The 72,089-nt window shown below is 38.3% G+C and overlaps 2 protein-coding genes across 3 annotated transcripts; one reads left to right on the forward strand and one right to left on the reverse strand.

Moving 5' to 3' along the window:
* Nucleotides 1-9,383: 9,383 nt before the first annotated feature.
* Nucleotides 9,384-13,592, forward strand: LOC142175504 (uncharacterized). The gene is made up of 4 exons (XM_075242385.1): nucleotides 9,384-11,665; nucleotides 11,751-12,064; nucleotides 12,139-12,238; nucleotides 12,330-13,592. Exons 1-2 carry the CDS (start codon nucleotides 10,662-10,664, stop codon nucleotides 11,773-11,775), a joined length of 1,029 nt encoding a protein of 342 aa, XP_075098486.1. The 5' UTR covers nucleotides 9,384-10,661; the 3' UTR covers nucleotides 11,776-12,064; nucleotides 12,139-12,238; nucleotides 12,330-13,592.
* Nucleotides 13,593-35,091: 21,499 nt separating this feature from the next.
* On the reverse strand, nucleotides 35,092-49,567 carry LOC107824549 (2-phytyl-1,4-beta-naphthoquinone methyltransferase, chloroplastic). Of its 2 annotated transcripts, none has more exons than XM_075242177.1 (7): nucleotides 49,036-49,567; nucleotides 48,873-48,937; nucleotides 40,519-40,609; nucleotides 39,002-39,090; nucleotides 38,560-38,755; nucleotides 37,629-37,728; nucleotides 35,092-35,568 (listed from the first exon to the last, which is right to left on the reverse strand). In XM_075242177.1, the coding sequence occupies exons 1-7, from the start codon at nucleotides 49,153-49,155 to the stop codon at nucleotides 35,468-35,470; spliced, it is 762 nt and encodes a 253-aa protein (XP_075098278.1). In that variant the 5' UTR covers nucleotides 49,156-49,567; the 3' UTR covers nucleotides 35,092-35,467. The 2 variants fall into 2 exon arrangements, with proteins under 2 accessions (XP_075098278.1, XP_075098279.1); XM_075242178.1 differs by having other exon boundaries at nucleotides 49,076-49,392.
* Between the last annotated feature and the right edge of the window lie 22,522 nt (nucleotides 49,568-72,089).

Genomic DNA, 72,089 nt, shown 5'->3' on the forward strand with positions numbered 1-72,089 from the left:
CGGGGTCAATTTCTACAAGAGTTTAATATGGGTGTTAGGGTGTACACTTGACGAGAGTAAATGAAATATCTCAATTGCGCTTCCAAACAAGGGATTTTGTTTTTTACTTCTAAAATTAACACTAAAATTTATCAACTAAGGAGAAGAAACTAGAAAACGAGTAATTATTTTTGTTGTTTTTATCAAATGGGTAGAAGGACTAGGGATGTGACATTCACCTAGGTATTAGCCTAATGGGTAAATCACGTTAATGCTTATTTTAGTGACCGGGGTGTATTATAACTCTCAAATCTAAATTGTCCAATCAATACCTCTCGGTTATAGAGTGATTTTGCCTAAATTGGCTTTCTCAAGTCCAATTGGGTATCAATTCAAATAGTTGATATGAGCTCAAGTCAGGCTTTCCCTATCTCTTATTCAAACCCTTTAATTAGACTAGCCAAAACCTTAACTAGCCCCATTTCTTGTTAGCCAAGTTTTCCTAGATTAAGTTCCTCTTTCTTAAGTAAGAACCAAGTCAAATATGCATGAATCAATGTTTGCAATCATTAATTCTAGAAATAATGCATGAACAAGGCTAAATAATAAATACTCAATCATAAACACGAATTAAATTAATCACCCATAAGGTTTAAATACTAGGGTTGGGTCACAACCCTAGAGAAAATCTAGCTACTCATGGTAGAAATTGAAGCAAACAAAGAAGCAGAACTAATTAAAGCCATAACTAAGATTAAATTGATAAAACTAATAATTCTTAACCCAAGAATGTCACTAATTACCCAAAACACTAAAATATAACGGCTACAGCTCTAAATACTACAAAACTTGCCCTAAAATGTGTTTTTCGTCTATTTATAGTGGCCTAAAATTCGCTAACAAAAATGCCCTTCGGAAGATTCTGCGGCCGCACAATTCCATGTGCGATCCGTACTTTTCTTAGCTCCAGCAAGTGTAGAGATTCTGCAGCTGCACAATTCCTTCTGTGGCTGCACTTCAACTTATGCAACCGCACTTTTCCTTCTGCGGCTATACTTTCGGCAAGGCTTCACACGTGGCTGTTTTGTACATTCTCTGAACTTTTTGAATTCTCGTCAGTGCGACCATGTTTTTGCGGCTGCATATTTAATGTGCGAACCACACTTCTCCAAATATCATTTAAGCTTCAGGTACCAGATCTGCGGCTGTAGAGGTATTTCTGCGGACCGCACTTTTTTTTGTGGACCGCACTTTGGCCTGCTGCACTCCTTCTTACCTTTACGAGCTGGAACACTCCTTTTTGAGTTAGATTTCTTTGTTGAGCTCCAATTCTCCAACATGCCTACAATTTTCACAATTTCATTAGTTTTGGGAATAAGAATCAATACTTTTGGACTAAAAATAAAGCCAGAAGGTACTAATAAGTGGTTAAAATCCACACTTATCAACTCCTCCAAACTTAAGTGTTTGCTTGTCCTCAAGAAAATAGATTAGTTCTCACCTCCTCAAAGTGAAAGGTCATTTCAAAGAGTCAATTTTAAGTCATTCATACTTTGTTAGGACCAATAATTACCCATAATACTCATGCATTTTCAACAAGGTGATAAATCACATATTATGCACATATAACTCTAATGTGACACTTGAGCTTCAAGAATTGACTTCACTCATCGAAGACTCTTGTTCTATCATGTAGATCATGGTGGAATCCAAACTCTTCCTCTTCTACCTTCCATTTGCCAAGATCACTTCAAGAATTAGCACTTAATCTTTAGATCAATGAAAGATTCATTCTTCTCTTACAAAGGAATGTCACAAGTAAGGCTTCAAGTACCATAGGCTTGCCATTCATGTAGATTACCACTAATGTAAGCTTACTCGGTTCAAAATCAAGTAGGACTCTTTTGGGTTGTAATGAAGGCTTTTGGATTAAGGTAGGATATAATATGGGATAAGTGGTTACACCCTTCCTTAAGCACTCCACATTCTCATTTCTTGGCTCACATTTACAAAATCTTAGAGGCATTTCCTTTTCTTGGGGGCTAGAGAGACTTGATATCACTCTTTTTTGTTTATTTCATTCTTTTTTTCTCCATTGATGCTCATACTAGAGATAGTTGCCTCTTTTTGATTTCATCAACCTTCCTTTTTATTCTCTTTTTGGCATTTTCTTTTTGTTCTTTTCTTTTCTTGCCTTATCTTTTCATAGAGATCGTTTCTTTTTTCTTTTTGGTGCCTTGATACCTCTTTAAAATTTCTCAACTCTCCCCCAAACTTATGACTTAAGCCAATTATTTCATAAGAGTTTTAAGGAAGGTCCAGGTACCAAGAGAGGATTACAAACAAAACGGGTAAAGGCTTGTAGCATGGTTACCAATAGAGAAAGGATACATCCTCAAAGGGATAGACTAGGGATAACAAGTATTAGGTGGCAATAGAAAGCTCAAACAGACCAAGGAAATCCTACAATCATCTTCCAAACCAAGCAAACCTAGGAATTCACCTTGAAATACATTCGGGCCAAGTTCTAGATCATTCACACAAATACTTGAACTAACAACAAAAATCACCTCACCCCTCATGCATCAGACCGTAAAATAGGATATAGTATAAAGCCTACAATAATCACAATCAAGTAAAATATCACTATGGTCCAATTAAACACTCAATGATTATCAAAGTCAATCTAAGAGTCTTAAAGTCACTAACTAGAGCTATTTTCTTTCAAAAACCTTGTTTCAAACCATAAGCACGCAGTTAATTATGTTGGTGCCAAATGAAGAATGAATAACTCCTTTTAGAGAATGACTTGATTAGGATTTTTATTCATTACTACTACTATTATTATTACCTAAACACAAAAACGGACTCATTCCATTAAGAAAGTTGTCACACCATCCATCCTCGGGAAGGGTCACCTGGTTCATACAAATGACTACCTTCGGAAAGAATCGTGGCATTAAGAAAATCAAATGCTTATTATCCACACTACTATGAAAAACATGAAAACTACTAACATAAAAAGAAGCTATAGCAAAAACAAAAATCAAAGCAACTAATTGAAGAAGATAATGAAAGCAATAACTAACTAAAGATAGATAAAATAAAAGAAACAGAATCATCCAATTATTACAGTCCAAATATATCAAATAAACCCCCCCCCCCCCCCCGAATAAAAGTAAGCATTGTCCCCAATGCTTAATAAAATAAGAGTAAGAGGAGAGAGGGTGAAGAAACTCCCTAAGAATCCCTAGACATCTCAATGTCCCCAGCAGCATCTACCTTTGTTGGCTCAGCCAACTGAATATCATTATCATCATATCTGGGAGTGGCGAGAGTGGTGAACATTGCACGCACTACGTCAGTAGTGTTGGCGAAAAAGCATGGCTCCTCAGACTGGCCAGCTGGAGCAACCTGTGCAGAGAGATCTAGAGCACACTAGTCTGAGTCAAGCAGCATATCAAAGGGCAAATCCCCATCTGTAGCTAGCCGGGTCACCTCAGCTCGTAACTCATTCACTGACTTCTTGTTGGCTTAAGACTTCCTCATCTTCTTGACCTGCTTGGTCAAGCCCTCAATAACTGAACCACGATGTACCAGAGTGTCCATGATCACCTTCTTTGTCCAAAATCTTGCCAAGTTTCTCATCAAGCCCAGTATAATCCTGCGGTGTCTATGTGGATGACTGCCCTACAATATTTCTAGATATCTCAGACAGCTTTGAAGTAGCTGCCTGCATCTAGTTGTTGAGACTCACCAATATCTGGGAGACTCGTAGAGTAGAAAGTGGGCATGTAGGAATGGGCACCGGCCTCATAATCGGAGTAGGGGATACCCTAGGAGCTGTGGAAGGGACTGTAGGAGGAGCTGAAGATGGCGGCTCAGGCATAGCAACTACTGCACTGGTAGAGGGCTCAGCTGATATGGATGGAATATCAGCTGTGTCAGAAACCACCACTATCAGGTCGTCAGACTGGCCAGAAGTAGTATAAGGATGACCACTCTTCTTCGAGTTGCTTGGATCCTACAGCAAGTACCACACAAACGGTTTCTTAGGCTTTACCTTTGTATCAAACGGCTTGGGCTCTACCTTTGCATTTTTGAGGTACTCTGTAATAGTGCTGGGTTAGGGGTAAGTAGTGTTAGTCTGCTTCGCCACTAAAACAACATGTTGGCCGACATCAGGGCACCCATATTGATTGGGTACCCGGCCATGATAGAAGCCACTAAAACAGCATGTGGAACAGGTAAGTTGTTCTCATTCTGACACAGGTCAAGCCTTCTACGCACAAAGGATTTCAAACCTTTTGCCTCAAAGCTCAATGTACTCCGGAGAATAGGTACCCCAGCAATAATCCATGGTAGAGATGGTCCCGGTGCCAAGATCTCAGCAAGCTATGGTCGGGTCTCTTCATTCAAGGTCAACTTCTCTAAGTACTCCTTTCGCTCCAAGTCCTCAAATCCCAAGTACGCATTCAGTGTGTGCTGATCAAACATCACCTTGGGGTTGCGTATTTTGATCACCTTTGTCCCCTTGTGAATGTGTGAAATGTTGGCATAAAACTCGCGGACAAGGTTCTCCTTGACATCTACTACCTTCTCAGTAAACAACATCCTTCCCTTTCTCATCTTTAACTGTTCCAAATTTGCAGGGTTATATCTATCAAGATCCTTCAACAAGAATTGATGCTCATGTGTCAATGACCTCAATGACCACCACATCCGAAAATCAGTAAAGGCATATAGGCTCACAAATCTATCTTCTCATGCTTCCTTTTTCTTTGTCCGATCAACCCCGATAGATATACCTTCTCCCCATCTCCATCATCTGGAATATCCTGTGCACCAGACACTGGAGCAGCTGGCTTGGATGTCTGGCTATCACTTTCTGAATCCTAGGAAGTACTGTGAGATAATGAAGGCACATCCAGAGGCTCAGATCGCCCATACGGCCTGGACTGCTCAACTGTCTGATCCTCCGGAATAGACACGGAGTTACCCTCAGAAGCCTCCCTAGATGGGGCATAAGAACTAAACTCGGAGAGGTCTGCACCCCTCTCTCTGCCTGTTGTGGCCTTCTTCCGAATAGTCTTGGGCACACTGAGGGGCAAGGCACCTCTACCTCGACCCTTAGAAGACTCTCCTCTACCCTTGGCAAGTTTTTCGTGGCCTCGTGATCGAACCATTGTCTGTATCAAAACAAAGAGGATTGTTAGTTACAAGTCATCATTCAACATAGTTAAGACTCATGTAAGCAAGGGAGAATAGTGTGGACACAACATGGTTATAACAGGATGAACATGTTGTAGAAAATGGGAACGTAGACCGCACATTTTCATGTGCGGACGCACTTCTAACAAGAAATATCATAGGCTCAGACACCTCCTCTTTGAAGATAGTGTGACGGCCAAAATACGGCCACAAAATTATAAGTGGGGTCCGCACTTTTGTCATTTCAAGAGACAATTCCCTGAAGACAGTGCGGCCTCACCAGGATTTCTGCGGTCCATACAATTAAAGTGCCGCAAAATGCACTTGCCTTCATCAGTTACCAAAATGAACCAACTGCGGACCGCACAAATTCAAGAGCGGCCACAGATTTCAAAATTTAACAAACTGGTCTTTATCTATACCTAGATTTTTCAAATACTAGTCCCAATCTATGTGGCAACATGGTATACACATGAAATTTAACTAACCCAACCCATTTTAGCATGTATCAAGAACTACCCAGTATAGATCTACCCCACATGGATACACGAATGACTATAATAATAGATGGCCTAAAAAGAAGCTAGAAATTTAAAATTAAAATAACACAAAAGATTAACATGAAGTGAAGCATACTAGATGAAGTGAGTGTACTAGATCGTGTGAGCATAGATGGGTGTGTGTGTTTGACAGTAGAAAGGCCTCAGTTAATCTTGTAGAGCAACAGTGATTCTATGGTGGGTGAAAAGTGTAAAATGAATGCAAAACTTCTATTTATACTCAGAACTATTGAGAGGTTAAAAGGCTGACTGCGGCCGCACAAATCCGAGTGCGGTCCGCACTCCTTCACCTGGGCAGTAATGGTTTGTGTCACTTGTGCGGTCTGCACATTTTGAGTACGGCCGCATAATTCCTCTCACTGCTGCAGATTTCCTATGCACTGACAGGCTCAAACTTCAGAGGGCTTGTAATTTAACATTTGGTTGAGCTTCCAAAAGTGCGGTCCGTATGTGAAATGTGCGGCTGCACAAGCTCTTCTGCTGTGGCACAATTAATTTTGTGGCCGCACAATTAAAATGTGCGGTCCGCATTTCCTTCTACACTTAGCCATTTTGTTCACCTTTCTTGCATGTAACACTCAACCTTGTAACACACTTCAAATCAAGTTAGAAATAACAAATAACACCTAACTACTAAAGAAAACGGAAAATAACTTGGGTTGCCTCCCAAGAAGCTCCTGATTAAATGTCGCGGCACGACGCAATATCTAATCATCTTCAAGTGAAGTAAATGACCGCCACCACGTGGCTCTTTCCAACTTTAACCAAGTAGTGCTTCACCCGGTGATCATTGACTCGGAATACTTCATTGTTCTTGTTCTTCAAATCTAATGCACCGAAAGGTGTCATACCAATAATTTCAATTAGACCACTCCACTTGGACTTGAGCTTCCCGGGAAACATCCTCAACCTTGAGTTAAACAACAATACAAGATCACCCGCCTTGAAATCTTTTGTTCCAAATTATTTGTCATGAAGATATTTTATCTTTTCTTTGTACAAGGACGAACTCTCTTATGCATGGTACCAGAACTCATCCAACTCATTCAATTATGCAACAGGCAAGTTAGCGGCTACATCCCAATCAAGATTCAATTTCTTTAAAGCCCACATTGCCTTGTGCTCTAGTTCCACAGAAAGATGACAAGCTTTCTAGAACACTAACCGATATGGAGACATTCCGATAGGTATTTTGTAAACCGTCCTATAAGCCCATAGCGCATCATCAAGCTTCTTGGACCAATCCGTCTGATTAGCATTCACCATTTTAGACTATATACTCTTTATCCCTCTGTGGGGACTTCTACTTTACCACTAGCTTGTGGATGATAGGGAGTCGTGACCTTGTGAGTAACACCATACTTGCTAAGTAAAGTGTCAAAACCCTTGTTGAAAAAGTGTGACCCCCCATCGCTTATTATTGCACGTGGAGTACCAAATCTTGTAAAAATATTCTTCTTCAATAAAGCCACTACACTTCACGCCTCATTGTTGGATAACGCGACGACCTCAACCCATTTGGACACATAATCCATCGCGACCAAGATGTAAGTGTTTCCATAAGAACTCAAAAAAGAGCCCATAAAGTCAATGCCCCAAATATCGAAAATATCAATCTCCAAGATGTTTGTGAGAGGAATCTCATTTTTCTTTGAAATTCCACCGGCCCGTTGACATTCATCACACCTTTTCACTAAGTCACTTGCATCTTTGTAAAGAGTAGGACAATAGAAACTACAACTAAGAACTTTGGCCATCATTCTGCCTCCACCATGATGACCTCCACTACAAAAAAAAAATAGCGTTTAGCGACGGAATTTAGCGACAAAAGATACTCCGTAGCTAAATAATGACGGATTAGCGACGTATTTTGTAGTTTGTCGCCAAATAAGCTACAAAAGAATTTGTATCAAATATAGCGACGGATTAGCGACAAAAACTTATATTCGTCGCTACAATTGGCGCTAAATATTAGCGCTTTATTTTACCTACAAAATTAGCGACGAAAGTGGGGAGACAAAATTTATTTGAACTTAGCAACGGATTTAACGTTAAAAAATCCGTCGCTGCATTCATTTTACTTATCAAGACATTCCAAAGTTGATTGCGACAGAATTTTCCGTCACTAGTTTCCTTAAAATAAAATTTTATTAGTTATTATTAGCGATAGAAATTAGGTTCGTCGCTATTTCCGTTGCTAAAATTTTATCCTAAAAATAAAATTACCCTAGTTAAAAGACATTCCAACAATTAGGGCACAAACACACCCACTTTATCTCCTCTCTATCAGACTCCCACTTTCACTCCTCTTCAACAATGTGAGTTTTTTTTTCTTCAAATACAAAAAATTAGGCGTGAATCTAGGGTTAATGTCTGAAAAATAGAAGAAAACTTTCGAAATTGCAAGATTTTTGCTGCAGAATTCTAAAATTCAAAGTCGTGTGTTGCTGCTCCGCAAGATTCTCAGACGAAAGGGTAAGCTTCTTTGTGATTTCATTCTTGTCTTGTAGATCTGGGCGAGAATCATTGTTCAACTTTGCTAAAACTGAAGTCAGAAAAAAACAAGTATAAGAACAGAATGTAAAGAGAATAAAGAGATTTGAAATCTTACTTACACCCACGAATGTTAAATCGAAGTGTCGGTCAAGAAAAGAAGTGAGAATATGATCCAATCTCGCTTGAGTAAAGAAATGAGGAGATTGGTCCAAGAAAGTTTATTAAATTGGGAGTGCAGAATATTTTATCAAATTGGGAATGCAGAATATTTTATCAAGTTCTAGTGTCTTGAAAGTGTACCTTTAACCTTAAATGTCTTTTTTTCTTCTCTTTATATTCATTGGCTATGGGGTTAATTAGTGTTGCATGTAATGAGCTAATCAATGACATGAAATAAAATTTAATTAGGCCAGTTTGATACTTTATTGATACTTATGGAGTATGAAATTAAAAATTGAAGTTTATTTTTAAATATCGTTGTAAGTTTCAGTGTCATTAAAATAGAAAGTGACAATTCTGTGTTCCTATTTGCAAGACTATTGGAGAAGTGTGTATATAAAATAAAGAAGAAGAGACAAGAAATTGGAGAATAACAACACAAAGAATCCAACAAGAATGAGGAAACCTGTAATGAGTATGTTTGCAAATTAAAACAAATCACTTTCATTTTTTTTCTTTTCATTCCACAAAGATTCTTCAAGACAAAATGGACTAAAACAACCACAACATTCCAAAAGTAGAAAATAACATTTTCCAGATTACAAAGCCAAAAGCAGAAAATGAAACAATATTCTGTAAATCCATAGCATGTAAAGTAATACCATAATAAACAATGATGTGTAGCACAATATTATGCTACACATTACAAAGCTCTAAGTTTGCTTGGTCAAAGAAAGGAACTGAGCATTCCAAGATTTGTTTTCATTCCAAGATTGGGGTGTTAGTAATTCTCAGCTTATTCTGATGTCAACTTGTTATTCATTTTAGAAAGCATTCTGATGTCTTATTAAATAAAGAACTCTAAGGTCTTGTTTATTTTAATATTAAATAGGAACATGGACAATCTAGAGCATGATTGGATGTACAAAAGGTTGGATGGCCGAGGGGGTATTAATTCAAGTTTCATAACTGGTGTGAACAAGTTTCTCAAGTTTGCTTGTTCTCAGCGCAATCGCATGAGTGGTGACAATGTTAGATGTCCATGTAAAAAATATCACAACATTAAATGCATGGATGTTGAAACTGTTAAATTGCACCTTTATCAGTATGGATTTGTTGAGAACTATTTTCTTTGGAAGTATCGAGGAGAAAAAAATATGACCGGTAAGATGTCTTCTAGTGGTGATTTGCATGGTGGCGCTCAACCTGAATCGGGATATGAGAATCTATATCGACAAATGGTCTTGGATGCAGCTGGACCCAATTTTGTCCATGGTTTGAGCTGGTAGTCTTATAATAATATTGAACCTGAGTCATCTCATTCTTATGAACCTTCAATGGAGGCAGAGCCTAATCCTTCAATGGAGGAGGAGCCCCATCCTTCAATGGAGGAGGAGCCAAATCTTGAGTGCCAAAGGTTTTATAATTTGCTACAGGTCGCTGATGCAAAATTATACCCTGGTTCTTCCCTCTCTCAACTCGCAGTAGTTTCAAGGATGCTAAATATTAAAATGGAGAATACTTTATCACAAAGAGGTTATAACCAAATGATGCAATTGTTGAAAGAGGCTTTACCAGAAGATAACACAATGCTTGATAACTATTATGAGACCAAGAAGCTAGTGCGTAGCTTGGGTTTGCCAGTCGAAAAGATTGATTGTTGTAATTCTGGATGTATGTTGTATTGGGGTGAATACGAGGACCTCACATCTTGCAAGTTTTGTAGCCACCAGAGGTACAAACGTCGTGTCGGTTCTCGTAAGAGGAAATTAATCCCTTACAAAAAAAATGTATTATTTTCCTTTGATTCCTAGATTGCGGAGATTATATGCATCTCATGCTACAGCCGCTGATATGATATGGCATCATGAGCACATAAAAGAGGAGGGCATAATGCGTCATCCATCAGACTCTAAGGCTTGGAAGCACTTCAACGAAACTCATCCCTTTTTTGTTGCTGAACCAAGAAATGTGAGGTTGGAATTATGTACTGATGGTTTTCAGCCCTTTGGCCATTCAGGGAGGAAATACTCTTCATGGCCAGTGATTGTCACTCCATACAATTTGCCTCCAGGGATGTGCATGAAAGAGGCGTACATGTTCTTAACTGTCATTGTTTTAGGGCCAAACAACCCTAAACAAACAATTGATGTTTATCTACAACCTTTAATAAAGGAATTGACCTTGTTGTGGGAGATGGGTGTAGAAGCATTTGACATCTCAAAAAAATAAAATTTTCAATTAAGGGCCGCTTTGATGTGGACAATCAATGACTTTCCAGCATATTCTATGTTATCTGGATGGAGTACTGCCGGTAACTTAGCATGTCCTTATTGTATGGAGGAAGCACAATCCTTTAGATTACGTCATGGTGGGAAAACAACTTGGTTTGACAGTCATAGAATGTTTCTTGACCAAAATCATCCGTTTAGGAGAGATCGTAAAAACCTTCGTAAAGGTCAAACTGTCAGAAGGCTACCACCACCCCTTAGAACAGGAGAGGAAATCTTGAACCAAATTTGTGAGTTGGGACTGAGGAAAGTAATTGAGCTAGATGCACAAGAAGTTAATGGGAGAATTTCTAGGTCTTGTGGATGGAAAAAGAGAAGCATCTTTTGGGATTTGCCTTATTGGAGCTCTAACATGATCCGACATAATCTCGATGTCATGCATATTGAGAAGAATGTCTTTAATAATATATTTAACACAGTTCTTAATGTTGATGGCAAAACAAAAGACAATCCAAAAGCACGTGAAGATATGGTAAAATATTGCGATCGACCGCAATTGGCAAAGAATCTTATTGATGGAAGCTATCCCAAAGTTGCATATACAATAGAGAAGAATCAAAAAATTGTCTTGTTCAATTGGTTGGAAAATGTAAAGTTTCCAGATGGGTATGTTTCCAATTTGAGTCAATGCCTAGACACAGACAAGTATAAATTATTTGGTATGAAAAGTCATGATTGTCATGTGTTCATGCAACGATTAATGCCTATTGACTTTCATGAGCTACTTCCTAGTAACGTGTGGCAAGCACTTACGGAATTGAGCTTATTTTTTAAGTATCTCACCTCGACCGTTCTTCGAGTGGTGGACATGGAGAGATTAGAGGCAGACATCCCACAAATCTTGTGTAAGTTGGAGCGTATATTTCCTCCTGGATTCTTTAACTCAATGGAACATGTGCATGTACACCTGCCATATGAAGCAAGGATTACTGGACCTGTACAATATAGATGGATGTATCCTTTTGAGAGGTTATGAACTTTTTATGCTCTTATTATGACAAGTATTCTACACATGACTTTATGAATTTAATGGTCTATCCATTTACTTGTATAGGTACCTTCGAACTCTTAAAAAATGATAGGGAATAAAGCTAGTGTCGAGGGTTCAATTTGTGAAGCATACTTGATGATGGAATCAACACAATTATTTTCTCATTATTTTGAACCTCATGTCATGACACGTAATCATAATGTGGCCCGTAATGATGATGGTGGTGTTATGGAAGATCTTGAAGGAAATTTATCAATATTCACCCATCCAGGCCGACTATGGGGAGAAGGAAAAAAGAGAAGTTTGTCCCTCGAAGAAATCAAGGCAGCCCAAACTTATATTCTACTAAATTGTGTAGAGGTTGAGCCGTTTGTAAGGTATCATTTTTTAATAATAATAAATATATCCATATATTTTGAGTTTGTATTTAACTTATTTTGTTGCAATGAAGTATGTACATACAACGGTTGCAAGAAGAATTCCCCAATCTATCTCAGGATCAAATAAGTGAGAGTCTCAAAACGTGTTTTGCTATATGGTTCAAGGAATATGTAAGACTATAAAAATCATTATCTTTTAAGCAATTATGTACTTGAATTGGCTTGTTATATTTAACTAAGTCTTATAATTGTTTTGAAATAGGTTCGATGCAACCACATTGAGAACCAATTCTTGCGTAGTCTTGCTCATGGACTATTAATAAGCGCAAAATGCTATCCGGTGTATTTTGTTAATGGATACAAATTTCACACGGAATGTCATGGTAGTGCAAGATAAACAATTAATAGTGGAGTTTGTATCTCGGATCCAAATGTTGGTGACTATTATGGACGGATACAAGAGATTATACAAGTGGAAAACCACAAAGAACCTTTAAAGCAAACTGTGTTATTCAAGTATGAATGGTTTGATCCAACTGTGAATGTTGGTGTCAAGGAGCATAATCAATACAAATTAGTCGATGTGAACCATCGCCGTCGTTTTAGAAAGTACGAACCTTTTATTCTTGCGATGCAAGCAACTCAAGTGTGTTATATGCCTTATCCTTGCACGAAAAAGGACAATGAAGATTGGGTAGCTGTTTTGAAAGTTAAACCTCGGGATGTTATTGAACTTCCTGATGAGGCAATAACAACAACTCCAGAACCGAATCTTCCATTCCAAGTTGAAGAAGTTGAAGTCCATTTGATAGATATGAATTTCACCACTGATGAAAATATAATCTTACATGATCCAAATGGGGATGTAATTGAAATGGTTGAACCCATTGATGATGGATTATTGATAGAGCATCAAGAGTTCGAAGAAGAATCTTCTGAAGACGAGTATGAAACTGAGGATGAAAATGAGGGGGATGATGAGGAAGAGTTTGAAGAAGAAACAGATGATGACTAGTGTGTTGATAAAAATGCACTGCTATATTTTTATTGAGTTTTGTTTTTCTAGTAATCTGTGTGGTATATTATAAGTCATGTATCTATTTTGTAGTATAATCTATAGAGAATCAAATCGAATACCAAATTTGTAGTAATCTAAATGGTATAGTACTCTTCTAGCTTACGTTGTGTTGTGCCTCTTTTTACATTAGTCTGACTCTTTTTTTGTAGCAGTAGAATAATATTTATTATCAACTTAATAGTGTTACCTGATTAATCTGTCTAAATTCAGAATTAATTGGAGCCAAGATCGTTGTATTTTGGTTTAAAGAAGTTATCAAATTCAACAATTCAGTGAGTAGTTCAAGCATTGGATAGTGCATGTATTTTTTATATTGTATTATGTCTTTTTGTATCAATTTAATAGTGTCTTTCTGATATTGTCTTTAGGAGAACATTTTATTTTGAAGCTTCATATACCATATGTTATTTAGATATGCATTGTGTCATATCCTTCTTTTATTTATTTATTTTGTAGATATGCCTCGAGGTAGAGGTAGAGGTAGCGCAGGCCGTGTAGGTAAATCTTCAGTTCGGGGTAATTTTGCTACTCGTGAAAATATGCTTACTGTTCCCATTCCCACAATTAATTCTCAACAAGGTGGTACGAGTTCCTCAGGTGGACCAGATCACATCAATCAAGTTCAAACATTAGGTCCTAGTAGTACGCCACCTATTCAAACATCAGGCCATGGTAGTACCCCAACTATTAATTTGGAACCATCTTCAAATACCCCTAATCAGAGCAACACAATAGGCGAGGGTACATCTTCTCAGAACAACATAATAGGCGAAACTGAGTGTAGCAATACCCGCAGGCCACAGACGCTTCTTACTATTTCTCCTACAGGGTTTGTCCATACTTGTACTATTACTTTTGGTATATTTTTATTGATATATGGTATGCCTTTAAATAATGTCTAATTTGTTCAAGTTAGAGCCTTCATATGAATGCTCTGAGTGTATAACTAAGTCTTTCAGGCATGAACTTGATCCTAATGGAGTCAACTGGAAACGCGTCTCAGATGAGATAAAAAAAATTATTTTGGAGAATTCAAGGTATAATCCATCACAATTGGATTTAGAAAGTATATTAACTTTTATATGTAACTTATTAATGTTATTAATTTATAAAATTATTTCAGAAGGCATTCTACTGGGATTCTTCAATTGATAGTGCGGTGCAGGTCCAATGGGAGCTTAGGGCAGCAAAAAGATATAGTGATTTTGTTAGCAAACTAAAATCAAATGGGGTGCAACCGGACTCTATTCCAAATAATGTGTGGCAAAGTTGGTTGAGACTTTGGAAAGATCCTAAGTGTATTGAAAAGTCAGAAATAAATGCAAAAAATCATTGTGCTAGGAGCGGAGTTGCCACTGGAACTCACACAAGTGGCTCTATCAGTATTGGGGAGCATCGCAAGAGACTTGTAAGTGTATATAAAATATTTGATTCAGTTCTTATACTATTTTAAGTGTCCAAGCTTATTCCTTATTGATAGCTGTTGTGAAATTGATTGAAGTTAGCTGATTTGAGTTTGAATCACTAGAGACTGATTGAAAACCAGTTTTGAAGTATTGAAATCAAATCATGTTCTTGGAAAACTGATTGGTTTAGTTATTGAAGTTTGCAACTGTTTTTTGAGACAGTTATGGAGTAAATTGATAGCTGAAATTGTCCTAGTTTGAGCTATGGCTGGTTGTCTAGCTTTCCAACTGAAGAAAAGAAATTAATGTATTTCTTCCATTTTATGTGCAGAATAATAACAAATGGGCTAAGCTAAAGTAGAACTTTAAATGTATTTCTTCCATTTCATGTCATGTTATCTTTCTTTCTCTTGTGGTATTTCTGTTGCTATTTCTATCTGGCATTCTTTGTCACCTCACCTCTAAACCAGGTGGTCCTGGACTAAATCATCAAATTTATCCATTCTTGTGGATGTTATTTTAAGGGTGTCTTTTTTTGCTCCAAATCATAAGAAGCAGTAGGGCATAGTGTTGTTGTTCAACAAAATTTATGGTCCAAGTTATTTGTCAATAACAGAGTAGGCAAAACCATGTGAAACGTCATGTGCCATTGTCTATCCATCTGTATGCAAACACTTCTGGATGTTGATTTGCTCTGTTTCTAGCTCTCGTCATCTTCTGAATCTTCACCTCTTCTTTTTCCTCTATCCATCTTCTAGTTCTCTATCACTGCTTTATTTTCAAATTGACAAATTTTTGTTTAATGTATTGCAATCATTGGACTCATATTTTATTGAGTGTGAGAATTTCTTCTCTAGGATCTTGTATACCGTTAATTTAATTTCAATTAGCTTTAGCTAGTCAGAGGTTTAGCAGATTGGGTAATACTTTCTCCTAATGTTTTATACAATCAAAAGGAATTACATTGTTTAGCTACATCTTTGTTCTTTAAGCAATATTGTTTCCTCTATACAAAAATTATCTTAAAAATGGAAGAAGCAGAACAAAACAATGTGTCACTCTTGAGATGTTGGTCGATGCATGCAAAATTGCAAATTTATAGTTTGTGTCACCTAATTAGTTATATAAAGACAAAATTGATAACTAAACTTCATTCTTGACAGTTTAAGGTCTATCTTCTTAATTGAATAACTTTTGTATAGGCTGTTAAAAATGGTCGAGATCCAACATCAAGTGAGTTATATTTGCACGTCCATACACATGGTAATGATGAAAAATCTTTTGTTGCTGAGAAATTCCGAATCGTACATGTAAGATAACGTTTTAAATAATTTTATTGACTTTACTTTCATATATTTTTTTATTTTGTAAATTGAATGCTCAATATTATTTAGTCTTTTTATTTCACTAATTATTAACTCTTCTACAAAAAAAATACCAGGAGATATTATAACAACAAACACAGACTCAATCTTATATTGATCAGTGTAAAGCATATTATCAAGCCGTGGGAGGAAAAAAGAAAAGAAGAGTATATGGTCTTGGATCTCAAGCAAAATGCTACTACGGGCCAAATTTTCATGACTCTTTTGGATCTGACGCTACATCGTCAGCAACACCTCCAAATGCTCAATCAACACCGACAGGGAATCTGGATGAATTAGTGATGCGATTGATTCCTGCACTGACAGATCATATAGTTCCTATAATCGTTGAGCGGGTACGCGAATTAGTTTCTTTACCCTCGCATCAACCAAATATTGATCTTACCAACCACCCATTAGATGTGGCACCTACAGTCCCTACATTTTCTACTGCTGCTAACATTGATGAGGTTCATGCATTGGGTTCTCATGATGACCGTAACTCTCCAGCCTCGCATAGTTAGCCTATTTTGTTTGGACTTTATTGTTGGTCCTTGTGATTTTTTTGTACTTAACAATACCGATATATGCATTATGTTATATATTTTTGAACTTGTTGAATATATTGTTAATTTATATTAATATCAGTGACTTTTTATTAAGTGTATTTAAGAGCTTTTATGTAATATGCTTGAACATAGTACATTTAAAATAATAAATAAAAAGTATTTTAAAAAATTAGCAATATATTAAAAATAAATTAGCGACGGATACTTTCCGTAGCTAAAATTATCGCGTAAAATTAAATCTTGCAACGAATTGGCGACAAAAGGTTTTTGTTGCAAAAAGCAGGGAGAATTAGCTATAACACTACTAGCGACGGACGATTTCGTCACTATTAAAAACAAACGACGAATTTTGTTATGTATTGTAGCGACAAAAGTCGTCAAAATAGCGACAGAAACAAGCAATATAGCGACGGTTATTTCCATCGCTAAAATTTGCTACAAATATATTTCGTCACTCATTCGTCGCTAATTCTACGACGGTTTGGTATTTTTCGTCGCTATGAGCCTAGCTACGAGCAATTTAGAGACAAAATTGAATCCGTCGCTAATCCGTCGCTAAACAACTGTAGCGACGGAATACGGCCGTCGCTAAACACTATTTTTTTTGTAGAGATCCATATGGCAAAGAATGAAAAGCGCCAAGAATATTGCCTTGATCTTCTTCCGGTACACACCTTCTAATCACCCCATCCGTACAAATTCGAAAAAGGTACGGTTCATCCCAATAATAATCTTGACAATCTCTTTTGAGCTTCTTCCTTTGGTTTGAAGAGAACTCGTCCAGAATGATTCCACTCACAAGAAAATTTGCCAAGTCCGCAAACCACGGCACCTCTTTCATTTAAATTACCAAAAGTTGATCATCGGGGAAAGAGCCATTGATTTCAAGGCCATCATGTGGCCTTCCCTCCTCCTCCAAACGAGACAAGTGGTCCGCCACTTAATTTTCACTAACTTTCCTATCTTGAATATCAATATCCAATTCTTGCAACAAGAGTACACATCTCATCAACCGAGCTTTAGAATCCTTTTTTCTCATAAGATAGCGAAGCGCCGCATGATTCGTGTGGACAATAATCTTGGCACCCATTAAGTACAGTCGGAACTTCTCAATTGCAAACAAAATAGCAAGAAGTTCTTTCTCCGTAATGGTGTAATTGACTTGGGCACTATTCATGGTTTTACTAGCATAGTAAATTGGGTGAAAAACTTTGTTAATACGTTTCCCCAAAACAACCCCAACTGCTACATCACTTGCATCACACATGAGTTCAAAAGGCAAACTCCAATTTGGAGCGGTAATGATAGGAGTGGTTGCCAACTTGAGCTTCAATAGTTCAAAAGCCCTCATACAATCATCATTGAAATATAACTCTGCATCCTTCTCAAGGAGCTTACATAATGGGTCCACCACTTTAGAAAAATCTTTGATAAAGCGACGGTAGAAACCCGCATGGCCTAAGAAACTCCGCACACCCTTCACCAAAATTGGGGTGGAAGCTTAAAAATCGCCTCAATCTTCGCCTTGTCAACTTCAATTCCATTCCTTGAGATTGTATGGCCAAGTACAATGCCTTCCTCGATCATAAAATGACATTTCTCCCAATTGAGCACCAAATTGTTCTCTTCACATCTAGCCAACACTTTGTCAAAATTTGCAAGACAACCATCAAAAGCATCCCCAACCACCAAGAATGCATCCATGAAAACTTCAAGGTAGTCCTCCACCATGTCCGTGAAAATAGCCATCATATACCGTTGAAAAGTCACCGGTGCATTGCACAAACCAAAAGGCATCCTCTTGAAAGCAAAAGTACTATAAGGACATGTAAAGGTTGTTTTCTCTTGATCTTCTGGAGCAATAAGAATTTGGTTGTAGCCCGAGTACCCATCAAGAAAATAATAAAAAGGACGATTGGCCAATCTATCTAGCATTTGGTCTAAGAAAGGAAGTGAAAAGTGATCCCTCCTTGTGACTTTGTTGAGCTTATGATAATCCATACAAACCCTCCAACCGGTCACTGTTCTTGTAGGAATCAACTCATTCTTATCATTGGTAACAACCGTCATCTCCTCCTTCTTTGGGACACATTGAACTGGAGAGGTCCATGAACTTTCGGAGATGGGGTAGACAACTCCAGCATCCAACCACTTGATAATCTCCTTCTTGGCCACTTCTTGCATAGCCTCATTGAGTCTTCTTTGATGTTCAGTTGACGGTTTAGCACCATCCTCCAACTTGATCTTATGCATGTAAAATGCGGGGCTTATACCTCGAATATCCACCAAAGTCCACCCAATCGCCTTCTTCCTTTTTTGCAAAAATGCTAATGTGGAATCAACCTGCACGTTAGTCAAACAAGAGAAAAGAATAACCGGTAAAGTAGAACAAGGACCAAGAAAATCATACAGAAGGTGTGGAGGAAATGGCTTCAACTTCAAAGAAGGTGGTTCTTCAATAGAAGGCTTTGTAGGAGAATTCTTCGTATTCTCAAGATCCAAAGATAGTTTCCGGGGTGCATAGTTGTACGACCCCATTCCTTGCAAATAATTCATACATTCCATGAAACCATCCATCTCGTCATCATCAAAATTGAGCAAAACGGCTTCCAACATATCACCAACGTTGATTGAAGAACTTGTATCATCAACAATAACATTGGTCACCAAATCCACAAAAAAATACACCTCATTGCTATTTGGTTGCCGCATAGACTTACACACATGGAATACCACTTGTTCATCACCAACCCGGAAAGTAAGTTCTTCGGCTTCCACATCACAAAGAGCCTTATAATGATGTCCAAATCCACTACTAAAAATTAAATGGACACGGTCGCATGCAATATAATTTATCCAACTATGAGTCGGAATCGAATCCCACAGAGAACAATATATAGGCGATTAGGAATGTAAGAGAATTATCACTTATTATGCAATGCCAAACACTTGGAATGATTGTTGAGAAAATATTATAGCTAAATGCAAAAATGTAAGCTAACCTAGAAAGCGAGTAAAATGATCAATGGCTACAAGTATAGATGCATCGGGAATTACACTCAAGTAACGATCCAATGTATTTCACGATTTTACAAATATGAGCGAGTTTATGTTAATTAGCCTCGGGTAATAATTCTATATTAGCCTCTTCCGAAGACTAACAAAACTTCCTAATTGAATTATCCCTAAAACAATTAAAAGATTAAGCACACCTGAAAATGGCTACAAGTAGTTCAATCCTATCCCTAGGTAGAATCTATAAAGTGAGGGTTAAAGCCTCAAGTTCTTGTTAATTAATCTTTCCCAACCCCAAATTATCTTTTTCAAAATTAATTCGAAGTTAATGGGCGAGTCCTAGGGTTAGCTAATCCCTTTGGAAACATTAAAGAACAAAAATAATTAAAGAAATAATAACTCACTTCAATATAACTAAAAATCGTTCAATGCATAAGCACAACAAGATATTTAATCCACACTTTAAACATGAATATTTTCATAAATAAGATTCAAGTGTTGGAAAAAAATACTACACACTTAGATATTCAATACAAAGCAAGGAAATGAAGAAATGAGCATAAATGAGTAAGAAATTCTCAACCAAAAGTTTCAATTCTCCAAGCCCCAAGTGTGTGTGCAAGAACCCTAGCTCCAAAACTTGTCTTCTCTAGTCTAAGAGACTGAAAAATAAGCCAAAGATGTCTTACAAATGAGCTAGGTCGTATATTAAATGGTTTGGGGTCAAAATCGTGAAATTCCAGAACTGCCCAGTTTTTCTGCCCAGTTTCTTCTTTGCGTTCGCGAAAGCTTGTTGTCTTGATGCTTCGCGTTCGCGTCTAACCCTTCGCGTTCATGAAGGGTAATTCACTGGGCAGTATTTTGTTTGCATTTTAGCTCGTTTTCACATGGTTTCTTCACCATCACTCTTAAATCACTTGATACCTGAAAATGCCAATAAGCCTCAATAAATGCCTTAATTTCTCAACAAAATCATACAAAAGCCTAAGTATCAAGAGGAGATAAGTTGGTAAAATACCAACTTATCACCTTACCCGTAGCAAGGAAAGATCTCCTAAGAATGATAGGCACTTCATAATTAATTTCACAATCTAAAATAATAAAGTCCACCGGTAGAATGAACTTATCAACCCGGACCAAAACATCCTCAAGCACTCCTAACGGCCTCTTCATTGTATGATCGGACATTTGCAACCTCATGGATGTGGGTCTTGGTTGCCCAATTTCCAAAGTTTTGAAAACCGAATAGGGCATCAAATTGATACTTGCCCCAAGATCATAAAGAGTTTTAGCAAACTCGATACTCCCAATTGTACAAGGAATTGTAAAAGCACCGGGATCCTCCAACTTAGGAGCCATGGAATGAACAATTGTACTCACTTGATGAGTGACCTTGATAGTTTCAAAATTCATTTACTTCTTCTTGGTCACAAGATCTTTCATAAACTTTGTATAACCGGGCATTTATTCCAAAGCTTCTACCAATGGCACGATAATTGAAAGACTCTTCATCATTTGAATGAACTTCTTGATTTGATTCTCACCATTTTGCTTAGAAAGTCTCTGAGGATATGGAGGTGGAGGCTTAGACAATGGTGCCTTGGTCTTTTGCACTAGTGGCTCCGGTATGTCAATGATGTGCTCCCTAGACGGGTTCACCTCCTCAACACTATCATCAATGTCAATCTGAACCTCATCATTTGCTTGAACAACATTTTTTGAGATCTCCTCCTCTTGTACCACTTGGTCATCATCTACAAGTCGTCTTTCACTTGAGGTGGGTGCATTCCCGCCTCTTCCACTTCTGTGATAACCGCCATAGCATGCCCCGTATTATTACCACCCTTTGGTTTCACCACCATTTCACTTGGTAGTGCACCCTTAGGGCTAAAATTAGGAGCTTGAGAGGTTTTTCCCATTTGAACTTCAAGATTACGGATTGATGTATTGTGTGAGGTAAGTTGGGCATCCGAATCGGCATTCTTTTCCATCATTTGCTTAAACATATTCTCAATATGACCCATCTCATTGTTTGAAGAACTTGAACCATGGGAAGGATAATAAGGTGGGTTGCTCGGTTGTTGATACATTGGGGGCATTTGAAAATTCGACCCCCGATTGCCTTGATTGTTTCCCCAACCACCTTGATTGTTGCCTCCCCCAATTTCCTTAATTGTTTCCACTCCAATTTCCTTGATTGTTGTTATTATGCTAATTTCCTTGATTATTAGAACTCCAATTGCCTTGGTTATTTTGTGGTCTCCATTGTTGTTGATTGGAGCCTTGGAAGTTGTTTCTTTGCCCTTGAAAATTGCTCACATATTGAACTTCCTCCTCTTGCTCATGATAAGAATCATCTTGATCAAAACTACTGTCATCTTACACATAATTCTCCACTCGGGTTTACATTTGTGGACCCTTGGTCCTCTTCTTGTTTACCAATACATTTACTCCCTCCATAGCATGAACTTGCTTAGGAGCTTGCACTTGATTAAGTTGGGCCTTTGATAGTTGAGTCATGGTTGTTGTCAATTCGGCAATAGATTGCCCATGGTCTTTCAACTCTTTGTGGAGGTGTATTATATTGGGATCACCTTATGGAACATTAGCTCAGGATTGCCAAGCCGACGACGTTTCTGCCATCTCATCAAAAATCTCACATGCCTTCGCATAAGGTGTTATCATAAAGTTGCCACCGGCCAATTGATTGGCCACACATTGGTTTGTAGTATTGATACCACGGTAGAAAGTTTGTTGGATCATATTGTCGGTCATATCATTGTTTGGGCACTCCTTCACTATTGTTCGATATCTCTCCCAAATCTCATGCAAAGGTTCATTGAGCTCTTACTTGAACGTCAATATTTCATTCCGAAGAGTAGCCATATGCCCGGGTTAGAAAAACTTAGCAATAAACTTCGCCGCCAATTCATCCCAAGTATGTATTAAATGATTCGGCAAACTTTCCAACCAATCTAAAGCTCTACCCTGTAGAGAGAAGGGAAAAAGCCTTAGCCTCAAAGCATCCTCGGAAACATTAGTTTGCTTGCTCCCTCAACACGTATCCACAAAGCCCTTCAAATATTTATAGGCATTTTGACTTGGCGCACTGGTGAAAAAACCTCGTTGCTCTAGCAAAATGAGCATCACATTGGTAATTTGAAAGTTGCCCGCCCAATACGAGGGGGGACTATTGCACTAGCATAGCCTTCGTTGGGCAATATCCGGTGTTGTGTTGCTTGTGATTGTGGTGGTGGAGGTGGTATGGGCACGTTGTCTTGTTGACCCCAACCTCGACAATTTGGCTGTGGCACTTGAGGTACCTCATCGAGTTGTTCCTCCTCGCTGTCCAAGTCCCACAATGGCATATTTTTCGAGTTCATTGTTCGTCATTTTGTACCTATAATTTTCTCAACAAGTTAGTAACACGGAAGGAAAATAAGATATTTCAAGAACACACTCAAATATAAATCTAACACCGTTAAAACTCCCCGGCAACAGTACCAAAAATTGATCCACGTCCAATCCGCACTCAATAGTGAGTGGAAACGGTCGTTGGAAGAATAGTACCCAACAAGAGTCGGGGTAGATTTTCACAAGGAGTTTAATATGAGTGTTAGAGTGTACACTCGATAAGAGTAAATGAAATAGCTCAATTGCGCTTCCAAACAAGGGATTTTGTTTTCTACTTCTACAATTAACACTAATAATTATCAACTAAGGAGGAGAAACTAGAAAACGAGTAATTATTTTTGTTATTTTTATCAAATGGGTAGAAAGCCTAGGGATGTGACCTTCACCTAGGTGTTAGCCTAATGGGTAAATCACGTTAATGCTAGTTTTAGTGACCGAAGTATATTATAACTCTCAACTCTAAATTACCTACTCAATACCTCTCGATTATAGAGTGATTTTGCCCAAATTAGTTTTCTCAAGCCCAATTGGGCATCAATTCAAATAGTTGATATGAACTCAAGTCGGGCTTTTCCTATCTCTTGTCCAAACCATTTAATTAGACTAGCCAAAACCTTAACTAGCCCAATTTCTTGTTAGCCAAGTTTTTCTAGACTAAGTTCATCTTTCTCAAGTAAGAACCAAGTAAAATAGGCATGAATCAATGTTTGCAATCATTAATTCTAGAAATAATGCATGAACAAGGCTAAAAAATAAACACTCAATCATAAACAAGCATTAAATTAATCACCCATAAGGTTTACATACTAGGGTTGGGTCACAACCCTAGAGAAAATCTAGCTACTCATGGTAGAAATTGAAGAAAACAAAGAAGAATAACTAATTAAAGCCATAACTAAGATTAAATTGATAAAACTAATAATGCTTAACCCAAAAATGTCACTAATTACCCAAAACAGTAAAATATAACGGCTACAGCTCTAAATTCTACAAAACTTGCCCTAAAAAGTATTTTCCGTCTATTTATAGTGGACTAAAATTCACTAACAAAAATGCCCTTTAGGAGATTCTGCAGCCACACAATTCCATGTGCGGTCCGCATTTTTCTTAGCTCCTGCAAGTGTAGAGATTCTGCAGTCGCACAATTCCATCTGCGGCTGCACTTTAGCTTCTGTGATCGCACTTTTCCTCCTACGGATGCACTTTTGGCACGACTTCACACTTGGCTGTTTTGCACATTCTATGAACTTTTTGAATTCTTATAAGTGCGATCATGTTTTTGCGGCCGCATATTTATTTTGCGCACCGCACTTCTTCTAACATCCTCTGAATTTCCTTCATTGTTTTCGGCAGTAGATGGAATTCGACGGACTGCAATTTCTTCTGCGGCCGCAGAATTCCTTATGCGGACCGCACTTTGTATGCTTCTGTACCCTTTTGTTGCCTTGAGCTCGGACTACTCCTTTTTGAGTCGGATTTCATCTTGGGAGTCCAACTTCCAACATTCATGCAATTTTGCACTTTTTATTAGTTTTGGGAACACAATTCAATGCTTTTAGACTAAAACAAAAGCAAGAAGGTACTAATAAATGGTTAAAATCTGCACTTATCAAGAATTGCACCTATGATAATCATGTCGCAGCTACGACATCTGAGGCCTGGAATAGGAAAAGGGTTTCGAGATTAGCTCATTAAACTCTATTTTTGAGACCTGGACTACGTAAGGAGGCAATGTTTGAGAGATTTTTACCCCAACTTCAAAGGTTATGTAATTCTAACTTACATTTGATTATTTACCATGATTCACTATAGATTTAATCCCTAAATCTAGAGTTTTAAAGTGTACAAATAGGGAGTTCTGGGGTAAAACTTAAGCGAGCTAATTTTGGGCATTTGGACCTCGATTTGAGGTTCGATTTTGATATGAATAATTATATTTGAACATAGGGGTGAATGGGTAATCAGAATTTGGTCTTGATTTCGGATTTCAACTGCATGAGCCCATGTTAATTTTTTGTTGACTTTTCCTAATTGGTTAAAGGTCGAACCTTTTTTATAAGAGTATGATTCCTAAGACTTATCTTGACTTATTTAAGTATTATTTGACTATATTCAAGTTGTTTGGAGGCTTTTTATAAAGAAAAAGTGGTATTGGAGTGTTGAACTTGTTTCGAAAAAAGATAAGTATCTTGGTTAACCTTGACTTGAGGGAATTAGGTTGTAAATTATTTATTTGCTATGTGCTAAGTGTGTTGGGGGAGGCGTTTATGCATAGTGACGAATGTATATGCGATTGCTATGGTTTAAAGCATGCGGATAGAACTTGCTTTATTCATGCCTTTGTCTATTTCATGTATTATTCTCCTATGCTATGTTGGATTTTGAGACAACTTGATTATTTACATGTTAGTGGCCATGTTTTGGGCCCTTGTTGAGATATATAAGCAAGATGACTCTTTTTGAGATATATAAGTAAGATTGAATCTTAGGATATTGAATTGCCTATGACACCTTTGTCATGTTCATCTTTTCCTTAACGACTATGCTTATTCGTTATCCTTGATGTTATAGGTATATATACGTTTTTCCATGCTTGTTGTTGATATACATGTGGTTAGTAAGTATGAGCATGTTGTTCCATGGGTATTCCCATATGGTTTGGTATGTTGGTTTGGATTGCACGCCACAATGGTAATATAATAGGATCGGGTTGCACATTACAATAATATGGCCATTGGATTGGGTTGCTCACCACAACTGTATTATGTTGGATGGGATTGCACTATACAACAGTGTTATGTTCAAATATGATATCTTGTTCTTAGTTCATGTATATTACTTCTTCTTAGTGGAATCTGCTTCATAAGATCATACTATGTTGTTATCTCCGTGAACTTTGTATACTTGTTCTCTTATTTTGCCCTTTTTATGTATTCTGTCTTTCTATTACTTTATTTATCTTTCTACTGTATGCTTTCTACTTATTACTTACACAAGTTTATAAAATGTGTGTCTTGTCTTAACCTCGTCACTACTTCATCGAGGTTAGACTCGATATTTATTGAGTACATTGGGTCGGTTGCACCCATATAACACTTATGTATTTCTTGCGTAGATTCAGGTATTGGTACCAGCGGAGTCCCAAGAGGTGCTTAGTTTGGCGACTTGGGAGACTCGAGGTAGTGTTGCATATCCATTCACAGGCCTTGAAGTCACATTACTATGTCTCTATTACTATTCACTTGTTTTAGACAATATTGTACTGATTTCAGACTTTGTATTTAGCATCCTTTAGAGCTCATGTACTCAGTGACACCAATCTTAGGGAGTTGCTTAGACAGTTGTAATGGTTTTAGACTTATAATAAAACTAATCTCTAAGTACGCGCGTTGTGAGTGTACCCATCTAAATGAACATAAACTTTTAGAAGACATATATATATTTTTACGAAAACATTCATTTGAAATTATCGCACTTAACCCTCTGAAAGATATTGTTGATACATGTTCTCTTTTATCATTTGAATGAGTTTGTCATAATTATTTTTTACGGTTCATGCTGATATTTATCACGAATGTCCACCACTTATGATACTCATAATTAATAAGCATTATAAATCACCTTACATTAAAGAAAACGATTTAATAAGGTAAATAAAATTTTGTTGATTTAAAAGTCATAAATATTATGAAAATAAGAAAGTGACTCAGTTATTCTTATATTTTACTACATTTGAATATTCAGCTTTTCTTAGCTCTTGATTAGTTTGTAAACAATACCCGTGGCACTCAAGTTATTTATAATCTAAAAATATATATAAACACTTATACATACTATTCATGTCATTAACAATTCATAATTTTCATGTAATAATTATATTATTACAAGATATTCATGTAATTTCTCTGCTAAATAAAATACAAATAAAACACATGATATTTAAACGACAATCCAGTTTAGTTTTGCTTAGTGGTTGAGTTTTCTAATCTCATTAATTACTCCACAAAGATAGTTTTTTCATTTGTTCTAAATATTGAGTTGAGATTTAAAATATTATGCAAAAATTGATAAATGAAAAAAAAATATTTTCATAGGAAAGCCATTCAAATTTAATATAAAAATATGATATAGTTCATATATATAGGTCAAAGGTAAAGTAGAAGAAATTAAACACATAAGTGTCGCATTACATTCCTCATAATCTGATAGAACAAATGTGATTCAAAAAGATTTTTAGATCTCTAAACAAATGGTAGAACAAATTATCGCTACTATTTTATCCAATTCTACGGAAGAACCAGTGCCTCCGGCCAGAGCAGGAGAGGTGAGACCGGGGGTAGGGCTAGAGCACCAGACCACCCTCACCCAATCCCACCCCCCAAACCACCCAACCCCCACCCCTACCATCCCAACCCTCCTCCACCCATTCATCCCCCACCTAACTCAATAGAAATATTATTAAGAGTATTTTCTTTTTTATTTCAACAAAATGAGTATTTTGTTTTCATGATGTAAAAAAAAATATTTCCTCTCATTTCAACAAAAAAAGAAAGTAATTTTTTTTTTTATAAATGTATTTTACTTATGGTGAATGTCTATATTTTAGAGAGATTTTAGGGTTTGTTACTTGGTGGCTAAGTCATTTTTACCCTATAGATAGAGGGGTTCTATTCCATTGTAATTGATCCCAAAATCAATAAGAATTTCATCTCTACTTTTCTCTCTAATACTTTTCTTTTTCTTTTATTGTTTTATAACAAGTTATCAGTATGAGACTCTAACCACTTGAGTAGATGCATTTGCTTTGGTCACCAGGCTTTGGGATACGTGCATGGTGCTCAACATGTATATAATATTGAGCATAATGATTGTCAATTGTTCCATGAACTTCCTTCAAGAATAAATTCTGGATTGAAGGTAAGTATTTTACCTTATTTTTCTCTTCTAAACTCTTGAAATTTTATAATTTAATTTTAAAAACAAGCAAAGACAACAAAGTTTGATTATAACTCTAATAGAGTTTGTAAGAAAGTAAAATTTCTCTGTCTTGTCATGATCAAATTCATGTATGATCGTGAGCACAAAAAGTGAAAACCCGCCCCATTGAATTTGCTTCATTCTCATTCCCTTAAGAGAATGTGGTAACAATATATAATAAGTCTGAAAGAAGATAAAATTATTACCGTGAAGGTATCAATGGATGTGGACGTGGTGATAGACGAAATTATAATCATCGTCATTGTGGTAATGAGAACAATAAGGATTCTCAAAATAATCTTTCACTCTGTGAAAGTAATGTTTGTCATAGATTTGACATGATATTTGTAAAGCACATATAGATGATTATGGTTCATTCATGATGTGAATGTGATAATATATGATTTATGAATACATATTCATTCTTGGAAGAATATGAACGTGCTAGTAGTAGTGAATATACTACACTCACCTCTAGAAGGAGGTTAGAGATGAAATAAAAAAATAATTTCATTATTATGGCATGAATGGTCATTGGTCACGTACCTATTGTGAATATGCCAAAATATTATGGCAATGTGATTATTACAGGGCAAAAGTAATAGAAGCAACATGTCTTGCCTATAATAATTTTGACCATGACCATAATGATACAACTCTTTCCTTGAAAGAGATATTCACCATATAGATGTTGATGAATATATGGTAGTACAAAATTAATTGAAATCTCTAGAAGAGCCAATTATACTATTTTGGAGAAATAAAATTGATTATCAATAAGGTGTTGTGTCGTAGTAAGTCTCAAAGAAACTTATCTAGTTTCTAAAGTATTCGCGAAAGTGGTTGGTTATGTTGAGATTATAAATAAAGGAAAGATTTAATATCTTCTATTACTACAACTTGTAGCGGGGTAATATGTATGTGAAAAACTACCCGCTTTATTCTCCAGTTTGCACTACACAAATAAAAGAATACCACAATAAAATAGAAGTTTATTGATATAAAAACCCATATCATAATAAACTTGGAGTTTATTGATAATTGCATACGTCATGGTGTAAACCTGAAATTTATCAATATTGTTAATTTATGCAGTTGGCATAACTAGTTTAGCCATAACAATTTAAATATGATGTGCAAAAATAAAAGAGAATTCACATGGGTAAACATTAAAGAACTAGAAAATTCTTTACGAATTCTCTTGTGTTGCTTGTTCTCATTAATTAATTGACCAACTAAAATTGAAATTCAATCCCATGAATGCTGGAAATATCAAAGGTGAATATAGGCTCATTCACCTGCCATGTATACCATATAAAATGCATCTATGAGATGGTTACATGTGCGATTATTATTAACCCGCAACCTGGTGTTTGCGAGGTAACTTGCTCAATAAATTAATTTGGAGCATAATTTTCAGATTTTCTATTCAAGGCAGTTCATCTTGATAAGTTGGTTACATCACAGTTGATTTAGCAAAATAATTTATTGAGTGCCTCCACTTAATAGCTAAACTATTTCTTATGAGAACAAAGTTATATATATATCAGTTTGATATACGTTATATACAAAAGTATATTATTTTCTCCCCTCACAAGTGGTTCAGGGCCAGGAACCAAATAATCTCATCTTATTATTATTGATGTGCGGTGTATATTTTGATTAACACCATAACACACAAAAATGGGTTCTCAAAGTTGAGGAAACAAGTTAGTTTTTCTAACATGATGGGAAGACATGATAAACGGTTGAGAAAAAGTTACGTGGAAAGAATTATCATTTGTATATCTAGATCCTCGAATAAGATAATATTAACTTGAAGTTCATAAAAGATAATTCATCTGCAATATATTTCAAAGCATGTCAGGCGCATTTGCTGACCCAAAGAAAGTAATTATATTCTCAATGCAAATTCTCCTATTAGAATAAGTCCTAGAAAGACAAAGTATATGGTATATTTAAAGCGTATAGATAAATCGGTTTCAATTAAATTTCTTGATAAAAAAGATGAGAAAATGATCATAATAAAGAGGCTAGTACTCTAGAAGAGTACATGACATAACATTTCATAAAACCTCAGGAGAGGTTCAGGTACCTGAAATGAATGAAGAGACCTCTATGTTATGTCTTTATAAAAAAATAATATTGGAACCGATATAAAATATTTGTCGACGACATCTATGATAGCGCTAAGTCTAGATGAGGATCTTAAGTCTGTCGCCTACAAACACAAAAATATTGGCCAAATGGAAGAGACACAATTCTAATAGAATTGGTTTCATATGAAAGACGTGGTTTTGGCTATGTAGTTCAAATACTTGAAAGTATAAAGTCAGTGGTGTGTGCAATCACCTTTATCTATCTTATATGTCTAGCATGACATAAAAACTTGATATGCATCTAAAGTCTATTTATATGGCTTATATGACTTAACTTATATGACAATCCCTGAAGGATTTAAATTGCTTAAAGCATATAGAATTCTTGGTCATGAAGTACTACACCCTAAGTGCAATTTGTGCACATTTGTATCTTGCTATAACTATAGGCATGATAATGTGATAGCGAGAAATTTTTACCCTTATGAAGATATTGAAAAGGTCATTCCACGACATTACACATCTATCAGGGATGATTATTTCAAGGTGAAAAAAATTTGTTCAAGTTAATATGACTAATTTGCTTATCAAATCTCTACCGACGATCTTTTGAAGATGGTGAACACTATTGGAATGCAAAGACTCAAAGATGTAAATTGCTCTTATCGGGGGGATTAACACGCGTTGTACTCTTTTTTTCTTACAAGATTTTGTCCCACTGGGTTTTTCTTGCAAGGTTTTTAACGAGGCAACCAAAGGCTTATTGTTAAACATGTGTACTCTTTTTCCTTCACTGGAATATTTTTACACTGGGTTTTATTTTAGTTAAGGTTTTAACGAGGCACATTATCTATTGAATAGACATTCAAGGGGGAGTGTTATAAATATATTTTACTTATGGTGAATGTCATATTTTAAAGAGATTTTAGGGTTTGTTACTTGGTGGCTAAGTCACTTTTCCCCCATAAATAGAGGGGTTCTATTCCATTGTAATTGATCCCAAAATCAATAAGAATTCTCTCTCTCTACTTTTCTCTGTAATACTCTTCTTATTTTATTGTTTTATAACACTTTTCATGATGTAGAAAAAATATTTTCTTTCATTTCAACAAAATGAGTATTTTCTTTTCATGATGTAGAAAAAGTATATTCTTTCATTTCAACAAAATGAGTACTTTCTTTTCATATTGTAGAAAGAATACTTTCTTTTTCAACCAAAAAAATAATATTTTCTTTTTAGTTATGGAGCACATTTTCAATGTTGAATTTGTACATAGTCATATATTAGTAGTGAACTTTTTGAATATATTTTTTGAATATAAATGTATCTTTCTATTTATAGTATTTTGTTTTTGAATCTATTTAGTTTTATTGTATTGCAGATAATATATGAACAAAGTAGAAAATGCACAGTCATATATTATTAGTGATATTGTGTGATGACCCAAAAAGGTCATCTTTAAATTTAATAATTATTTTTGTGTTCTGAGACCTCAAATAGCATCATTCAACTTTTCTCGACTCGCGTGCGCAGTCCGTTAATGTTTTCGAAAAGTTTTTATGTGAAAAATTGATTAAAATGTGAAATAGAGCTTTAAAACTCAATTGGGTTGACTTTGGTAAACATTTTTAGCAAACAGACCCGGATCAGTGTTCTGACAGTTCTGATAGGTCCGTATCATGATTTGGGAGTTGGGCGTATGCCTGGAATCGAATTCGTAGGTCCCTAACTCGAATTATCGCATGTTGTCGAAATTTTAAAGTTTAAAGGCTTAATGACTTTAAAGAATTGACCAATATTTGACTTTTGTAGATACCGGATCCGTATTTTGGTTTCGGAACCCGGTATAGCTCCATTACTATATTTATGGCTTATCTTCCAAATTTGATGAGAAACGGAGTTGGTTTGACGTGATTCGGACGTCCAGTTGTTAAAATAGAAATTCTAAAGTTTTCTTAAAAATCTCATTTGATTTGGCGTCTGATTCGTAGTTTCAGGTGTTAAATTGGTGTTTTGATAGCGCGAGCGAGTTCGTATGAGGTTTTTGGACTTGTATGCATGTTTGGTTTGGAGCCCCGAGGGCTCGGGTGAGTTTCGGACGAGCCTCAGACCATTTTTATTCAAGAAAACATAGCTGGAATTCTGGTGCTTCACAGTATTGGTTTCCTTCTATGCGATCGCGTGACTATGTCTGCGATGGCGAAGGCTTAATGTCATTGATGAAAATTTAAACTATACGATCGCATAGTAACGTCCACGATCGCACAATGACAGCAGGCAAAGCACCGCAAACGCGAAGGCCAAGCCGCATTCGCGTAGAAGGAATGAGGCAGAAGCTGAAGTACAAAATTTGTACTACGCGATCACACAAAGATGTCCGCGATCGCAGAAGGCTAAGAAATTGTGCTTCGCGTTCGCGAGAGCACTGCCACGTTCACGTAGAGCAAAAAGCTAGGCAGCCAAAAATGTGCTTCGCGATCGCAAAGCATTGTACGCGATCGCATAAGGTAAAATCTGGGCAAACAGAACTTAAGTTCTAGAAATGGGATTTCGTCCCATTTTCTAGAACTTAAGACGATTTTTGGGCGATTTTCACGGGAAACATTGGGGTAAAGTGTTCCTTATCCTATATTGATTATATTTCATGATTCCATACTCATTTACATCATGAATCCGTGAATTTATGGAGGAAAAATCAGATTTTTTTAAAATCTTCCAAAAATATAAAAATAAGATTTGAAGGTAAATCCGATGTCAGAATTCGATAATTTTTGTATGGTTGAACTCGTATCGGAACGGGTGTTCGATTTTCGTAAGTTTTTTCGAGATTCGAGACGTGGTTCCCACAATCAATTTTTAAAATAAATTTCGGATTTCAATTCGAAAAATTAGTAAATTCATATGGAATTAATTCCTACGATTTGTATTGAATATATTGAATTGTTTATGACTAGATTTGAGAATTTCGGACACTAATTCGCGAGGCAACGGTGTATTGAAAACTTGAATTTGGTTGCGAAGAGAGGTACGTGTCGTGGTTAACCTTGACTTGAGAGAGTAGGACTTATTTGTCTATTTGCTACGTGATTTAATGTGCGGATACAACGTATATGTAAGGTGACGAGTACTTATGCGTTGTGATTGAGTCAAAGCATGTGGGTGGAATTTGTTTATTGTGAATAATTGGCTATTTAATTAAGATATTCATGTTTAAGTTTATTATCGATTATTTGATCATTAATCATAAAATTTTTATTCATTTAATTATTTTTGAATATTTTAGAAGGTGAAGTCGGTATTCTGGTATTGAATTGATTGATAAGTGTATATCCCCGCACTTAAATACTCTTCCGAATTTATATTATTAATTTCATGGTAAGGAAGAGTGTAAAAGCACGAAGGGTGATGCCGTGCAATTTTTATTATTTATAATATCATTGCCATGGTAAGAAAGAGTGTAAAAGCACGAAGGGTGTTGTCGTGCCATTTGTGAGTGTAAAAGCACGAAGGGTGATGCCGTGTCATTTTTCAGAGAGTGTAAAAGCACGAAGAGTGATGCCGTGCCAAAGAAAGTTAAAGCACGAAGGGTGATGTCGTGCCAATTATTATTATTTAATTATCAGTTTATGCGAGGGAAGAGTGTAAAAGCATGAAAGGTGGTGTCGCGCCATTTTCATATTATCAGTTGCTCATTTTATTGTTGAGGAATTAATTGGTTTCTAAGTGATAATTCTCCTGCTGAAATTATTATATCACCCCCTTCGCATGTTCCCTCCCAAATTTATAAAGTGTTATTTATTGTTTTAGTGTTGCTTCATATTTGTATAAACTTGTACAGGTTGTTTACGTACGTGTCATGTCAAAGCCTCGTCACTACTTCGTCGAGGTTAGGCTCAACACTTACGGAGTACATGGGGTCGGTTGTACTCATACTATACTCTGCACTTTTTGTGCAGATTTTGGTTGGTCCCAGCGACGTACCATAGACGTGCTCGGATTCAGCTACTCAGAGGAGACTTGAGGTATAACCGCACAGCGTTCCCAGTTCTGAAATCCCCTTTTATCTTATCTTAGCTGTGTATTATCTTTCAAACAGCTTGAATTTTATTCAGACCTTTATTTGTATTATTCTACTAGCTCGTGCACTTGTAACACCAGATTCGGGGATGTATTTTGATAATTCAGTATTTATGGTCTTCCGCACTTTATTTCAGTAATTGACTTCTATTAAATTAAATTTGCTTTAAAATAGTTAAGATTATTTTAAGGTTGGCTTGCCTAGCAAGTGGAATGTTAGGCGCCATCACGATCCTGAAGGTGGAATTTTGGGTCGTGACATATTGCTTGATGTGCATTAAGAACATTTTCTTCCTAAAATGAAAACTGTCATATTTTGAGAAAGAGTAACTTAAGTTTATAATATGATAGTCAAATTTGAATAAATTTAATGAAGAAGAGTAGAAATTATTCCAGTTAAGCTTACGTTACTAAATAATCTGAGCAAAAGAAAAATTATAAATTGCACTTGAAAAAATAGTATACTTATATAATATGGGTTAACCCAATATTCAACCCGCCCATTTGACACCCAATCCGTTTTTGACCCCCATGAAATATGGGCGGGTTGAGACCCAACCAATTTTTACTCAACCCATTTTTAACCCGCCCAAATCCGACCCAACCCGCCATTTTTCCACCACTAGAGACAGACAACAAAATAGTGGTGAAAAGTATATTATATCACACATCTTCAGTTAGTTAGGGTGCAATACTCAATGCACTAATAGGCATGATTGAAATCCATGTCAAAATTTTCAAACATTTATTGGTGAAAATACCACTCATTCCTCTTGTTACTGCATCTTTCATAGCATAGAGAGGGGGAAGGACTAGGAGACAGGCAACAAATAGTGGTGAAAAGTATATTATATCACACATCTTCAGTCAGTCAGGGTGCAATACTCAATGCACTAATAGGCATGACTGAAATCCATGTAAAAAGTTTTAAACATTTATTGGTGAAAATACCACTCATTCCTCTTGTTACTGCATCTTTCATAGCATAGAGAGGGGAAAGGACTAGGAGACAGGCAACAAATAGTGATGAAAAGTATATAATATCACACATCTTCCGTTAGGGTGCAATACTCAATGCACTAATAGGCATGTTTGAAATACATGTACAAAGTTTTAAACATTTATTGGTGAAAATACCACTCATTCCTCTTGTCACTGCATTTTTCGTAGCATAGAGAGGAGAAAGGACTAGGAGACTGGCAATAAATAGTGGTGAAAAGTATATTATATCACACTTCTTCAGTCAGTCAGGGTGCAATACTCAATGCACTAATAGGCATGATTGAAATCCATGTAAAAAGTTTTAAACATTTATTGGTGAAAATACCACTCATTCCTCTTGTTACTGCATCTTTTCTCGGTTTTGAAGGCAGGAGGAAGATAAAGCAGTTGAAATCAATCTATCGGATGGCTACCAAATTGCCCATAAGCCCGAACCCTATCTCAAAATGTTTGGCAGTGGAAAATCCTACTTCAAGAGCCAACATCTCTAACTCGTTTCCTGTATTACAAATCATCCTTTTACCACGAATAAAGTCACAACAGGAAAGAATACAGCAATTTCACTAAATTAAGAGTCTTTTTCGCTTCATCAAAGAGAGATTTGATGTCAGCTTCAGTGTGCACTCTTTTTTTTTTTTTAAAGTCGTGATTCCTCTATTTTCTTCTTCAATGCATCATGTTTAGCTCAATCTTTCTCCCAAAGAATGAGTCTCTTGTTCTAATCAGTATGTTTTGTAAGCAAGCAAGGGAGATAAATGAAACTGGGCATGAAGAGATTTGAGAAATACAACCCAATTAATAGAATAACATGTTTTTCCAGAAGAAAATAAGGAATAGATGAAGAAAGTAATGTTTTTCTTTTGGCAAAATACATAAGTTGGCACTTGAACTATGGACCAAATCCCTATTACACGCTTTCTATGGACGAAAATAATATTGCACATTCAACATTTTAAAAATGTATCTAATAAACACCACTTCAGTGTTTGACCATTTTTTCTCGATAAGTGTATACTATGTGCCAACAAGATTTTGACACGTGTCCTCAATTAAAAAAAATGCTTAAAAACGATACTCCATCTTCTTCATCTTAATCGTCGGAAAATCGTGTCAAAGAAAAGCTAGAAACCTTGCATATTCAACCACCAAAATGATAAACACCAAAAAAAAAACTTCCATTTTAACCCAAAAACAACAAATTTTCATTACATTTTCAAAATTCATGGCTGCCACCAAAATTATTAACAACCATCCACCATTTTTGAGCAAAGGGTCTCAGACTCCTCCTGACCCAAATCCACCACCAACAGAAATAATATTTTCATATTCAAACAAAAAAAGAGAAGAAACGAACAAGTATAAGCCCCTAATAATTTGGATTACTATACTTCAAGCTTGTAAATTTTTTCTCAATTTCAAGAACCCATTTGAGTTCCAAGTCAACAGCATAAATCCCAGCAAAATAATTCTAATTGTAAGGCGAGATCTAAAATATCAGTTACACTTAAATAAAAAAAAGTAAAAGAAAGTGCTTCAATGGAGGAAAGTGGCCGTGGTGGTATTGACGAGGAAGATAAAGGGACAGAGAGTTCTGAACAAATAAAGGTTTGAAAAAAAAAGGAAGAGAAGGGATGGAGGTGGAGGTGGAGGTGGAGGTTGGCCGCCGGAAAAACAAGATAGAGAGATAGAGGGAGGGTGGGGAAGATGAGGGATTTGCTGACACGTGGCATTAAATAAGTATTTAAACAGTATTTTACTTGGTAGACGCGCTTCTATCTTGGTGTTTTACAGATGCTAGGTCTTGGTCAAAGAAGGTGTGTATTAGACACACTTTTAAAAGGTTGAGTGTGTAATATTATTTCTGCCCACAGAAAATATGTAACAGGTATTTGGTCCATAGCTCAGGTGCCAACTTATGTATTTTGCCTTTTCTTTTCGACGGGCGCATCAAATTAAACTTACTTAAGACTAAGAGGTTACTCATGTTACTTTATTTCTAAATCCAAAATCTACATAACATATCGTAACATTATGCATGTAGAAGGCTTCAGAACTGCTTAGGGGTCGTTTGGTAGGGTGTATAAGAATAGTATTGAATAAAGTGTATTGGTAATGCAAGGATTAGTAATGCAAGCATTAGTTATGCAGAGATTATTTCTTATCCACTGTTTGGTGTGGTGTATTAAAAATTAAAATGTATTGCATAATTTTTAAGAAAATTAGTTGTTTACAAAAACTGCCCTCCATATTCTTTACATTTAGGAGACTTTAAGGATAATTTTGTCATTAACCATGCTAATGCATCCATTAATAGCTTTGGTATTGCTAATATCATGATTTGCTATGTATTAGTTATACACAGGATAATACCAAATAAGTTGTATAACTAATACTTGTATTTGTAATACATAGGTTGAAAAAAGTGCACCAAACAAGAGATTAGTATTACCAAAAGTTAATGCATGCATTATTTTCTCTAATGCATCCTACCAAACGATCCCTTAAAGTAGAAGTTAGTCAAGGAAAACTGCTTAAACTACATTGGTGAAAAGGCCAGACCTGTCAGAAAGTTCTTGATAGAGCTTTTCAAGTATTTGTACTCATCTTCTAGGCCATAACCACTTGCTACTGGAACAACTATATTGTCAATCATCAACTCCTAAATAGAACACAAAAAAATTGGATAAATATTATTATGCTACTACTAATGAGAAGCGGGAAAAGAAAACATTAAGAAGTTTGCAAACATAACAATCTGTAAAAGAGATAACGGAATTACCAATAATGCAGAATAACAGATTAATCCCCGGCATCTAATGGATAGGAAGTGGCTTTTTGTCATGTGAAAAAATATTGGTCCCACCTTTACAGAAAAACTAGTGGAAAATGTATATGGATGCAGTTTCAGTGTATAGCAACTTTACTGACATTATGTGGGGTAGTATCTTGAGCTATATACCTACAGACAATATTCAATCACTTAAAATTGTCCAACTTATAACGGTTGAAGATCTCTATTTGCCTACTATATCCTTCAGAATTCTCATAAAGCAAATTCCCCCTTCTCCTTCCCCTTCCCATTCCCCTGCTCCCGCTTTTCCTGCACCCTAAAAGAACAGGATAAGCTTCAAGAGTCTACTCTGTTTCCATTGTTGTCATCATTTTTGCTAAGTAACAATATGTTCTGTATAAGGGCCTAAAAGGTATGCACTGACTACATCCTTAAAAAGCCAAGGAAGTCCCATTGAATTTCCTAATTTACAAACAAGTGTTTCAGAGATGGTTAATGCCCATCATTATTTCAAATGTTCAGATGGAACTGCAATGATCCCTTAAAAGCATAGAAAGTTTTACATCAGATAAAGCAAAAGATAATGAAACCAATAACTTACTTTACAGATTTTTGGGTGATTAAGAAAAAATAATAAATATAGTAAAATAAATTTTTTGGGGTGATGCGAAAAGAATGTATTAACCTGCCAACAAATACCTGAATTGTGGTGCTCAAGGGGTTGATGCTTTTATTGAAGTCAAGAATAGATATTGTTGAGCCTGGTTTTAAGACTCGACATATCTCTGTCATAGCTTTATGTCTATCGATCACATTTCGTAATCCATAGCCAATAGTAACAGCATCAAAGGAGGAGTCAGGAAAGGGTAAATCAAGTGCATTGCCTTCCATCCACCTTCATTATCATATGCATTAATACTTCACAATGACTAAGGGAACATGAAAAGCTAATTGGAAGGAGTAAGAAGGTAAGAGTACAGAAGATAAGGCACATGTAACTGGTAAAAGTAGTGTGTGAAAACAGTTTGGAACTTGACTAAATTTTATTTTTAAAAGCAGATTTTGCTAACTTTTTGTTGGCAAATAACCTTCCAAACATAATTTGTTTGAATACATTGACATTTTAATTACCAATGCTCACTTAATGTTCTTGTAACATGTCTTTGAACGTAATTTCTGCCGAGTCGAAGCGGTTAATAATTGTTCCTTTGAGAAATCAAGACCAACCGCCTGCAAGGGAAAAGGCCAGTTCAGTGAGATTTGACATCAGAAAATTCATGAATTAAGATAACTAGCCTAGGCTGCCCTTCATCAAGTAATCCACTTACATTGCAAAAATTAATCTTGATTTAAAGACACAAAATATAGTCAAATAACTGAGAAGATACATATTTTAGTGACATAAGAATCATGCCGCTCTGCTGTGAGCAGTTTTTTGTTACATTTCTGAAATAAATAAAAAAATGGAACATTTAAATATGCGAAAAGTGCAGCTTTCGTTTGTTTGGGAGCCAACTCAAATGAAAGCAATAGCCATTAGCAACCCAAAGACCCAAAAACATGAAGAACAAGGAAGGACAACAAAAAGAAACATTAATCATCAGGCTAGAAATTGACATAAAAAATATCACGAAACAAAACCCTGAGATCTCAGTACAACTAACTGGCTAAGATTTATAGAACTTCACATACTGAAACAAATCTGGCATTCAGAAAGTTGAGTGATAATGCAGGACAGGATAAGTTGAGATTTGGAAGAAGTAAAACAGGAAACGTTAGTCCATGGAACTTGAAAACTGCTAAATGATGTTATTACCTAGATGCTCACTAGAGGAGAAAAGGTAAAACACAGTTCACAAAATCAACCTAAAATCAAGACCTAGACAAACTAGAAGTGACAATATCTTACCAGGTTCAAGGTCATTCAAGAAATTTTGTTTTTCCCTTTCGGTGAGTATTAAGGAGCTATAAAACTTTAAGCCAGAGAGATGGTCTCCTTTACTTAGTCATAGGAGCCATGATTTCTTCAACGAGGTTTTTCATTAAGCAGAAACAAATAGGCAGGAACTAGAAGATGCATCAAGCGACACAGGAATTTGCCGAGTTATGAAGGATGTCGATTAGCAAATAAAAAAAATAAAAATAAAAAGATTGACTGAGCAGAGATAAAGAGTAAATTTCTGATTCTCATAACACAACAACAGGTCACTATAAAACAGTTAACGAGGCACCCAGGGACGTTACATTTAGTTTGACAGAAAAGTACTTTTTAGACAAGGAGGAGAAATGGAAACCTTTTGAAAGGAACTAGGAATGAAGGCACAAGTTTTTTCTCTTCCTTGTAAGAGTGTTATCTTTCCTTACTTCTTATCCCCACATGATAGTTCAGCGCCACAGTAATTCATTTCTTTTCTTTCCTATTTTTCTATTGCTTTCATTTACCACAAAACAAAGGAAAGATAAATATGTCTTGACATTTGGAAATTCCACAGGATCAGCTTATTGAATTTCTCAGAATGGTCAATGGAAGAATTGAGTTGCTTCAGAAATGGTGCATAATAACCAGCAAAACCGTAATGTTTACATAAACAAAAAAAAAAAGAACTAAAAAAAAGAATAAAACTAAACCAGAGATAGCAGAAGGAAAGAAACGGAGACCTTGCCATAGGGTCCAACTCTTTCAGATAAAAGAAATGTCAAATCCCCACTTCCACAACACACATCCAGTACATTGTCCCCATCTTTAGCTCTGCAATACAATCTCGAAAGTTCCAGCTTAACTAGAACATAAATGTAGTTCAAATTCAAGAATTATATGCCTAAGAACAGGGGGAAAAAGTGGAAATTTCTACTCCCTCTTGTGTCCTGTCATTCTTCCCTTTTAAATGAATTAAAATAATATGCACTAACAGTGTAAGATTTTCATTAATTTAACAGCCAAGTGTTAGTTTACAGATATGTATAGTATAGTCTTGTCCCACATTGGAAGAGAAGTAATATCTCCTTGTAGTGTATAGCTATAAATAGGGACCTCTTGTATTGTATTTATCATCCAATATCAATAACATATTTTCTCCCATGCCTTCTCACATGGTATCAGAGCATTAGTGAGAAAAGATCGTTGTGCGTCATTCCAGCGTTAACCGGGAAGAAAGAACTTAGTCATCGTGCAATTTTTCCGGTGACCTAAGGCTTGTCTAAGTAAAAGTCACTTTCTGTCGGTGTTGTGCTAAAACCAACACCACCACGAGGTAGATCACCCTCCGACAACCAACCCCTAAAATTTTATCGCAGAAAAGCCGCCACGCACTTTTCCGGCAAGGGTTCCGGCCATTTTTTCGCGAAGCTTCCGGCCATTTTTTCGCGAAGCTTCTTCAGAACAGTGTGCTCTCCTCAAATTTCCGAGCCTACCCATCTAATTCAAATCAAATTCCGACCACTTTTATATTTTTCCGTCGTGAACAGTGACCTTTCCGGCCATTTTTTGAAAACATTTCTTCAGGCCAGCTTGCTCGCAAAGAAATTCCGAGTCTATCCATCCTAGTTACGACAAATTCCGACAATTTGGAATTTTCCGGCGAGCTACAGTGTTTCCGGCACAGAACAATGTTCTGTTTTCCTGCTGTAAACAGTATTTTTCAAGCTATTTCTTTAGTTTTCTCACAGGAGTTACTTATTTCCACTATTTAAAGTTAACCCTACTACTGCAAATTGTAGCGACATGGGTACCGATACTTTGAATAGTCGGATAATTTTTTTAGCAGAGTATATTGAGTTCCTTCAGTATAAAGCATATAAGCAGACATCTTCTGAGATAGCTTCTGTTGTTCAAACAGGTAATAGCGTGACTTGTTTCTCCCAATCTTCATCCTCTGAGTCTTGGGTCATTGATTCAGGTGCATCAGATCATATTTCTGGTAACAAATCTCTTTTCACTACTATTTCGTATTCTCAATCTCTTCCAAAAGTCACAATGGCCAATGGGTCTCAAACCATGGCAACTGCAATAGGTCAAGCAAGCCCACTTCCTTCCTTACCTTTAGATTCAGTCCTTTATGTTCCCAATAGTCCTTTTAATCTCATAGTTGTTAGTCGCCTAGCCAAATCACTTAAATGCGTTGTTTTATTTCTTAATGACCATGTTTTTATACAGGAACGCAGTACGGGGCGGATCATTGGTACCGGGCGTGAATCAAACGTACTTTATTACCTTATCCTTGCTAAATCACATAGACTCACATCTTGTCTTCCTTCTACAATTTGTCCTGTTACTGATTCACCAGATTTATTACATAAACGGTTGGGGCATCCCAATTTGTCAAAACTTCAGAAAATGGTATCTGGTTTATCTCACTTGTCAGCTCTAGAGTGTGAGTCATGTCAGCTCGCTAAGCATACCCGCTCCCATTTCCCTCGGCGTCTTGATAATCGAGCAGAGTCACCTTTTACTTTAGTCCATTCAGATGTTTGGGGTCCTAGTCAGGTCAGTTCCACCTTGGGATTCCGCTACTTTATCAGTTTCATTGATGATTATTCCAGGTGCACTTGGATATTTTTGATAAAAAATCGAGATGAGTTGTTTTCTATTTTTCAGACCTTCCGCGCTGAAATTCAAAATCAATTTGGGGTTTCTATTCGCACATTTCGTAGTGATAATGCCCGAGAGTATTTGTCTTCCCCATTTCAGCAGTTTATGAAATCTCATGGGATTATTCATCAAACATCTTGTTCGTACACATCTCAACAAAATGGGGTAGCTGAAAGAAAGAAAAGACATCTTATTGAAACTGTTCGTACCCTACTCATACAATCTCATGTTCCGTTGCGTTTTTGAGAGATACAGTTCTTACATCTTGCTATCTTATTAATCGTATGTCATCTTCAGCTATCCAGAACCAAGTTCCATTCTCTGTCAGGTTTCCCCATTTACCTTTGTTCTCTCTTCCACCCCGTATCTTTGGAAGCACTTGTTTTGTCCATAACCTTACTCCAGGAACAGATAAGTTAACTCCTCGTGCTCTTAAGTGCGTATTTCTGGGTTTCTCGAGAACACAAAAGGGGTATCGATGCTACTCTCCTAACCTCCAGTAATACCTTATGTACGCTGATGTTACCTTCTTTGAAACCCAATCATACTTCACAGGTTCAGGTCATCACTTAGATATTTCTGAGGTACTACCAGTTTCATCTTTTGGAGATTCAGTCACTCCAGCTCCACCACCTACAGCTCCAGTTGTAGCTCCACCACCTATAGCTCCAGTTGTAGCTCCACCACATATAGCTCTGGTTGTACCACCTACAACTCTGGTTGTAGCTCCACCACCTATAGCTCCAGTTCCTCCACATAATCCAGTTCAACCTTCTGCAGCTCCACCACTCTTGACTTATCATCGTCGTCCACATCCAGCATCAGGCCCAGGTGATTCACGCCCCGCATCAGATTCTGCACCTACTGCGGACTTGTCTCCTCTTAGTCAACCAATTGCACTCCGCAAAGGTGTACGATCCACACTTAATCCCGATCCCCACTATGTCGTTTTAAGTTATCATCGTCTGTCGTCACCTCATTATGCCTTTATATCTTCTTTGTCCACTATTTCTATCCCTAAGTCTACAGGTGAGGCACTATCTCATCCAAGATGGCGACATGCTATGATTGACGAGATGTCTGCTTTACATGCGAGTGGCACTTGGGAGCTTGTTCCTCTTCCTACAGGTCAGTCTACTGTCGATTGTCGTTGGGTTTATGCAGTCAAAGTCGGCCTGGATGGCCAGATTGATCGACTTAAGGCTCGTCTTGTTGCAAAAGGATATACTCAGATTTTTGGGCTTGATTATAGTGATACTTTCTCTCCCGTGGCTAAAGTAGCATCTGTTCGTCTCTTTTTGTCCATGGCTGTTGTACGTCATTGGCCTCTTTATCAGTTAGACATTAAGAATGTTTTTCTCCACGGTGATCTTGAGGAAGAAGTTTATATGGAGCAACCACCTGGTTTTGTTGCTCAGGGGGAGTTTAATGGTTGTGTGTGCAGATTGCGCAGGTCACTATATGGTTTGAAACAGTCCCCTCGAGCTTGGTTTGGTAAGTTCAGCACAATTATTCAGGAGTTCGGCAAGACTCGTAGTGAGGCTGATCACTCTGTGTTTTATCGGCATTCTGCACCTAATCTGTGTATTTATCTAGTGGTTTATGTTGATGATATTGTTATTACTGGTAATGATCAGGATGGTATTACTAATCTGAAGCAACATCTCTTTCAGCACTTCCAGACTAAGGATCTGGGCAGATTGAAGTATTTTTTAGGTATTGAGGTCGCTCAGTCTAGCTCAGGTATTGTTATTTCACAGCGGAAGTATGCCTTAGACATTCTTGAGGAGACTGGAATGATGGGTTGCAGACCTATTGACTCTCCTATGGATCCGAATGCTAAGCTTCTGCCTGGACATGGGGAGCCTCTTAGAGACCCTACGAGATATAGGAGGTTGGTTGGCAAATTGAATTACCTCACAGTGACTAGACCTGACATTTCTTTTCCGGTGAGTGTTGTAAGTTAGTTTATGGATTCTCCCTGTGATAGTCACTGGGATGCAGTTGTTCGCATTCTTCGGTATATAAAGTCAGCTCCAGACAAAGGATTACTATTCGAGGATCGAGGCTACGAGCAGGTTGTTGGGTATACAAATGCTGATTGGGCAGGATCACCTTTTGATAGACGTTCTACGTCTAGATATTGTATTCTAGTAGGAGGTAATTTGGTCTCGTAGAAGAGCAAGAAACAAAATGTAGTTGCTCGATCTAGCGCCGAAGCCGAATATCGGGCCATGGCTATGGCGACTTGTGAGTTAGTTTGGGTCAAGCAGTTGCTCAAGGAGTTAAAGTTCGGAGAAATCAACAAGATGGAACTAGTGTGTGATAACCAAGCTGCTCTTCATATTGCGTCAAATCCGGTGTTCCATGAGAGGACTAAACACATTGAGATCGACTGTCACTTTGTCAGAGAAAAAATACTTTCAGGAGATATTGTTACAAAGTTTGTAAAGTCGAATGATCAACTAGCAGATATTTTCACTAAGTCTCTTACTGGTTCTCGTATTAGTTACATGTGTAACAAACTCGGTACATATGATGTGTATGCACCGGCTTGAGGGGGAGTGTTAGTTTACAGATATGTATAGTGTAGTCTTGTCCCACATTGGAAGAGGAGTAATATCTCCTTGTAGCGTATAGCTATAAATAGGGACCTCTTGTATTGTATTTATCATCCAATATCAATAACATATTTTCTCACGTGCCTTCTCACACCAAGTATAGTAATATAGTGCACATGGATTAGTTACTCTATTAGCATGGATAACTTAAACACATTCCTAATGTCCAGCATGTTTTCAATTTCCGAAAAATAGTTAAGTACTTTATTTCAATATTAACCATTCTCAGTTTATTTACAAAGAACAAAGCATCTCATGATGTGATTAGTGCTTACGCGCCTCAAGTGGGTTTGGACGAGGAGATTAAGAGGCTCTTCTGAGAAGAATTTTACGGGTTGGTACGTGGCATTCCGCTCATCGAGAAGTTATTCATAGGAGGTGACTTCAATGGTCACATTGAGGCGACATCTGGGGGGTATGACGGTGTGCATGGCGGCTTTGGTTTAGGAGTTAGGAACGAAGGAGGTACTTTGTTGTTGGACTGTGCTAAAGCCTTTGATTTGGTGATTGCCAACTCATGTTTTCAGAAGAGGGAGGAGCACTCGGTTACATTCCTGAGTTTGTTGGTCAAGACTCAAATTGATTATCTACTCCTCTGGAAGTGCGATAGGAGTCTGTGCATGGATTGCAAGGTTATACCAAGAGAGAATTTCACGACTCAACATAGATTATTGGTGATGGGCTTAGAGATCATGAGGAAGAGGAGGAAGAGGTCGTCTATGGTCAACCCAGGATCAAGTGGGTGCTTTGACTAGTGACAAAGCGCAGGAGTTTGGGGGGAAGTTGTTGGCTATGGGAGCCTGGAGGAGCAGTGGGGATGCGAGCTGTATGTGGACCACGACAGCGGAGTGTATTAGAGTAGCTGTGAGAGAAGGGTTAGGGGTCTCGAAGGATTTCTCCGGCAGCCACAAAGGTGACTGGTGGTGGAGTGAGGAGGTACAAGAGAAAGTGGAAGCCAAGCAAGCGGCGTACTTGACGTTTATAGAGAGCATGGACGAGGAGGCGAAGAGGATGAACAGGGAGGGGTATAGGAGGGCTAAGAAAGAGGCGAAGTTAGCGGTTACTGCGGCTAAGACTGCGGCGTTTGGGCGTTTGGGCATTTGTATGAAGAGCTTGGGGCCAAAGGCGGGGACAAGAAGCTATACAGGCTAGCCAAGGTGAGAGAGAGGAAGGCCCGTGATCTGGATCAAGTTAAGTGTATCAAAGATTAGGAAGGTAGAGTTTTGATGGAAGAAGCTCAGATTAGACGAAGATGGCAGACATATTTCCATAAAATCTTGAACGAAGAGGGTGATAGGGACATTGTGCTGGGCGACTTAGAGCACTCCGAGATGCGTCGGGATTTCAGGTATTATAGGCGCATAAGAGTAGAGGAGGTCGAGGGGGCTATGCGTAAGATCCACAGGGGTAGAGCTACCGGACCAGATGAAATACCTGTGGAATTTTGGAAGAATGCGGGTAGGGCAGGTTTGAAGTGGCTCACTAGGCTGTTCAACGTCATTTTTAGGACGAAAATGATGCCCGATGATTGGAGGTGGAGTACGATGATTCCTCTGTATAAAAACAAGGGCAATATTCAAAGTTGCAATAATTATAGGGGGATTAAGCTGCTAAGCCATACTATGAAAGTTTGGGAGAGGGTGGTTGAAGTTAGGGTGAGGACCAGTGTGTCCATTTCTGAGAACCAGTTCAGTTTCATGCCGGGGCGTTCGACTATGTAAGCCACTTACATTGTAAGGAGATTAGTGGAGCGATATAGTGAGATGAAGAAGGACTTGCACATGGTGTTCATTGACCTAGAGAAAGCATATGACAAAGTCCCGAAAGAGGTGCTCTGGCGATACTTGGAGGCTAAAGGGGTCCCAGTAGCCTACATTAGAGTGATTAAGGACATGTATGATGAAACTAAGACTCGGGTTAGGGCAGCGGGAGGAGACTCGGAACACTTTCCGGTTATGATGGGGTTGCACCAGGGATCAGCTCTTAGTCCATTCTTATTTTCCTTGGCGATGAAAGCATTGACGAGACACATTCAAGCTGAGGTGCCATGGTGTATGTTATTTGTTGATGACATAGTTTTAATTAACAAGACGCGGGGTGGTGTTAACGAGAGGCTGGAGGTTTGGAGGCAGACCCTAGAGTCTAAGGGTTTCAAGTTGAGCATGACCAAGACCGAGTACATGAAGTGCAAGTTCAGCAACGGTACCCAGGAAGTTGATGCGCAAGTCATCCCCAAGAGAGGTAGTTTCAAGTATCTTGGATCTATAATACAAGGTAACGGGGAGATTGATGAAATGTCACGCATCGTATCAGAGTAGGATGGATGAAGTGGAGGTCGCTTCCGGTGTCTTGTGTAATAAGAATGTGCCGCTGAGACTTAAAGGTAAGTTCTACAAGGTTGTAGTTAGACCGACTATGTTGTATGGAGCAGAGTGCTGGCCGGTCAAGAACTCTTATACCCAGAAGCTAAAAGTAGCTGAGATGAGGATGTTGAGGTGGATGTGTGGGCATACCCGGTTGGATAAGATTAGGAATGAAGTTATTCGGAAAAAGGTGGGAGTGGCCCCTGTGGAGGATAAGATGCGGGAGGCGAGGTTGAGATGGTTCAGGCATGTTAAGAGGAGAAGTATAGAAGCCCCAGTTAGAAGGTGTGAGCGGTTAGCCTCGGTGGGCAGCAAGAGGGGTAGAGGTAGGCCTAAGAAGTCTTGGGGAGAGGTTATTAGGCGGGACATGGCGCAACTGGAGCTAACTGACGATATGGCCCTAGACAGGAGGGTGTGGAGGTCAAAGATTAGGGTAGAAGGTTAGTAGGCAGTCGAGCGTTTCTCTTTGTCTTACTCAGTTCGCTAGCATTAGTGTTAGTATGTTATCTTTTATTCATAGATGGCTAGTACTACCTAGAGTTTGACTGCATTCTTGGATTCGATCTTATTTCATCTTGCTGTTATTCCTATTTGTTGCAATTATCTTTTTCTTTTTCAGTCGTTCTCTAGCCGAGAGTCTATCGGAAACAGTCTTTCTGCCCTTCCAGGGGTAGGGTTAAGGCTGCGTATATCTTACCCTAACCATACCCCACTCGTGGGAAACTACTGGGTTTGTTGTTGTTGTTGTTGTAACAAGTATCTCATGATTTACCTAGTGTCAGATGCAGCTCTTCACTTATGGGTTCATCTGAACCCAATATTTTCAATATGGAATATAGATATATATGTGAAAACCCACTAAATTTCAACAACAGAACCGCTAATTTTAAAAGTAAAATAAGTTCAGAGCTAAGAACATTAATGGTTGAATGCACACTGCTTAAATCATGGATATGCCTTAGGCTTTACCCAAAGAAGGGCAACTAAACTTCCATTTTTTCTTTCATTCCAAAAATATGAAGGGTTTCAACGTAACAGGTCAAATTATCCAATAAGACTGGGACACATTCCTTAATTTTCTAATTTACATATTAACTCTTTATTTAATTAAATATTTGCAAAATATATTAAAAATATGTTCAAAGAGAAGATTTTGACTCCACTGTCATATGAGAAATGGTAACAGTGTCATCACATAAAATAGGCAGCAACAGTAGATTACCTAACAAGGTGATATAAAATATTCTCTCCGTTCCAATTCATGTGATATTAGTATTTTTAGTGTGTCCCAACAAGCATGACACATTTTTAATTTATTACACAAATATCCATGTCTAATTTTAGAATACAAGTTTTAAAGGTATATTTTTTCAAACTACGTGCACAAGCAAACAACTGTCACTCAAATTAGGACGGGACGGAAGGAGAATGAAATTTTACCCGGTCCAAGAAACGGCCATTCTTTTCCATATACGGTGTTGACCCAAGCTCAGGAGATCATTCAACTGCAAACATGAAAATGTGCACACAGTAAACATAGGAAGTGACAATTTGAATAGTGAATGGAGATTCTTTTTAGTGCAGCAGCAGAGGTGGTGCGCACGTTATCATAAACAGGGGCAATGCGGTTAAAAAGTGCTTGCCGTTGTTCACCGGAACACCGAATTGTCGATTTGCGTGTGGGTCCGGGAAGTAAAGGAATAGCAAGGTGAAGGGAAGCCATTGTTACTCCTTTGTTAGCTGAAGCTCTTCCTCTGAGAATCTGATGATGACTTTTTCGTCTTTAAAGGATAATGTCAGTTTGGTCCCTCACTATTGTAAATTTCTCAATTTGAACCCATGAAATGATAAATGACTCCAAGTAAATTGAAATCAATTACTTTTGTTCAAGTGGTAAGCCAAAAAGAAGACCTGGAGGAAGGGTAGAAAAAAATTACTTGCTAGATTTTTCTTTATTTTCTTAAATTTCTTTTTGAAATAGCTGCTAGGCTTCTTCAGTGTTAAATTTACGAACCAACCTTGAAAAGAGCTGGTCCTGAACTTTTATGTAACTTGTGCAGGTTTAAGTTTTCTAGTGTGGTCGGTCCATTGAGTTACGACTCATCAACGACACAATCTTAACCATTCCAATATACGAACCTTTCTTATGTAAATTTACACTCTTGCTACCTAATTAATTTCACCCGATCAATAGGAAAAATATTAAGTTAACCATAGATAAATTTTTTGACTTTTAACCTAAACGGTTGTCGATTAGTTAGATGTATTGAGCTGAGCATCTTCTAGCATGGATGTATTTTAATGATTGATAAACTAGGATCAATTGTATTGAAAAAACATGTTTTATGGACAAGATACTATGCTACTAAACTGGTGCGCAAATATGATATGCAGATGTCAAAAGAATCAGGTTCATGGCAGGATGATGCAAAATGCTGACCAGGCGTGGAAAGAGAAAATACATGTGCAAGTTGGATTCCAAAAGGAAGTCATTTTGCGTGCAACAAGAAAAGATCATAACTGGAGAAATCTGTGTTCTAAAAAGGTTTCAACAAATAAGGGATGAACTTGCATGGAAGGGAAAGGTTGAGGATGTGAAAACAAATAAGGAAACCAAATCAAATTAGGAGAGGTTTTTCTTAATCAAAATATTCTAGGTTTTGGAGCATTAATTGGAGAAGAATTTTTGCCACACTCACACCTATATAAAGAGACATATTTATACCGCTCAAAAGAATACTATTTACACAAATCAAGTATTTACTCTTGGCAATAGCAATCACGACAAGAAGGTGCTCTCAAAGGATTCAAGCTGCTCAACTAAAGAACTTGTTCCTGAAGATGAAGCTGCTTAGTTCTTTAGTTGTTAGGTTGAATCTATTGTTCTAGCATTGTAACCTATTTGCTTTTGAGAAGTATAATCATAGTTTAGCACAAAAATATTGAAGTTTTTGTTTCACTTTATAGACTATAACATCTAGACCATTTGATATGCAAAAACTAGAACAGTATGCTTATGAAAGATTGACATGCTCACTAGGCAATATGTACTTTTCAAGATGAAGTGTCACGACCCAAACTCCCACTAGAGTCGTGACGGTGCCTAACACTACTTGTTAGGCAAGCCAACAATTTTACAATAGCAATAATCACAATAATGGAACTAAATAAATCTCAACAGCGAGATAATCATAAAATATCTGAAATAACAACAATAATGTAGCTACAACCATCCCATGATCTATTGTCAATAAGTATATGAGCACTATAGAATCTCGTAATACATAGTCAATTCTCAATACAAAAACTATCTGAATGGTAGAACAGTGATAAACAAGATAAACTAAAGAGAACTTCAAGGTCTGTGAACGACATAATAGCTACCTCGTAGTCTCCACATGCTGGAACCGGTGCAGACTCTAGCAATTACCACGTCCGAAAGTACCTGGATCTGCATATAAAGTGAAGAGTGGAGTATAAGTAAAACCGCCCCTATGTACTCAATAAGTAACAAACCTAATCTCGGTTGAAAGCAGTGACGAGCTCGGAAGAGAGTCAGTTTCCAATATCAATAATCAATAACAACTCATAATATAATGAAGACAGTAAAGTAAATAACTCAAAAGATATCATGTTCAGCTCGTTCACAATTATGAAAAATTAGACATACTTTTCAAGTATAATAGTCAAAGCTCAATCTTTCACCAAAATCACTTAAACATGAGTTTATCAGGGAAACTATAACTCTCCAAATTCTCAACAACAGACAAGACATTTCATTTACCATCTAGCATGAGAAAAATACATCTCTATGCCTACATGTCAAATATACATGTCAAGTTAATAATACCATAGCTAAGTCATCAAGTATACTCACACTCAGCACACTCACAATGCCTGGCACAAATGCCTTTCACCATCACATACACAATCACACTCAGCACTGTACGGGTGCCTGGCACATGACCCTCAGCAAAACACATATATAACGTTGTGCCTGTGCTCACTGTGATATCAGACTCCGGAGGAGCTGATCCTTGACCAAGTGTTATTCACCAATCAATATAATTGTTGTGGCGTGCAACCCGATCCAAATATCAATCCATTGCGGCGTGCAACTTGATCCAATATAAATAATAATAATACGGCTTTATGGCCCACATCAGTCATTAACCGCTCAAGTCTCAATGGCTCACATCTCATAAAACTCATCCCAACATTAACACATATAGAAGGCATCAACAACATGTGATATGACATACAAATAATGTACAGATACTGAGATATAATATGCGGATGAAGAATTATGACTGAGAATATGACTACAATCAAGGCAAACTGCTCAAAACAACAAGAATAGCTATATCATGTCTCAAACAATTAAGCACATAGCCTAGATATAATTTCTAGCATGAATCTTTGCTCAAATTATCATTCAAGTAGAGAAAATACGGATATAACGAGGCATGAATGCAAATTAGTCTCATAGTAGCCTAAAGTCCACCAGATCATGAATACACAGGTGTACGCACACACGCCCGTCACCAAGCACGTACGTCATCCCCAACACATATCAAGTATCATAGTTCGTAGCGATTATTACTCTCAAACAAAGTTTAGATATGTTACTTACCTCAAAACGCGTGAATTAATACTCAAAAAAGCCCTTCCCACGCGAATCGACCTCCGAGCGACTCAAATCTAGTCAAAGCAACTTAATTTCATCAATAAAAGCCATAGGAAATAAGCCAAAACAATAAATCTATGGTCTTGAATCAAATATACAAAGTCAACCCCGGGCCCGCATCCTGAAACCCGTCAAAACTCACTAATCCTGAACACCCATTCCGATACGAGTCCAAATATATGTGTTTCATCCAAATCCAACCTCAAATCGACCCACAAAACATCAATTTTCACTCTCCAAAACTATAGTAAAAAATTCCCAAATTTCACCTTTAATTCACCTAAACTTGGTGTAATAATCAATGGGTAATCAATATCTAACATAAAAATTAAGTAGACTCCACTTACCTCTTCAATTGTAGTGAAACGTCTCCCAAAAATCGCCTCCAACCGAGCTCCATAACTCCAAATAGTGAAAAATGACCAAACTCTCGAAATGGTATAAGCTGCCTAGTGATTCCGCATTTGCGGACAAAATAACCACACGCGGTGCAGAAGTCGCATCTGCGCATTCACTTAAAGAGTAGACCAACCGCACTTGCGGTCCAACCTTCGCACTTGCGTGTCCGCTTCTACGAACCACCTATCACAGAAGTGAATCCTCCAAGGCCACTTCTGTGGCTCCGCATCTGCGACCATGATACCGCAGGTGAGGAAACACCAGAACTCATAAAACTGTTGCAATGCAACTCAATCCAAAACGATCCGAAAGTAAACCGAAACACACCCGAGGCTCCTGGGACCCTGTCTTATCACACCCACCAATCCCAAAACATAACACAGACCTACTTGAAGCCTCAAATCACACAAAATAACATAAAAACTACGAATTACACCTCAATTAAGCCTAGGGAACTAAAGAACTTTCATCTTCCAAAACTCATGCCGAACCACATCAAATCAACTCGAATTGACCTCAAATTTTGCACACATGTCCCAAATGACACAATGGACCTACTCCAACTCCGAAAACTGGAATTCGAACCCGATATCATCAAACGCAACTACCCGTCAAACCTATGAACCTTCCAAACCTTCAACTTTTCAACTTTTGCCATAAAGCACCAAATCAACCTATGGACCTCCCAATCCAAATCCGGTCACCTTCAACTTTTCAACTTTTGCCATAAAGTACCAAATCAACCTATGGATCTCCCAATCGAAATCTGGTCATACGCCTAAGTCCAAAATCACCATACGAACTTTTTGGAACCATTGAAATACCATTCCGAGGTCGTCTATACAAAGTCAAACTCCGGTCAACTCTTACAACTTAAGCACCCAACCTTGAGACTAAGTATCTCAATTCAATCCAAATTTTTTTCGAAGCCAAACCAACCAGTAAGTCACATTACAACAAAATACGCATATATAAAGCATCAAGTATGGGGAACGGGCTCAAATACACAAAATGACTGGTCGGGTCATTACATTATCTCCCTCATAAACAAACATTCGTCCTCGAACGGGTCAAGAATCATGTCTGGGGTCTCAAGGATATCTTCTCTGCATCTCATGCTCGGTCTCCTAAGTAGCCTCCTCGACTGGCTGACCTCTTTACTAAACCTTCATCGATGTTATATTTTTCGACTTCAACTTCGAACCTGCCGGTCCAAAATGACCACCATCTCCACATCATAAGTCAAATCCACATCCATTATATCGTGCTGAAGTATAATACATGTGACAGATCCCCATAATACTTCTGAAACATGAAAATATGAAACACTGGGTGAACTCCCGATAAACTAGGTGATAAGGCAAGTCTGTAAGCCACCTCTCTAACTCTCTCTAGCACCTCAAAAGGATCAATATACCAGGGCTCAACTTCCCCTTCTTCTCGAACCTCATCACACCCTTCATGGGTGAAACTCTGAGTAGAACCTTCTCACCCACCATATATGCCACATTATGAGCCTTGCTGTCTGCATAACACTTCTACCTGGACTGTGATGTATAAAATCGCTCATGAATCAACTTCACCTTCTCCAAGGAATCACATACCAAATCAATGACCAAAATTCTAGCCTCCCCAGGCTCAAACCAACCAACCGGAGAATGACATCCTCCCAAATAAGGCCTCATACGAAGCCATCTGGACACACGACTGACAGTTGTTATTGTAGGCGAACTTTGTTAACGGTAGAAATGGATCCCATGATCCCCCAAAATAAATAACATAGGCTTGTAACATGTCCTCCAATATCTGAATAATACTGCTCTGACTGCTCGTTCGTTTGGGATGAAATGATGTACTCAGCTCGACCTATGTGCCTATATCTTACTGCACTGGTCTCCAAAAATGCAAAGTAAACTGCGTGCCTCGATCCAATATAGTAGACACTAGCACACCATGGAGGCAAACAATCTCACGAAGACAAATTCGATCCAGCTGCTCTGAAGAGTAGGTTGACATAACTGGAATGAAGTGTGCAAACTTGGTCAGTCTGTCCACAATAACCCACACTGCATCAAACCTTCTCAAAGTTTGTGGAAGCCCAACTACAAAATCCATAGTGATACGCTACCACTTCCACTCTGAAATATCTAGCCTCTGGAGCAAACCACCCGGTCTCTGGTGCTCATACTTTACCTGTTGACAGTTCAAACACCAAGCAACATACTCAACAAATATCCTTCTTCATCCTTTGCCACTAATAGTGCTGCATCAAATCCTGGTACATATTCGCGGTACCCAGGTGAATGGAGTACCGCGAACTATGGCCTCCTCTAGAATCAACTCTCACAACCCATCCACATTTGGTACACAAATCCGACCCTGAAGCCTCAATACCCCATCATCGCCAATGGTAACTCCTTGGCATCACGGTGATGCTAAGGAAGTTACTATTGGAGATGATGGGGTATTGAGGCTACAAGGTCAGATCTGTGTCTAAATTTGGATAGGTTACGAGAGTTGATTCTTGAGGAGACCCATAGTTTGCGGTATTCTATTTATCTAGGGGCCACAAAGATGTACTATGATTTGAGGCAACACTATTGGTGGCGGAGGATGAAGAAGTTACTTTTGAGTATGGTGCTCGGTGTTTGAAATGTCAGTAGGTGAAGTACAAACATCAGAGACCGGATGTTTTGCTTTAGAGGCTTGATATTCCAGAGTGGAAGTGGGAGCATATTACTATCCATTTTATAGTTGGGCTTCCACAAACCTTGAGGAGATTTGATGCAGTGTGGGTCATTGGGGACAGACTGACAAAGTCCACACACTTCATTCCAGTTATGACTACATACTCTTTAAAGCAACTACTCGGATTTATATTCGGGAGATTGTTCGCCTTCATGGTATGCCCGTGTCTATTATCTCGGATCGAGTCACGCAGTTTACATCGTATTTTTGGAGAGTAGTGCAACGTGAGTTGGGCACACATGTCGAGATGAGTACGCCATTTCATCCCCAGATGGACGGGCAGTTCAAGCGCACTATTCAGATTTTGGAGGACATGTTACGAGCCTATGTAATTAGTTTCAGAGGATCATGGGATCAATTTCTACCACTAACAGAGTTCACCTACAACAACAACTATTAGTTGAGTATCCAGATGGCTCCTTATGAGGCCTTATATGGGAGGCTATGTCGTTCTCCCATTGGCTGGTTTGAGCCTGGGGATCCATCACAAGTTTTGGACTTCTGTACGGTGCATTTGGATGAAGCTTTGACTTATGATGTGGATCCGGTGGCCATTTTGGACCGACAGGTTCGAAAGTTGAGGTTGAAGAATATAACATCTTTGAAGTTTCATTGCAAAGATCAGCCAGTCAAGGAGGCTACATGGGAGAATGAGCAGGAGATGCGAAGTAGATATCCTCACCTTTTTTAGTCTCCAGGTATGATTCTAGACTCGTTCGAGGACGAATGTTTATTTAAGAGAGGGAGAATATAACGACCTGGCCGGTCGTTTTGAGTGTTTTAGTCACATTTCCCTTATTTGATGCTTTACATATGTGTATTTGTGATTATGGGACTTGCCGGGGTAGTTGATTTGGTTTCGGAAAAGTTTTGGATTGAATTAAGACACTTAGTCCCAAGGTTGGATGCTTAAGTTGTAAAAATTGATCGGAGTTTTAATTTTGTGTAGACGACTCTAGAATGGAGTTTCTATGGTTCTAATAGCTTCGTATGGGGGCGTATGTCTGGATTTGGATTTGGAGGTCCCTAGGTCATTTTGTTTTTAATTGGCGAAAGTTAAAAAGTTGAAGGTTTGGAAGGTTGATAAGTTTAATTGAGTTTGATGATATTAGGTTCGGATTTTTATTCCGGGAGTTGGAATAGGTCCATTATGTCATTTGGGACTTGCATGCAAAATTTGAGGTCATTCTGAGTTGTTTAGGCATGTTCAGCATTAGTTTTGAATTTGAAAATTTGGATTAGTTCCTTAAGCTTGAATTGAGGTGAGATTCATAGTTTTGATGTTGTTTTGTGTCGTTTGAGGCCTCGAGTAGGTCCAAGTTATGTTGCGAAATTGGTTGGTGTGGTTGGACGGGGTCCCCAGGGGCTCGGGTGTGTTTCGGATTGGTTTCGGATCATTTTGGAATTGGTTGGCTTTGCTGAGTTTTGCTATTTTCGCACTTGCGATGGGTCTGGCCGCAGGTGCGTGACTGCAGAAACAGTCAAGGTGGCCACAGATACGGTGCTTGGCTTGAAGGGCTGAGTCCGCAGGTGCAGACTGTGGAGCATAGGTGCATAGGCGCAGGTGCACAGGAGCTTCCGCGGATGCGTCTTGGTGTCCGTAAAAACGACTGGTCAGGAGGTTAAGTAGCTTCCGCATCTATGATTGATTTTTTGCAAGTGCGGTATTGCAAATGCCACACTATGGACCACAAATGCGGATTTAATGGGCATAATATTAATATCGAAGTGTTTGGTCATTTTATCATTTTTGGAGTTGTGGAGCTCGGTTGGAGGTACTATTTGGAGGGTTTTTCATCACAATTAAAGGTTTAGCATATGCTAGCTAAAGGGTATCTGCGGTTATATTTATTGTTTTGTTGGTCGGCTGAGTAAGTAATCCTTATTTGATTTTGGTGTTAGATATCGATTACCCATAGTTTATTACACCTAATTTATATGAATTTAAGGTGGAATTTGGGGGGTTTTGGACTATGATTTTGGAGAGTGAGAATTCATGATTTGAGGGTCGATTTAAGATTAGAATTAGATAAAACATATATATTTGGACTCGTATCGGAATGGGTGTTTGGAATTTGTGAGTTTTTCGGATCTCGGGGTGCGATCCCGGGGTTGACTTTTTGGGTAGACTTTGCGTAATTGATTCAAGATCTTAGCTTTATTATTTGGAATTGTTTCCTATGACTTCTTGATATTATTAAGTTATTTTGGCTAGATTCGAGCCGTTCGGAGGTTGATTCACGCGGGAAAGGCTTATTAGAGGATTGATTTGACTTGCTTGAGGTAAGCATCTTACCTAAACTTGGATGAAGTACTAGTTGCCTGAGTTATTTGTGATAGCTACATGCTATGGGTGGCGCACATGTGTGGGGTTGAGCCCATGTGCATGCACCGGGATATTATTCATGCTTGGGGTAATGTTTAGGTTTTGATATGCCTTGGATTGATTGCTAAGCTTCATGCTGTGGTGGTTCTTATATTTGAACCCCAGATGTGAGTTATTTGAGCCATGTTTGAGGTTATACTGAGTTTAATCTCCTAATTGAACCTAATAATTGCTACTTTTGTGATGCAATTGCTTGACTTGAGCTATGATAGTACACTTTGCATATGCATACACCTTAGCATGTCACTTATACCAGTCCAGGAGTATGAAATTTGATATTTATTGATCATATACATATATTCTTGTATATTCGCTTCCTGTGTGATATGGATTTGACTAGTAGCACATGACCACGCCACACGGATTATGATATTGATCATGTGACCACGCCGAGCGGATTGTGATATTGAGCATGTGACCACGTCGGGCGGATAGTGATTATTTACATGTGACTACACCGTGCGGTTGATATTTATGGCACGTGACTACGCCTTGCAGCGTATGGATATGGATCCATCCTCCTAGGGTCACCCTCGCAGGTTTCTTCTTGATGATGTGCATGCGGTTTGAGGAATCTGATAAGTGGTTTGGTTTGCTTATTGGAATTTTGAGGAAAAGCTGGTCAGTGTTTGATTTGGTTATTGCATTTCATCTTTACTTGCAATTTCCTTGGTTATTTACCTGATTTATTTGCATATCTTCTTTATATGCTGGATTGTTGACTGAGCAGAGTATGTTAAGTCATCATGTGAACCAAGGTGGTTTATTCTGTGGTTCATGAATTGATCATAATATTGTTCGGTACTTGTCAGATTTATGAACTGTACGAGTGATTAGCGAGTATCAATTATAATTCTTGCTTCTATACCTCTCCGAGGTTAGTTATGACACTTGTTGAGTACATGGGGTCAGTTGTACTTATACTACACTCTGCACTTAATTGTGTAGATCCAGGTATTGGACCGAGCTACCGGTAACTGAGGCTTGTTACTGAGTTATCTTGGAGAGACGAGATAGCGATGCATCTCAACCGCAGTCTTGGCATCTCTTTCTTTTTGTACTGTTGTCTTTCATTCAGGCATTATTGATATTTGTCATTTCAGACTTGTATTTCTGTTTTAGAGCTCATGACTCTGTATTTACCAGTTTTGGGAGATTTATCATGTATCGACACTATTATGTTATGTTGATGGCTTTAGACTTGTGTTATTTTGTCATTTTCTATTATTATGATTTGTTATTGTTATGTTCGGATTATCTAGCAAGTACGTTAGGCACCATCATGACTGGTTAATGATTTTGGATTGTGATACTTCACCATCTCACATTGGTGTTGAGAAGATGTGAAGAAATAAATCTGGTATTAAATTGGGAAAAATGTCATTTTATGGTGAAAGAAGGTATCGTTCTTGGACACAAAATTACATTAGATGACATTGAAGTTGATAAACCAAAGGTTGAGTTAATTATAAAATTACCGTCTCTAACCACAGTTAAAGGAATTATAAGTTTTCTAGGCCATGCAGGATTTTACTGAAGATTCATTAAGGACTTCTCCAAAATCACCAAACCATTAACTAATATGTTGGGTAAGGATGTAAAGTTTGATTCACTAATAGTTGCTTGCAGGCATTTGAAGAAATCAAGAAATAATTGGTAAATTCTCCAATTGTTGTGACTCTAGATTGAAGTCAACCATTTGAATTAAAGTGTGACACTAGTGATGTAGCAGTTGGGGCAGTTCTTGGCGAAAGAAAAGATAAAATTTTTCGTCCCATTTACTACGCCAGTCGTACGCTCAATGAAGCCAAGTAAATTACGCCACAACCAAAAAAGAATTGTTAGCTGTGGTATTTGCTTTTGAAAAATTCAGAGCTTGTCTCATTGAGTCAAAGGTAATAGTCTTATAGATCACTCAGTACTAAAATACCTCCTTGTAAAGAAAGATGCAAAACCAAGACTCTTAAGGTGGATACTAAATTAATAACAAGAAAGATTCAGAAAATCAAGTTGTTGATCATCTCTCTTGGTTAGAGAAGCCACCAAATGAAGCTGTTACAATTCAAGAAGAGTTCCTTGATGAACACATTTTTCCAATAAAAGTAGTTGTTGATCAAAGCACTTGGTTTGCTGATTTAGCTAACTATTTGGTTGGAAAATAGATTCTTTGTGACTATTCTTACCCAAGGAGAGGTAAGACATTATTTTTCGGGATGATCCTTACTTGTTTAAATATTGTGCAGATGGGATCGTGAGAAGATGCATTCCAGAAATAAAAAATAAAAAATATCTTGTACCATTGCCACGATGGAGCAGTTAGAGGTCACCATTGACTAACCAGAACATCAGTTAAAGTGCTAGAAGCAAGCTTTTATTGGCCCACCTTGTTCAAAGATGCACGAACATACGTCTCATCGTGTGATCATTGCCAAAGGATGGGTAACATCTCTAAAAATGAAATGCCTCTCAACTCTATACTTGTTTGTAAATTTTTTTTATGTATGGGGCATAGATTTTATGGGTCCATTTCCTTCAATATAATTCATGCCAGTATATATTAGTGACCACAGATTACGTATCAAAATGGGTTGAAGCAATATCCACATGGACAAATGAAGCCAAGTTTGTGTGTCAGTTTAATAAAAAGAACATTCTTACTAGATTCTAAACCCCGCGAGTAATCATTAGTGATAAAGGTTCACATTACATGAATAGATAATTTGCAACCTTGTTATCCAAATATGGGGTCACACACAAAATAGTCACACCATACCATTCAGAAACAAACGGGAAAGTTTAGGTATCCAACAGGGAACTTAAAAGAATTCTGGAAAAAATTGTGGGAGCTTCAAGAAAAGATTGGTCCTTAAAATTAGATGATGCACTTTTGGCATATAGGATTACATTTGAAACACCTATAGGAACCTCTCCATAGACTCATCTTTGGAAAATCTTGCCATTTACCTGTTGAGTTAGAGCACAAAGCATTTGTGGATTAAATCTCTTAATTGTGATCTAACAAATATTGGAAAATATCAATATTGCAGGTAAATGAAGTTGAAGAATTTTACCTGAGCTCATACAACAATGCTCTTTTATACAAGGAAAAAGTAAAAAGATGGCATGACAAGATGATCAAGCACAAGAATTTCAAAGAAGGTGACAAGATTCTTTTGTATAATAATCGCTTGAGGCTTTTCCAAGGTAAGTTCAAATCTTAATGGATAGGTCCATATATTGTCACTAAAGTTACTCCATACAGGGTATTTGAAATCCAACATGCCAATGATGGTGACAAGTTCAGAGTAAATGGGCACCGATTGAAAATATACTTGGGTAGAGGTTATGAAAAGCAAGACTCTGTCACTTTCATCCAGTAATCCAGAAGCAGGTAATTCGTCTAGCTGAAGACGTTAAACTTAGAACTAATCTATTTCTCTAAAAAATAGATATATATATAAGTAATATAATATATGTACAAATATATAATATAATAATGTGATATATATATATAAATAGAGTATGTATGTAATTGTGAAAAACAAAAAAAGAACAAAAAAAATATTTAATAAAGAAATAAGGAAAATGCAAGAATTAAGGTGTCACGACTCCAATTTTCCTCCGTAGGATGTCGTGACGGCACCTAGTATCTAAGACTAGGTAAGCCTAAATAATATGCGGAAATAGTAAATAAAAGCTTAAAATTTCAAAACTCCAACAATATCTTAAATAAAACTGTAAACCCATTATGTACAATTCCCATAACCTGGTGAGATATAAGTCACAAGTTCTAGATATAGTGCCGAACAATCCCATACATCATTGTCTATAAAAATGTCAAGAAACAATAAAGAATAGGGTATAAGGGGACTCCGAGGCCTGCAGACGCGGGCAGGTGTACCTTGAAGACTCCAAAAGCAACTCAACACGCTAGTACCGTGACTGATAATATGTACCTGGATCTGCACAAAATATGTGCAGAAGCGTAGTATGAGTACACCACAACGGTACCCAGTAAGTGCCAAGCCTAACCTCGATAGAGTAGTGACGAGGTCAGGTCAAGGCCCTACTGGAGATAATAAGAAATAAGACAGAAGACATAATGAAATAATGATAATGAAAAAGGAAGTGAAACAATAAAGAATTTACGGAAGGTTAACAACACAGAATCAAGACAATCAATACAATACGAAAGGAAGACAAGGATTTTACATGTTAAGGAAACAACAACCAAACAAATACAACAAATAGAGAAAAGATCAACAGGGGCACTCCTGAAGTATCGCCTCGTAGTCCCAAATCATAAAAGTAACTCACAATCTTTTCTTATATCACTGCGGGGGCCTTTGCATTTAGTTTTAAAAATAATTTTTCCCAAAATAGCACCCCGCGTTTTAGCCCACCTTATCACACTTCTAGTAGTTTTCCTACTAGCCACGCGTATCAAGCCCACCTTATCTCACCGCATGCGTTTTAACACTTAGACCTTATACCACCGCATCCATATCAATAATAACAACGGCACAGCAGAAACCTCGTGCAAATAGTATCAACAGCACGGCAAAAATCTCGTGCAAACTACCAAATAATCCTCTCAATAATAACATGAATGCCAAAACATAACAACTCAATAAAAATGATATTTCACAACTTACACTTTACCTCAATAGAAACCACAACCTTTTCAACTCAATACCAAACTCAACAGCAAAATACTCCAAGAACAGCAATTTCAAGTAAGGGTTAAACAATTAAATAATGAATACAGAATAAAAGAAAAATAAGTAATTCAACTAAACATGTAAGGAAATTTGAAAAAAATAGATACAACAAGTAGACATGTGAAATTAGACTAAACATGATGTCTATAACATATTTAAGTAGCTCAATTAAAGAATGAAAGGAAATTACATAGCAAGAATTCGGAAATTTCATATTTAGCCCGTGTACGTACTCGTCACCTCGCTCACACAGCTTTCACATTTCACAATCATCACAACAATACCAAATCCTATGGGAAATTTCTCCCACACAAGGTTATACAAGTCACTTAAATCAACCATGCTAAATCAATAAACTAGAAGGCCTTTCCCTCGATTTTCCAACTACGAACGGCTCGAATCTAGCCAAAATAATTTTATACTAATTTAAATAATGAAATTATGATCTTAGCAAAGAATTGAAAAATCGCCCCAAAAGGTCGACTCGAGCCAGCGTCTCGGAACCCGACCAAAAATTAAAAAGTCCGAACACCCATTCGATATCGAGTCCAACCATACAAGAATTATCCAAATCCGACCTCATCTTGCCTTTCAAACCCCCAAAAACTTAGTCTAAGAACTTTTACACTTTTTTTCCAATTTCAAGCTACAAAACACTAATTAGAAAATGTAATTAACAGTAGATTCCTGAGAATTAATTAAAAACGAGTCAAGAATCCTTACCCCAACAATTCCTTTGAACAACTCTCAAAATTTCGCCTCAAATCGAGCTCTCAAAGTCCCAAGATGAATTTTGAAATCAAACCCTCAAAAATCCCCTTTTCTGGCCAGCGACTATCGCTTCTGCGGCCTTTGGGTCTTTTCTGCGACGCCGCACCTACAGAAAAACCATCGCAAATGCAGACTCCACTTAAGTCCTCAGATTCCGCTTATGCGGCCATGGCTCGTACCTGCGAGCCCTCTTTAGCAGAGAAAGAGACCGCACCTGCGGTCCTGCCCAAAGCCCCTCCTCCAGTTCCGCTTCTATGGAGGAAATAGCCTCGCCTACGGAGGCGCACCTGCGCCCGGGTTTCCGCACCTACGAGCCCAGCCCTAGGTTCTCCTTTCTCTTCTGCGCTTCACCTTCCGCAGGCGTGATTCCGCACCTGCGGTCAAACCTTCCGTAGGTGCAATGAAACCAGCAGGCTTGGGACTTCAGCAATAAAGCTAAGTCCAAATTTGGTATGAATTCGATCTGAACCACACCCGGGGCCCCCGAATCGCAACCCAAATTCAAGCCTATGAACTATGAACTTTCGAATTCCGAAACTGATGCCGATTCATAGCAAAACAACTCCGATTGACACCAAATTTTGCACACAAGTCATAAATGATATTACGGACCTATTCCAACTTCTGGAATGAGAATCCGACCCCGATATCAAAAATTCCACTCCCGGTCAAACTTTTTAAAATCTTCTAACTTTCCAACTTTTGCCAATTTATGCCGGAACGACTTACGGACCTCCAAACCAACATCCGTACATTGAAAACGGCTACGCATATCATGCTCGGTATCCCAAGTAGCCTTCTCGACTGGCTGACCCCTCCAGTGAACCTTTACTGAAGGAATACTCTTTGACCTTAGCTTTTGAACCTGCCTGTCCAAAATGGCCACCGGCTCCTCAACATAAGATAAGTCCTTGTTCAACTAGAGTGAGCTGAAATCCAACACATGATACGGATCATCGTGATACTTCCGCAGCATAGAAACATGGAACACTGGATGAACTGCAGCTAGACTGGGTGGTAGTGTGAGTCTGTAGGCCACCTTTCCAACCCTCTCAAGATTCTCAAAAGGTCCGATATACCTAGGGCTCAGCTTGCCCTTCTTCCTGAACCTTATAACACCCTTCATGGGAGAAACCCGGAGCAAGACCCGCTCCCCAACCATAAATGCAATGTGGCAAACCTTCTGATCCACATAATAATTCTATCTGGATTGGGATGTATGGAGTCGATCCTGAATCAATTTAACCTTTTCCAAAGCATCCTGAACCAAGTCTGTACCCAATAGCCTAGCCTCACCCGGCTCAAACCAACCCACTAGAGACCGACACTACCTACCATACAAAGCCCCATACGTGGCCATCTAAATACTCGACTGGTAGCTGTTGTTGTAGGAAAACTCCGCAAGCGTCAAGAACTGATCCCAAGAACCCCAAACTCCATCACACACGCACAAAGCATATCCTTCAATATCTAAATAGTGCGCTCGGATTGTCTGTCCGTCCGAGGGTGAAATGATGTACTCAACTCCACCCGCGTGCCCAACTCATGTTGTATGGCCCTCCAAACCACGAGATAAACTGCATACCCCGGTCAGATATGATGGATACCGGCACGCCATGAAGCCTGATGATCTCACGAATATAAACTTGAGCCAGCTGTTCTAAAGAATAAGTAGTCACTACTGGAATGAAATGAGCTGACTTGGTCAACCTATCCACAATCACCCAAACTAAATCGAACTTCCTCTGAGTCCGTGGGAGCCCAACAATAAAATCCATAGTAATCCGCTCCAATTTCCACTCCGGAATCTCTAGCTTCTGAAGCAATCTACCTGGCCGCTGATGCTCATACTTCACCTTCTGACAATTTAGGCACCAAGCTACATACTCCACTATGTCCTTCTTCATCCTCCTCCACCAATAATGCTGCCTCAGGTCCTAATACATCTTCGTGATACCTGGATGAATGGAGTACCGTGAACTGTGAGCCTCCTAGAGAATCAACTCACGCATGCCATCTACATTGGGCACACATACCTTGCCATGCATCCGTAATACACTGTCATCTCTAATAGTGACCTCCTTGGCATTTCCATGCTGAACCGTGTCCTTGAGGACAAACAGATAGGGGTCGTCATACTAACGCTCTCTGATACGATCATAAAGAGAAGACCGAGAAACCACACAAGCCAAAACTTGGCTCGGCTCAGAAACATCCAATCTAACAAACTGGTTGGCCAAGATCCTGAACATCCAAGGCTAATGGCCTCTCTGCTACCGGTAGATATATTCTAAGTTGCCCAAACTCTCCACCTTGCGACTCAAGGTATCGGCCACCACATTGGCCTTCCCGAGATGATATTGAATAGTGATATCATAGTCCTTAGGCAACTCTAACAACCTTCGCTGTCGCAAGTTAAGATCCTTCTCTTTGAACAGATGCTATGGACTCCGGTGGTCGGTATAGACCTCACAAGGGATATCTTACAAATAGTGCTGCCAAATCTTCATGGCATGAACAATAGCTGCTAAATCGAGGTCGTGGACAAGATTGTTCTTCCCATGCACCTTCAGCTGTCTAGACATGTAGGCAATCACCCTACCGTCCTGTATCAACACTGCATCGAGACCAATATGCGACGTATCACAATACACAGTATAAGACCCCGAACTCAAAGGCAACACCAACACTATGGCTGTCAAAGGTGTCTTAAGCTTTTGAAAGCTCTCCTCACACTCCTCGATCCACCTGAACGGAGCACCTTCTGGGTCAGTCTGGTCATAGGTGCCGCAATAGACGAGAAGCCCTCTACAAATCGACGGTAATACCCCGCCAAACCAAGAAAACTCTGAATCTCCATTGCTGAAGACGGTCTGGGCTAACTCTACATTGCTTCAATCTTCTTCGGATCTACCTTGATCCCTTCACTTGACACTACATGACCCAAAATTGCCACTAAATCAAGCCTGAATTCACACTTCGAAAATTTTGCATATAACTTTGTTTCTCTCAAGGTCTGAAGCACGATCCTCAAGTGCTACTCATGATCCTCCCGGCTCTGGGAGTACACCAGAATGTCATCAATAAACACAATGACGAATGAGTCAAGATAGGGCTGAAATACACTGTTCATCAAGTGCATGAATGTTGTTGGGGTGTTAGTCAGCCCAAAAGACATCACAAGGAACTCGTAATGACCATACCGAGTCTTGAAGGCAGTCTTCAGGATATTTGGATCCTGAATCTTCAACTGATGATAGCCTAAACGCAAGTCAATCTTAGAGAACACCATGGCACCCTGTAACTGATCAAATAGGTCATCAATACGTGGCAATGTACCTGTTCTTCACTGTAACCTTGTTCAACTGGCGATAATCAATACATATACACATAGAACCATCATTCTTCTTTACAAATAAGACTAGATCACCCCAAGGCGATACAATGGGCCGAATGAAGCCTTTATCAAGCAACTCTTGCAACTGTTCCTTTAACTCTTTCAACTCTGCTAGGGCCATATGATAGGGTGGAATAGAAATAGGCTGAGCGCCAGGTAACAAATCAATGCCAAAATCGACATCCCTGTCGGGAGGCATGCCCGGAAGATCCGCCAAAAATACATCTGGATAATCCCTCACTACGGAACTGACTCCACAGTAGGAATATCAATAATGACATCCCTCACGAAAGCTAGATAAGCATTATACCCCTTCTCTACCATACGCTGAGCCCTTAGAAATGAGATAACCCTTATAGGAACATAATCTAAAGCACCTCTCCACTCTATCCGTGGTAATCCTGGCATAGCCAGCGTCACAGTCTTGGTTTGAAAATTGAGAATAGCATGATAGGGCAACAACTAGTCCATGCCCAAAATAATATCAAAATCTGCCATACTGAGCAATAATAGACCGGCTTTAGTCTCAAAACTACCAAGAACAACTAAACACGACCGATACACACGGTCAACAACAATAGAATCTCCCACAGGTGTGGACACATAGACAGGAGAACTAAAAATCACGGGATACCCCCAAATACAGAGCAAAATAAGATGACACATAGGAATAAGTGGAGCCTGGATCAAATAAGACTGATGCATCTCTATGACAGACCGGACAATACCTGTGATGACTGAGTCAGATGCAACTACCTCCATCCTAGAAGGAAGAGCATAATATCTAGCCTAGCCTCCCCCTCTAGGGCGACTGTTACACCCCATATTTTCATAAGAAAAAGTGCATCGTAAGCAAACTAAGGTAAGACCAAAAAAGAGATCATCTTTGAAATTATATAAAGTAAGTTTTCATGTTACCTCAGAGATTACAAATATTGAAAATAATGAACAACAAGTACAAAGAGGGTTGAAAGGTTCCGAAGCTAAAGGAATTGAAGAAAATAATATTTCGTCAAAAGTTGACAAGCTGGGAATATTACAAGCCACACCTTTGGGGTGAGACTAGGGTTCTTAACATGATAAGAGGGTTATGTTATAATTTATTTTAGTTTTATGATATTCATGTGTTAAGTTTTGAAGTCAAGCGAGTTGTGGAACAAAAGTCGATGAAAGTCATCATATGTTACCTTCAAAAGTTCTACTAAAATTTGGGTCAAATGTAACTGCACTTTTCACCCAGTATATTTAGAGTTACGGGGTGTTACAGCCATCAAATTGAAGATATATGAATCTATTTTTTAACTCATTAAATATTTTGTCAATACGACATCAGAGTAGAGATATATATGCGATATTGCGAGCATGCGCAGACTTCTAGGTGACAAGTAGGTGTGTCACCTACTTGCTTAAATGAGAGGATTAAATATGCCCAAAAAAGGCTATTTCGGGTCAGCCAAAGAGCTCATTTAAGGTCTTATCTCCTAAAATATAACACTCATTATATAGCACAATAACCAAACATAAGCCTCTGCAAAAAAACAATCCTCCCAAAAATTGCACACAAACCCTAATTGATTTTCTCTCCTTTTCAAGTTCTAGTTGGAGGAAAAACCTAGAGTTTGAAGAACCAAGATATGAGCTGAGTTATTAAACAAATAAAGTAAGTTTAATGCTCTCTTTCATCCATTTTTCTGCTAGAAATGTATGGGAAGTTGTTCTATAAATGTAAGAACTCACGGGACGGTGATCAGAAGCCGTGAGTTCGAGTTATTCAACTTGTAGTAGACTGTTTTATGGGCTAATTTGTGTTGCTGTTGGATTTCGTGTTTTGCTACTATTTTAGGGAGTTTTGGAGGAGAAAGGGTGTGGAGAGATACCACATAAAGGCAGTATGGTGGGCTGGTCGTTCGTCGTAATATTTTCGGGCTGTTTGACACTACTACGGTGGTCGTTTTGTGTATGAAGAGATTGGGGTGTGTTGGGCTATTTTGTAGTATTTTGTGGTGTATATAATGTTGGAAAATAATGTATATATGTTGTTATTGTTGTGTTCTTGTGTTGTTGGTGTTATCTTGAATTTGGAGGAAGTAAAGATTATAGGAGTGATGCTGCCCGTTTTAATATAAAGTAAGTCTATCGTTCGTTGTGCGATAGTTGTACCTTTCGTAACTTAATGATAGTATTATTATCATTGTTGTAGATTAAGGTGCGAAGAGACGAGTTCAACGTGGTTATTGGAAAGATTATGATAAGTTATATTAAGTCTAAACCTTTCCTTCATTTTGGCATGATCACGTAACTACATGTGTTTGATAACGAGACATAAAGAGAAGTTCATATTCCTGAATTTATATACATTATCCTAGTCTGATAAGTTATCATATTCTCCCTTATCAGGACTTCATATTCAGATTAGTTTTGTCTTCTTCCAGTCAAGAGAGTAAAGAGTCTATGCATATATAGTATTACAGTATTTTCACCACCATCGAGCTATAATCGATGGGCAGGCCCCTATTGGGCAACCTCATATCAGATGGTGAGTTATATACCGAGCCTGCTATGGCCGAGCGCCTATGAGCGAGCCCAGAATGGCCGAGATACAGAGCCTAGTATGGCCGAGGGCCTATGAGCGAGCCTACTACGGCAGAGCAGTTACACGTTCCGAGCCTTATAGGGACGAACATCTATTTTACTTACGATATTGAGAGAGTTGAGTCAGTATCAGCAGGTAAGTATTATATCATCTTTGACTCCCAGTTACTTTCAGTTATTATATTATTAGTTTAGTTTTAGCTTTTAGTTATTCTATTGATTTACATACTCGGTACATTATTTCATACTGACGTTCCATTCCTGAGAATGCTGCATTTCATGCATGAAGGTTCGGATAGATAGACTGGTAGACCTCATCTGTAGGTGCTGTCCGTGCTCTACTTGATCGGTAAGCTCCACGTCCTTCGGAGTTGTTGGGTCTATGGTTTTGAGTACATATTATGTATGTATGTATATATATTATGGGTAGGTCTGGGCCATGTTCCGACCACAGTACATCCATCAGTAGAGGCTTGTAGACATATCCTGCCAGTTAGTGCAGTATGTTGGGCTTGTAGGCCTTGTATGTATATTTTTGTTGGTTTGCCAATTGTAGTAGTTATGACGGCCTTGTCGGCCCAGCTTTATATTGATGTTCAGTCAGAGCTAGTTTTAGTTCAGTTTAATATTTTGTTTCGCAAACTATCTTGCAATGTGGCCCTATGGCCAAACTATGACATTATATATTCAGAGTCCCTCAGTCACAAGTTGGTACGCTAGGTTAAGTGAGGCACCGGGTGCCGGTCTCGCCCCCAGGTTCGGGGCATGACAAACTTGGTATTAGAGCAGTTCTGTCCTAGGGAGTCTACAAGCCGTGTCTAGTAGGGTCTTGTTTATAGATGTATCGTGCACCACATTATGTAAGCAGGTAACTACAGGGCATTTAGGAGTTGGTTTCCCTTTTTAAAAATCTAAATCGTGCTGTAGAATTGAGTTATAGGAAATTTGAGTTAAACTTACATATTGGTGTTTGCATACAGAGATGACGGTGATTAGGAAGACTACGGCTAGTCAGAGGAGAGATACACTAGTGGGTGAGGGGACCAGCAGTGTACCCCCAATAGACGGGGCCCAGTTTGAGGCCTAGTGTGAGACCCCTACTTAGCCATTACCGGCTCCACCACCACCTGAGGATATTCCTAGGGATACCGCACATCCAATTCCCCCTCCACTTCTATCAAATCCGGACTTGAGGTGTGCGGTGCATTTGTTGACACAGTTGGTAGCTACCCAGCAACAGGCTAAGGCATTAGCTAGTGCAGGATCTTACGAGGGGTCTGGGAGTTCAAGGGTTCGAGAGTTTATTGCTTTGAGTCCCCCAGAGTTCAGGGGACAGATCAAAGGGAGGACCCGCATTATTTCATAGATCAACTTCACAGGATCTTTCGGGTTATGCATGCCACGGAAAAAGAGGCAGTTGAGCTGGTAGCTTTTCGACTCCGAGATATAGCTGTCATTTGGTACGAGGGATAGGAGAGGTCCAGGGGAAGTGATGCACCTCCAGCTATTTGGGAGAATTTTTCAAATGCCTTTCTTGACCAATACTTATCGCGGGTGATCCGACAGGCTCGAGTCGATCAATTTCTAGCCCTCAAGCAGGGCAATATGAGTGTTAGGGAGTATAGTCTCCATTTTGACTCATTTGCCAGATATGCACCACCCATAGTTTCTACTATGTGGGACATTTTCCACAGGGTTATAGCAGGGTTGGACCTAGAGTTGACTGAGGCATGTGCCACCGCTGCATTGTAGGATAGTATGGATATCTCCTGGATTTAGGAATTCGCCCAGAATATAGAAAGGGGAAGGCATCGGCAGCAGGGTACAGAGAAGAGTGAGCAAGGGCAGCGTAAGAGGATGAGATTTGCCAGGTCTCAGGAGCAGTCTCAGGGTAGTTATAGGCCCCAGTACTTCTGACGGCCACGTATGCCTCCACCGCCTCAGTTACAAGGTTATATGTATGACCGCTATACTCAGTCAGGACTAGGTGAGAGCTCAAGGGCGTCAGGTTTGTAGTGAAAATGAGGTTTAGGGAAGACATGGTCATTTTCGCCGCGATGTGACATCTGTGGTAGAGGACACTTGGGCCAATGCCGAGCAGGTTCCGACGCTTGTTATACATATAGGCGTCCGGGGCATATGATGCGAGATTTCCCAAATAGAGATTCTGGGGGTATGGCACAACTAACGAGTTCAGAAACAGGATCATCTATGTTCGTGCATCCTTCAGTGTACGAGTCTCAGTCTTCGGCTAGTAGAGGTAGAGGCAGAGGTAGAGGTTCCAGTTCAGGTGGTAATCAGAACCGTATCTATGCTTTAGCGGGTCGACAGGACCTAGAGTCTTCACCAAACGTTGTCATATGTATATTGACCATTTTCTCTCATGATGTTTATGCCTTGATAGATCCAGGATCTACTTTATCGTATATTACCCATTTGTCGCGGGGAAGTTTGGTATTGTGCCTGAAATACTAAGTGATCCTTTTGTGGTATCTACACTATTCGGAGAATCGATTATTGCTAGATAGGTTTACCGAGGTTATATGATGATAGTTTGTAGTCGTCAGACCTCAGCCGATGTAGTTGAGCTAGAGATGATGGATTTTGATGCTATCATAGGCATGGACTGGTTAGCAGCTTGCCATGCCACAATTGATTGCCGAGCAAAGGCAGCTAGATTTCATTTTTTCAGGGTGAGCCAGTCCTTGAATAGGTTGGTAATACAACGACACCTAGAGGTAGATTTATTTCCTATCTGAAGGCGAGGAAAATGATCTCAAAAGGGTGCATTTATCATATTGTGCGAGTTAGAGATGCAGATGCTGAGATACCTACACTTTAGTCTATTCCAGTAGTCAGAGAGTACACAGATGTGTTTCTAGATGAGCTTCCAGGTATTCCCCAGAGCGAGATATTGATTTTAGCATCGATTTGCTTCCGGGAACTTAACCAATAT

Source organism: Nicotiana tabacum, chromosome 21 (genome assembly GCF_000715075.1).
Source record: "Nicotiana tabacum cultivar K326 chromosome 21, ASM71507v2, whole genome shotgun sequence".
NCBI classification, from domain to species: Eukaryota; Viridiplantae; Streptophyta; class Magnoliopsida; order Solanales; family Solanaceae; genus Nicotiana; species Nicotiana tabacum.

Excerpts from the sequence above, each read along its gene's own strand:
- LOC107824549 (XM_075242177.1), bottom strand. The coding sequence starts at position 49,155 with ATGGCTTCCCTTCACCTTGCTATTCCTTTACTTCCCGGACCCACACGC. Across the intron at positions 38,756-39,001 it reads ACATGTTACAAGAACATTAA|GTGGATGGAAGGCAATGCAC; the intron begins GTGAGCATTGGT and ends ATGATAATGAAG. Across the intron at positions 35,569-37,628 it reads TATCAAGAACTTTCTGACAG|GAAACGAGTTAGAGATGTTG; the intron begins GTCTGGCCTTTT and ends TTTGTAATACAG.
- LOC142175504 (XM_075242385.1), top strand. The coding sequence starts at position 10,662 with ATGTGGACAATCAATGACTTTCCAGCATATTCTATGTTATCTGGATGG. Across the intron at positions 11,666-11,750 it reads TGGATGTATCCTTTTGAGAG|GTACCTTCGAACTCTTAAAA; the intron begins GTTATGAACTTT and ends TTACTTGTATAG.